Below are 72,089 nucleotides of genomic sequence, written 5' to 3' on the forward strand. Positions count from 1 at the left end.
AAGTTGTTTTAGTTTGTAATCAATTAGTTAGAAGGAAGAAAGGATAAAGGTTGAAGAAAAAGAAGGTGTGATAAGCAAAGTGGTACAGGGACTGGTCAGATCGGGATCGGGATATGGTTTGTTGGAAATTGTACTCAAAAACGTTTAGATTTGCGTATATAGTTCTGGACGTGGTCAAAGATAAGTTTGTTCGTTTGATTTGAAGCTTCCTTCGATCCAAAGAGTAATAGTGGAAGAGACAAATGACCAACGGTGGATAACTGACCAATGAGATAATTTCGTTGGACGTTATACAATGGACAGGTGAAGAAAAAGTGGAAAGTGTCCTCAATTTCACCGCATTGACAATTAGGACTGTTGACAATATTTTTTGAGAATAGATGCTCATTAAGGTTGCTACAGTGCATACGCAACCTCGCGTGATTGGCACAAGATTTGCGGTCACCTTCGTAGTAGAAGTCAGGAACTTGTTTTATGTTCTTATTAATTTTGTATTTGAAAGAGGGCACGGATGGCGATGAACGAACTTCTTCCGGGAGTGCGTTCCATGCGGATATAGTTGATGGCAACTCTTGTTGGAATCAGAGTAGTTAGATATGCTGGTGCAAGAGAGTGTAAATCTTGTAAAAAATGATAAGTTTATGTTTACGTCGCCTTTCTTTGAGTGGCTCGATTCCAGTTTCAACATAAAGATTTGTCAAAGATACTAAACGAGTTGCACCGGATATAATTCTGGCCGCCTCATGTTGAACTTTTTCTAAGTCATCCTCGTCAGCTTGCGTCAGATTATTCCAGACAACATCGGCATATTCCACAAAGGCCTAATGAATGTGAAATACAGAACCTCAAGCGATTTACGATCAAGAACGTATTTGAATGATCGCATGAAGTGAATTCGCTGCCAAGCCTTCTGTTTGACGGATTGAATATGATCGTGCCAGGAGCAGGTGCTAGAAAGCGTGACGCCCAAGTGTTTATGAGTTGTAACTTCAGATATTTCTGTATTATTCATGAATATTGAGGGGTGCATATGCCTATTAGACTTTCTAGTGAATAATAGCGATTTGGTTTTTGCAGGATTGAATGTAACAAGCCATCTATCAGCCCACATATGAATTTTGTCTAGGTCATTAGTAAGTTGCTGTGCAGCAGATACGGGGTCTTCGACAATTATATATAAGGTTGTATCATCTGCGAAGAGTCGAATATGTGATTGTATATCACCAACAATGCCATTAATGTAAATAAACAAGAGAAGCGGCCCAAGAATTGAGCCTTGAGGAACTCCAGCTGATATTGTAACTGTATTAGTCATAGAACCAGAAAGAACAACACGTTGTTTACGTTCACTGAGATAATCACGAAGCCATAACAATAAAGAACCGGTAATGCCACTTTCACGAAGTTTATGGATAAGACCGTCATGCCATACTCGAAGGCTTTCGAAATATCACAAAATACTGCTCTTACTTCTTTACCTTCATCTAGAGCGAGGCAAAAAGAATGATAGATCGATACGAGCTGGTTGACAGTGGAGTCTTTAGGAACAAAACCAGATTGAAATGATGATAGATAGTCATTTTGACGCAAGAAATTAAACATGTACTTATGCAAAATTCTTTCAAGAACCTTACTGACAACACTCAAAAGTGAAATAGGTCGATAATTTCCAATATCTTGAGGGTCAGACTTCTTATAAATAGCACAGACATGAGCCAGCTTCCACTTTCATGGTACTTTACCGAGACGAAGTGAGGTATTAAAAAGATCACGGAGAGGGTAAGAAATTTCAATTGCTACTTCGCGCAGTACATAGCTATTTATTAAGTCTGGTCCAGTTGCTTTGCCGGTTTAATGAGCCATTATTGAATCAATTACATCTTGAAGTGAAATAACAGTCTTGAAGTTTTGGATTATCACTGTCAGTGGAGGAAGGGAGGGGCCTGTTTGGTATATTTAATAGAGTCTGGGATTAGAAGAAATTATTTAATAGGTTCGCTTTGTCCGTATCTGATTCGTAGATAGTACCGTTATTACTAAGTGGAGGGATTTCTTTAGATGAAATTGTTGAGATAGCGAAGTTCTTTATGGTTTTCCAAAAATCGGAGGTGGCAATGTTTTTTTCCTTAAGTCGTGTAGCTAGTTTGTCATAATGTGACTGCTTGGCAGTTCGAACAAGGTTGGTAACGCGATTTCGTATTTGGTTGTATATACACCATTGGTGTTTGGAATTTATACGTTTCGCCGTTCTATAAGCGCGCCGTCTTTGTCGAAAGGATTTTCGGATTTCGTTGTGAAACCAAGGGGGGTCCCAATTGCGAATTACAACAGTCTTAGTAGGTATGCATGTCTCACACATAGTCATGAAGTGGTTAGTGAAATTATCGGTATATATATTGATATCTGTGTGCACACAGGACTGCCAGTCAAAATTAGAGATAAGGTTCTTTAGTTTGGCATAATCACCTTAAACGAATTTCCAGACCTTTCGTTTAAATGATGAACCGACAGTTTTATCGAAGCGTAGGACGCAATAGACTGGACAATGATATCGGACTAACTGTTCGAGGAATGGTTCACCTACTCCACAGTCGAGAACAATATCTTTTGAAGAGAAGAGAAATAGGTCAATAAGAGACTCAGAGGATTCGGTAAAATGGGTAGGGTCTCGAATTACTTGGGTCAAGTTGAATTGTTGACAGATAGAATCAATCTTTTGACGGGTTGAGGGTTTATTCATATCTAGGTTAAAATCCCCTGTGATAAGAATGTATTTGATACCTGTATCATTAGCCAATGAAATTGAGTTGGTAATACATTCAAGGACATATGGATTGGAGTTAGGAGGTCTATAGAATGTTCCAAGTAGAATGCGTCTATTTTTAATTCGCAGTTCAAGCCAAATACATTCAAGGTCATTTATCTCGAGGTCATGTCTTTCTAATAAAAACACATCTGAATTAATATATACAATAATACCACCATGTGCATCGGATAGTCTATCTCTTCTAAGGAACATGGAAATTCGGAAATATCAAATCGAGGGTTAATGAATTAGAAGAGAGCCATGTTTCGGTGAAGGCTAATATGTCAAAGTTGCGTAAATCAGCGAACAAGATATCATTTTTGCTACTAAAGCTTTGAACATTATAGTGGACGACGTTAAGACATCCAGTAACGTCAACTGGGATTTCAGAGGAGAAGGAGGAGGATAGAGAATGTGCAGGGCCAGGATTTTCATGAACGTCTCCAGAACAAAGTAGGAGCATTGCTAGCCATCAAATAAGTTCAAAGTGAGTGAGGCATTTGATTCCCTTAGCACGAGATTGTTAGTAACAGAACAAACCTACCTTTATTCGAAATGTAGCTAATTCAATAGACATGGATAAAAGTGATTCCAGGATCAAACGGCGCTAGGAATGAGGGGTATCCACAAATCGTCTGACCAGTACCGCCATGGGATAGAAAGAAGAAAGAATAGGGTGAAAAGTAAGTTAGTGAATAGAAGTAAGATAACATTTTATAAGAAAATAAATGTGATGAGTTCCCTGTTTAAAAGAAATGTTAGGGTAAGTGTAAATTTCATATTTAAGCGTACGGTGAGAATAAAAGTTGTGCTCAATGTATGTAGCTGGTATTCTAAGTTTACATGTAATTGCAAAAAAAGTGTCTTTTATAACATTCAAAATAATCTGATCGTTTATTTGTTTGAAACCGTAGTATTGCGACCAAATAAAAAATGAGGTAGAATAAAATAAGAATATTCGATTAGTATAATCCATCAGTCAATGGTATTATTTACCGCTTGACTAGCCACGACTCTAACCGAGTAGTACGAATTAGAATGTGCCTTTAATATGTATACAAATCTTCACGCTTTCCTCAAAATAAGCATGAATTAATTTGACATACATGTTGTATTTCTGAATGAAATTTTCCATTCATTGTTTTACGCTGTTAGTTGGAGCGGATTTAATCTTGTGATGTTATGAAAATGTGATTAGATATTTACTAGTGTAATATAGTAAAATTGTAATTGCAAAGTGATGCAAGCAAATTATAGGAAATTAATAATTTAGCCGTGTTCTATGGAATTTAGTTGGAAATTATAAGAAGAAAAAAAAATCTAACAATTGAATTGTGGATTAACAATGTATGGAAATATTGTTGAGACATTTCTTAAAGATCATTTTGTATTGATGCAGTTGTTTGAATGCACGTTTGTGTATGCATGTATTTGATTATACATGCATATAATGACAGCAGCCTTAAGAAATTTGCAGTAAACTTAATAGTGTACTAGGTAAGTAGAAATTTATAATTTTTTAGCATTTCAGTAAGTTAGATGTTACAGTGCATCACTATATGGCAGATGTTTTAACATTTTAACATGTCATGTTTGTACATTTTTTATAAGTATATCTAGACATTTGACAGGTACCATTTGTTCAAAGTTCGAATACATATATTCATTATAAAAGGCAGACTTCTATATCAACATTATATTATACACATGTGTATAGTGTTTAAAGACAAAAAAGAACAATTTAAAGATAGGAATATTATTAAATTTGCACTTAAGTAACTAGCCAAAGAACTTTGTAAAATGATGATTTTAAGGTTTCCATGATTAAGTTTAGAAAAAGTTCACAATATATATCTGCATTAAACATAATTACCATTTAGAAATAAGCAAACATGAACAAGATTTGAAATAGATGATAATAAAAAGCAAAGCTTAAGATGTGTAAAGTATAGACATAAAAATAAGACAGTTGACATATATATTGCAAATACTTCTAATAAAGTATAGTAAAAGTATTTTAGTGATGGATCAGTAGCATCATTAATAAAGCTATTTAATTGTACATGCAAAAATATAAACATTGATGTGTGTTCAAATAAATGCTTAAATGACTTGTATTAATGTTCTTGTATATGTATACTGACGAGAAAAAGAAACGCCTCATCGAAAAGTGGCGTTTATTTTGTTGCCAAGTTTACATTTATATGCAAACGTCCAAAATGTACATGTATTCTGACCAAAAAATCCAACCAACCGAAACTCGCACGATTTTATTCAGCCAATTGTTAAATTCACGTACCTGCTCACGATTTCCTCGTGCGCTCCGTGCGTTTTAACCATGTGGCTTTATCAAGTAAATTCTACACCGATACATGTGCTAGTCGACATACAACAATATATCCGTGTCTTTTTTGACAATTACCCAGTTTCTGATAATGCCGAAGCTAAATAGTGAAGAGAGAACCAGGGTTTTGGCAATGCTTGAATGTGGGCGAACGCAAGAACAAGTCGCTAGACGTTTTAACGTCTCTCGTTCGACAATATTACGTCTCATTCGAAGTGTTAGAGACACGGGAACGTTTGCTGATAGGCCACGTTCAGGCAGACCCCGTGTAACGTCAGTATGGCAGGATAATTACGTACGCCAACCCCATCTACGTGACAGATTTGTGACTGCTGAATCAACGTCACGCGTAGTAGTAGGTAACCATGGACGCCCTGTTAGTCGACATACGGTGAGAAATCGACTACGAGAACGGGGGTTTAGATGCCGCAGGCCGTACCGTGGTCTAGTGCTTACGCGACGTCATCGTCAACAACGTGTTAATTGGGCCCGCAACCATCGCGGTCAGCGCTGGCAAAATGTAGTGTTTAGTGACGAGTCACGCTTCAACTTGTCTAACGCCGACGGACGTATTCGTGTCTACAGGCGACGTCATGAACGCTACGCTAACAATTGCGTTCTGCAGCACAACCGTTACGGTGGGGGCGGAGTTATGGTCTGGGCAGCTATCAACCATAGATTTAAGTCCCAACTCGTCGTTTGCCAAGGTAACATCACAGCAAGGCGTTAAATTGACCATATAGTACGTCCTGTAGTTGTCCCTATGCTTCGCCAACGTCAGGGCCTGGTATTCCAGCAAGACAACGCGCGACCCCACGTAGCCCGTGTCACCATGAACTTTTTACAGGCCAATAACATTGCCGTCTTGCCTTGGCCGGCGTGTTCACCAGACTGCAATCCGATTGAACACGCCTGGGATTACCTTGGACGACGGTTACGTCAACGTCAACGTCAGCCTGCCAACGTCCAGGAACTTACAGCAGCGCTCCATCAGGAGTGGGCCAGAATGCCTTGGTATTTGCTACGTAACTTGCGCGGTTCGATGGCACGTCGTCTTGCTGCTGTAATTGCCAGTAGAGGAGGTCACACGCGCTATTAAGCATGTCAGTGAATTTGCTCTGACCATACATTGAATTTTCAATATTTTAAGCATAATGTGACCATGAAATGCTGTATAATCAATCATCAATTCTCTTAAATGATAAATATTGTAAATGCCACCGTTCTTTTCTAATTTTTAATCATACTTAATAAAATATAGTACAAACAGTTTGAATGAGGCGAAAAGTGGCGTTTATTTTGTTGCCAAGTTTACATTTATATGCAAACGTCCAAAATGTACATGTATTCTGACCAAAAAATCCAACCAAATGAAACTCGCACGATTTTATTCAGCCAGTTGTTAAATTCACGTACCTGCTCACGATTTCCTTGTGCACTCCGTGCGTTTTAACCATGTGGCTTTATCAAGTAAATTCTACACCGATACATGTGCTAGTCGACATACAACCATATATCCGTGTCTTTTTTGACAATTAATTAGTTTCTGATAATGCCAAGGCTAAATAGTGAAGAGAGAGCCAGGGTTTTGGCAATGCTTGAATGTGGGCGAACGCAAGAACAAATCGTTAGACGTTTTAACGTCTCTCGTTCGACAATATTACGTCTCATTCAACGTGTCAGATACACGGGAACGTTTGCCGATAGGCCACGTTCAGGCAGACCCCATGTAACGTCAGTACGGCAGGATAATTACGTACGTCAACGCCATCTACGTGACAGATTTGTGACTGCTGAATCAACGTCACGCGTAGTAGTAGGTAACCATGGACGCCCTGTTAGTCGACATACGGTGAGAAATCGACTACGAGAACGGGGGGATTAGATACCGCAGGCCGTACCGTGGTCTAGTGCTTATGCGACGTCATCGTCAACAACGTGTTAATTGGGCCCGCAACCATCGCGGTCAGCGCTGGCAAAATGTAGTGTTTAGTGACGAGTTACGTTTCAACTTGTCGAACGCCGACGGACGTATTCGTGTCTACAGGCGACGTCATGAACGCTACGCTAACAATTGCGTTCTGCAGCACAACCGTTACGGTGGGGGCGGAGTTATGGTCTGGGCAGCTATCAACCATAGATTTAAGTCCCAACTCGTCGTTTGCCAAGGTAACCTCACAGCCAGGCGTTACATTGACCAGATAGTACGTCCTGTAGTTGTCCATATGCATCGCCAACGTCAGGGCCTGGTATTCCAGCAAGACAACGCCGACCCCACGTAGCACGTGTCACCATGAACTTTTTACAGGCCAATAACATTGCCGTCTTGCCTTGGCCGGCGTGTTCACCAGACTGCAATCCGATTGAACACGCCTGGGATTACCTTGGACGACGGTTACGTCAACGTCAACGTAAGCCTGCCAACGTCCAGGAACTTACAGCAGCGCTCCATCAGGAGTGGGCCAGAATGCCTCGGTATTTGCTACGTAACTTGTGCGGTTCGACGTCGTCTTGCTGCTGTAATTGCCAGTAGAGGAGGTCCCACGCGCTACTAAGCATGTCCGTGAATTTGCTCTGAGCATACATTGAATTTTCAATATTTTAAGCATAATGTGACCATGAAATGCTGTATAATCAATTACAAGTATCAATTCTCTTAAATGATAAATATTGTAAATGCCACCGTTCTTTTCTAATTTTTAATCATACTTAATAAAATATAGTACAAACAGTTTGAATGAGGCGTTTCTTTTTCTCATAAGCATATATATGTATAAACTATAATAATTCAAAAAGCACTTGCTGCTTAACAAAGCAAAACAAAACTGATGTAGAAGTAATTGAAGTATTGAGATTTTTTGCACTATTCAAAAGGTAAGTATATCTAAAAACCAAATGTCCATCTACATGTTTACATAAGAATGAATATATGATGAACAAGATGACACAATATAGACAGTAATTATAACTAAAATTATATGATAATAATAATTATAGTGTTAAGTACAATTACTTTTAGATGTAATTTGTAATTATAAACTGACAATAATATACAAAAAGAGCAAAAACATGTTTAAATGTTTACATATAAAACAAAGGCATATATACACACAACCACACACACACACACACATATGTATATATATATTCACACACACACACACACACACACACACACCCCACAAACACACATACGCACGCACGCACGCACGCACCCACACACACAAACACATATACTTGTACACATATACACAAAATATTGCTGTCATCATAATGACTATATGAAACATATTTGCTTATTAGATTTTATGCTAGCTAGGTAATTTTGGCTTTTATATACAAGTTAAACCAAGATGTATTATAACTTGAATGTACAGAGAAATTGATGTATACTGTAAGTCCATCTACCATCTATATCCAAATAGGTAGTTTCTCTGATATGTACATATATACTCAATGTTGAGTAAAAAACAGTTAGTGCATGACCTAGATGATCTAGGTGCAAATAAGAGAAACATGTTTTAAACATCAAAACTAATGCAGACATTAATCTTGACAACTGACACTTTAACACTTTAAGATGTATTAAGACTCAAATGGTTGCACTTCATGTCGGAAAGACCAACACTTGCACTTCTCAGTTCATAGATTGGTTTGGGTTGTAACCAAACTGAACAAGGTCATTGTGGGTGTTGACTCTGATCATGTGGCCTTTCACCTCTGTTTTGATGTAGATGTTACCATCATAGGTCCAAGTGTCAAGTACAGGGGATTTCGGATTCTTTTTCAGGAGTCTGCATTGGAAGGCAAGTTCACCCCTGAATGAGGTGAGATGTTCATTGATATATGCTTGGCTTTTCCTTTGCCTTAGTTGTTTTCTGATTTTCATAAACTCATGTTTGGTCTTGTAGGACACAAACTTCACAATTATGTCTCTGGGTTTGTTGACTTTAGGTTTGCCATTTCTATGTGACCTGTCTATATCAGAGGGTGTAATATCAAGGCCACCTTCTTTTGCCACCTGTATGACAATATCATTGGTATTTTCTTCAGGCAACTCCTTCATGTTGCTGATCAGTATACAGTTTCTTCTACTATACTGGTTTGCTGCATCCATTTCACCTTCAAGGTGACTGACCTTTGCCCTTAAGTGTGTCAGCTTTTAGGGGTTGAACTTGAACCTGTATGACAACATTCACTATTGCATTTATTTCATCTTTTAGTGAGACCTTTAGTGAGTCTACAATTCTCTGTATATCATGATCTGCTAATATGGAAATTTGATGAGGGTTTCCTGGGTGGGGAGGTCCTTGAAGTGACATCTGGGACCCCAGTTGGACTGGGGACTGCATATAAACAGGTGTTGGTGAATAGATGTATTGCTGTTGGTGTAAATTGGGCAGGGACACTCCTGGTATTGACTGGAGTAGTATTTATACTGCTGTTAGATGCTGTCTCCATTGAGTATTTATATGTGCATGAGCACTAGCAGTGGACATTTCTATAAATGTTTCAGAGTTACAATAATTATCTACCCAGCTTTTACATCAACTGTCAGTGCTATCAATGTCAGACCCAGAGGAATGTCTTGATTTTTTGTCAATTGACTTTTCACCAGGGGAGATAACTTTTCTTTTCTGGCTTCGATTTCTCCTTGTTTGTCTGTCTTAATGTTCAGAGTCTAACCCTTGTGTTCTTTTGAGTGGGATTTAATGCCTTTACCCATTAGAAAAGTTTGCTGCCTCACGTTTGCATCGGGAAGAGGGTTTAGTTGAGGTTTTTACATGTTTTGAAGTGCGAGGGAAAAATACAGGTTGTTGACACCGGAAGCGGAAGTTACTGTTTTTAGTGTGTTATTAATAGGTAGCAAATTAAGTTGCGTCTTTGTATCACAAAAAAATCCGTCTTTGCCTGTCCACACTCAATATTAAAACATGCCGATTATGTTTAGCTGTATTTAGTTATCGTACGGTTCGATAAAAAGTATGTTACCGTATATCTTAAATGAAATATTATGTACGGTTTTCAGACAATGTATTCATATAATTGTAAACATCTATTTCACCACTTGTACGATACTCTTTTTTCTAACAGTTCAATCAGTTCGTGGAATTTGGATTCATCTTGATTATAGAACAGTAAACTAACAACATAAGTTTAAGTACATCCTCTCGCATCCAATACCTCTTAATTAGTTTCTTGAAGTCATATAATAATCCGAAGGGAACTATAAATACGCCATTATATGAAAAACAAATTAAAAGTATTGGTGTTACTCCGACTGTTAATTGACAAGTAGTCAATGTCACAATGTTTTATAAGCCAGGGCTAGGGTTTTTTACAGGGTCATGTTCAGAATGAATACAAATAACGCATTGAACTAAAGGTCACTTTTTGATAACGAATTTGTGCCTGGGTTCACTTTAGAATATTTGTATATGATATTAACGGAGTTAAAATCCATTCATACAACGTTTTGAATCGTCGGGTTATGTATTTATTATTGGTGATAGCATTACAGATTTTGTCAATTCCATGATTGTGATAAATATTATTTCCGAAAAGATGGAACTTTCAAGGAATGTAGGGAACAACACAACAGTGACCTGTCTATGTTTTACCTTTTAATATATTTTTTTTAATTCACAATGTCTCTATCAGCATTCACATTTTATAAAAAAAACTTTCTATTCAAGTACTTTCTCTTTATTTTACTTTCTGAACTATGCATTGCGTAAATATTACAAATTTCTATGGACTAATTTAAATGCAAAAATATTTGTCTGAATAGTATACGCATCAATTTAATGATCATCTGTTATTATACAAACTGCGGTATTGACTTTAAGCGGAAATATTAATCTTATTTGGATCAGGAATTAAACAATAAATAGCTACTTAACTTAGGTCACGGGTGTAAACCTGATATTTTGATGCTAATTTAATCTTCTTTTGTTTTGAAAATAAATTTTGCTTTAACTTCTACTCATTAAAATATTCCGGCTTACACACATGAAGAAAACGTCTACAGACAGAGTAAGAAATGGTTGATTTATATTATTCATGATCAAACATTAAGCTGTCATTTAAAAAAGATCGAAATATGTATTTGTATAATCGTGTTTAATTCATAAATATTGTATTGCATTTCGAGGGGTAAAAGCGAAAACGTTCTATCTATTTCTTTATTTTTGTCACTTAGAACTTTTTCGCATTGACCCCTCGATTTATTCTACAATTTTAAAGCTAACGTTAACCTAATTATTCTAGGATTTTAACATTAGACCAGTACATTTAATTCCATTTTGACTGCCAGGTATTTTAAATATATACCTTGGTCTACGGATTAAATAACAACAAACATCCCGATGTTTTGTTCAGTGAAAAAAGTGAAGAAAAATTTAACCTATATTTTTTAGTCATTTTTCCGCATCGACTTAGTATCCATTTTCAGTGATTAAGTGTTTTAAATTTGGAACAGGCAAACTATTGATTAAATAATAAAACGTTATGTTATTCTTTCCATAACAATGATATTAGACCAAAAGCCAAACGTATAAAACTGTTCTACTGTAAAAGTGTTTATTTCCTAAAACATGACAATTCTCTGTTTTATTTCCAAATCCATACTCTTTACAAGTATGTCCGGCGAAACAAATTATTCCATTATCTTCACATTATTTCTGCTACAAGTCACTTCAAGTTTCGTATTTCACAGCGACCTCATAAGCTCATCCCAAAGCATCATCAATCAAAGAAGCCAAAATCGATTCCCCGTTATTATGATTTGATAATAATAGGTGCAAGCAATTATTCCGAGAAGTGCGGAAACAGATTAGTAGTTTAGCGATTTAAATTTGACAAACCGCATTTAACTTAAGAACTCTTGTTTTAAACATAATGTTTTTTAAGCTTCATTGATTATACAATTCTGTTGAAAGACGTGTAACGATTGTCACTCTGTTTAACAGATGAAGAACATATATGGTTTATGCAAAATTTGAAAATCGAGAATAGTCTTGAGCTGAAGAGGTCAGTTGTTTTCATTTTTCTCTAATGAGTAATGGGTTAAACTTGTTTATTGCAAAGTCTATGACAACATGTTCTTCCTTTAAAGGTCATTTAACCGAGGCTGACATATAACAAAAGCATTTTCGTACACATTTTCAAAAACTTATTTTAATAAGAATTGGGCACCATTTATGTCAATTTGTATCTTCTTCTTTTTTTGGACACATCCAAGTATTTAATTTTCCTCTAATATGCATACGTCTCGTTTATGTTATTAACTTTTCAAATGTTGCATGTGTTTTAAATATTATCATAGAACATATTTTCATATATTCTTATATTGTCTCCAGTAGCAGATATGATAAGGTATCAAATTATAGACATTGCCTCCAGGAGGAGATATGATAAGGTATCAAAGTAAAAACCCCGATGTACCGAGTTTGAATCCGGAGGTTGCTATTTTTTCGTATCATAACATTTATAGAACTAGTAATATTTCTTACATGTTTTCTATTTTTTGGAAAGATACTAAAATGAAGTTATCTGACTAATAAATGCTTTAACCTAAACATTATATCAGAGTTACTTCTGGATTAACTTACAGTAACAAACCTTATTTTTGATACCGTTAGTGTAGGATCTTTAAGTGTGACAACACTCAAAAAGTGTTTAATCAGCTGTTTTCATTGTTTAAATTGATCAAACATGATATGCTAAGATAAGAGGAAATTCAGAAAAGTAATGTCTTCATTTTCGAAAGGAACTCATTTTCTTAAATTGCTGCAGTTCTTATACATTCTGAAAACAATAATATTACACGGGAACTATTTTCATAGATATATTGTCTTCCTTAAAGTAATGTATCATTGGCCAGAACTCGAGGATAAGTCATAACAATAAGTTGCCTCTGAAACAACAAACGGTTATATGATTGTTACGTGCTGCCTTTACCTTTAATCTATGTCGTAGAATTTCCTCGGGTCGCTTTTATATAAATATATTGCTGAGGATCCATATCATATAATTTGGAACACTCACTATAAAGTTATTTAATGTTTAACAAATAATAAACTTTACTTTTAGAAAATAATTACGTTCACATAATGCTTTAATGGTTTTGAAAAAATATATCGTCTTTAAAAACGGTATTTTTCTGTGGGAGCTTTGATTCCTTAACTGACTATGTCAAGTACCTGGACGAAGTTATCGTTCTTAACTGTCTACTCCGTTTATTGTAAGTATTTTGTTTCAGTATAGTGCCTGTTCGATAACTTTGTTCAAAAGTATTACACTTGTAAAATATAAATTTGAATAAATATGAATACTTGAGTGTTGGCAATTGTAGATAGTATAATTCGGATATGATGTTTTATCATCTAACATATCGATATATCGGTGTAATATTGGTAACGACCTCAACTAGCAATACAGAGTACCCAGGATCCAATCCTTACAAATCGTTTTTATTTCATTTTTATTTTTGTTGTTTTCTGTCTTGTAGTTTATAATCTAAGAATATATGCTATTTCTCACTGTCATGCTAGTAAATGTATTTCACAGATATATTGTTATTAAAACAAGTTTTAATTGCATCTCAAGCCAGTATGTGTTTTCATATCATATTTAGAAATGCATTTACGAATAACAGATTGTATAACGCTTCTTGAACGCTCTTCATTTCTTACTACCTGATATAAAAGTGACGACACATTAAAAGATTTGTTCTTAACAATGTTTAATTAATCTAAAATAATAACAATAAATTCAGATAATGACTATGTATTTTTTAAGTTTGAGAAATTTCGCGGCAATTATATATTGCGTAGTAAATTTATTTACATCATTAATTTATTTAAGTGCATTTAAACATCATGATGTTTTTAATAATGATCTAAACATTATAATGATAAATGTTTAAATGTATGTTTATTTTTAGATCAAATTTACACGTCAAACATCCCAGGTAAATGGAATATAAGTGCAGAAACCCAATTATACTCCCACTTGTGAAATTGTATAAAAAGATCCCCAAACATATGTTAATGATTGACAGCATCATATGTTATTTCTTTCTATTTTCTATGAAATTTAAAACGTTGCCCTGTCGAGACAAGTATCTTGGGATGACATATGTGTCATTGTGTGCAGTGGTAAATCTTATTCTTGACAAATATTTCCACAGAGTTATTTCCTTTCCTGATTATTCAATCATTTAAAATTGCTACTATTAGGAAAGGTTAATTAATTAAACAATTTTGATGTGCTTTTTTATTTTAAAGATATTTATATGAATTCAAACATTTAATTGATAAAATATATAAATTGAATAAATCCCCACAGAATTTGATATTTTTGGGCAAGTTAAAAAATGAAAGACATTTGGTTTCTAGAGCTTCAAAAATACAATGCAAACAACATGTATGGATATATTTTTGGCTTCTGAGCTTGTTTCTGTAGTTTTTCATATAAAAAAATTCAATAAATGATAAGAATTCCGTCTTGGAACTGTTAGTGGAACAATAGTTGTTGAAACTTGTTTAACTACTTCTATCTATAAATAAGAATATAATCACAAGTTTAATAAGTTTAGGACTTAATGACAAATTATTGATATAAGCATTGTCATTTTGATGTTCAGTTTTGTCACCTAACAATGTTTGAACATTAAAAAGTTAAATCTTAAATCAAATTAATTTGTGTACGGATGTGCAGATTTAAGGATACACGGTCGAACTGTTGTTTTCAGGTGTTCTTTTGCAATTCTTAGTGCAATTTCTTGGCAAATGTTATGGCTTAAAAACGGGCCAAGAAAGTACTTGTTGACGCATCGATACTTTTAATCCAGAAAATGTCAAAACAGGACAACACTCAAAATTACTCATAGAGTAACACGCCATGGTTATTAATGACATCATTGTTTTTAGTAAACGTTTTTTTTGCTTACTCCATGGCTTCATATTGTTTTGTCGTGCATAAAATACTTAAAACAGTTATTTTCTTATATTGGCTTGTACCAAACTGACAGCATTGTAATTTTCTTCGTCATACGTGTTGAACACGCACAAATATTTATTACTTTCTGACTTTATGAGATCCATAAAATATAACATACGACATCTTCGATTGTATTTCTTGCAAATAGGATTAGCCGCTTTCATAACAAATGGAATAACATTTTCTCACAAAAACTGAATTTTGTTTGAAAAGGATGGACAGAAATACTTTCTGATTACGTTGTTCAGCACTATTAACGATGCTTACAGTTGCAAATGTTTTGAATAAAATTTGAGCCCTAGGTTTTAAACTTTAATGAAAACAGATTTCTCAATTATTTCTTGAAGAGTGCAGCTTTTTACAATTCTTAATTTTATGAAAAAATCGCCCTTCATTGTTTCGGGGTGTATAGAATATACACATAAATTTTGTGAAAGTGAAACCTCCTTACATTGCATTAAAATGATAGACAACTTACGTCAGATTATAATGTTACAAAGTTCATTTAGCACTTGAAAATAGTACCGAACGTAATCAAACAATTTGAAGCAAACCTGGAAAATAGCATAAGGTTGTTTGTTACTTGTCCGACGAGTTTTATCATATTAGATTCTTGTTCTGTTGAAGGTAAGTCTCTCTGGATGTTTAAAATGTGTATTTGTAGAACAGTTAAAAACTAAAACTAAAGCATTCTTACATGAAGTGCATATTCGAGTTTAAATTTGATCTCAAATAAGTCATATGGATACTTTATTTATAAAATGGAGTAGCAAATCAACAGCCTTAACTTGCAAAAGTCCTTGTTTCTGGATAAAAGATAATAATGATATTGTAAATAACAAGTTTGTATAATCCAATAAGAAACAGGGTCTTGTATCGTCAACACCATACTACAAATTGCAGAAGAATCTAAACAACGATGCAAAATAATATTTTCTGTATGATGCAATATCAACTAGTTAGACAGGATAACACATCTCTCGATCAGTGTGTGGGAGGGAAGGTTGTAAACGTCACTGTTTCCATACACCATATCTGATGTCTGGATAACATAACAAGGAAAATGCATTTAGTTTAAATACTCCTTTCATTTATCGATTGATTTAGAGCCGAATAGACGGGAAAATACTTGGGTAAAGGCGTTGGACTTGCGTTGGCGCATGTAACTTAAAAGTATAGGATCTATAAAGATCAGATATATTGAATATATTGTCATTGCTCTTTCTGGATGTAAACATGGCCTTCAGCTGTCACATTTAACTACAATCATAGTCGTAGTCAGACAGTTTCCTGAAAGCTGCACAAGAAATCATTCAAATAGATTTCTTTTGTCGGAAATATCACCAAACATGGCATATTCCTTCTTAATATTCATTTTAATCCAGCCAATCGAGAGTCTGAGAAAAAAGTCCAAAAATGCGCTGAAATAATGATTTCTCTTCGGAGCAATAATGAAGGCTCAATGGAAAACTAAAATAAATACTGTTTTATGTATAGACTTCTACAGAAGGTGAAGATCATTTTGTTATATATTCATAAATATGCGCAGTGTAACCGAAATAGATGCCTGTCAAAACCAGCATAGACCCGTGGGAAAACAGAATTTCTCAATCCAAAAGGGGGAAATAAGTAAAAGTAATAATAAGAGCTTCAACAATCAAATGTCTGTATCATTATAAAGCACTGCATCTGTTCACGCACACATGGGATTGCATTGTATAATAAAGAAATCGAAACCTAGTGATATCAGTAAGTTATTATTTATCAATAATTCCAACTCTCCACACGTATGCAAGCAATTAAACGTCAGCAATAAAAAACTATTATGTTGTTTGCAAATTTCCAAAAGATGAAAAGTGTGCAGCTGGAAGCGGCGGTAAAATAGTATTTTTTTAATGACATAAATTATCCCATTGTCTTGTCAGATAGTGTCTCTAATCATGCGATGTATATATTTACCAAATTAAAGGTAATATGTAGTAAAATAATAATTGATTAAAAGGGTTGCTTCGTCCATATATTGCTCCGTTCAATCTTCCCGCCTTAACTTTATCACCAGGCCTCATTTTTATTCTCCCGCCTAAATTGCGTCTATTGCATTCCTCCGACGGAGTTGTGACCACGATGTCTTCGTGGTGTTCATGGTAATTTTGTCGGCAAGTTTTAGTATATATACAGTAAAACTGAGATAGCTCGAGGACGCTGGGGTCCGAGCTAAAACCTCAAGGGAACCGATGTTTTAATTTTCCAGTCCGTTATGAAATATCTTTCAGTGTATTAATGAATAAATAGTTATATTTCTTTTTTCAAAAAGCACAGCTTGTAAAAAAAGCAACATTGAAATATGACAGTACATGTTATGGCATAAACCAGATTTAAGTTTCGCATAAATCATGGATTGTCTGTCTCGTGAAACTGTTCAAACTCATAATTATCTTCTCAAAAGCCCTTATCAACTAATAGCGGTAACAGCGTAAACAGTGATAAACGCTTTTTCACAACCTATGAAATTTTCTTTCAAATGTTATTGCAATTTTTACAACTTGCGAAAAATTTGACACCAAGCAATTGCTTTTTTATTTTGGAACACTCGTTCGGGAAAAGGTGTGACATTAGACCTCGAGGGAGCCATAAGGTTTGTGAATGATTTGTGTATTTGGAACCGGTTAATGTGCTCGACTCCTGGATTTATTTCGGTTTCGATGCAGCGTAAGTTTATTTTATAGAAACTAGAAAAAATAATGTTCGGGACCATCCTCCGACTTCGATGGACCGCCGGTTCTCGAACGACCGCCTGTTCTGACGACCGCAGTTTTACTGTGCTGTGATCACTTGGCATAAGGGTTGGACTGAACAGTATTTAACAGGAATGTTAACGTGTTGCATATAATAATTAATAAAGATAATGAAACATAGTGGTACATGTGTTTATTTCTCATGTCATAGCTAAATTAAAAGTGGTAAACAGTGTGCTTGTTTATAAGCTACCAATGTTGTTTAATAAAAAGTCCCTAAATATACATTAAGCCGCCCTGTACAATGTAAATCATCTAAAATTCATCTGTGTTTAGAATTGCATCATTATTTTCTGCGTTGCATAGATGTATCAGCTGTCGGACAAATAATTTCTAATTTGCATAAATCAATAGATGTATCTTTTCTGTTATTTAATACATCAATGAAACGAAGAAAACTTATGTTGTGTTTAAGCAAAATTAATATAATTTGTTTAAAAGTCGGAATATATCCCTTTCTTAAGGAGTTTTTTTCGTGTGAAATGGTAAAGGATAAAATATTGCAGCGCTAATGCTGCACGTATGCAAATATTGCAACTGATTAACCGGCACAATTTCAGGGTCAAATGTTACTTAATACACAACCTGTTCTGTAATGACAATATAATTCTACGTGAGGTCAAACATGATTAACATTATTAAGTTTCACTTCGAACAGCCTTACTGTTTTTGTTATATTTTCGACATTTGTTATTGAATGTGTTTCTAATTTCATTGTTTATTGCAGATTTGAACAAGACTTTCATTGAGTGCGATTATTCATAAATTGGTAGAACTTTATAATATTGAAGACCATTATAATATTGGAGAAATGTTCTTCTTTCTTATAAGATTTCAAAGCTTGTCTTCTTTTTTTTATTTTTTGATGTATGAGAAATGTTGGTAATATTGGTTTATTAAAGCCTATAACGTTTTTAAATCTGATAATTAGGCATTGATCTATTCCAATCCTGTGGACTATTACCTTTTACTTTTTGGAAACGCTGCAATTTCATGGAATTTGACGTGCTGTGCCATTGGTTTCATTTTACAAATATCTATATAAATAATGATATATAACTGAGAAAATAAATTGAAAACAAGAGTTCAGAATGCAGAAAAAGTAAGGATAGAAACTGATGTAATTACCACGGAGTTCTTTGAATTTACTTATACAAAATTTGATCTAATTATAAAAATTAAAATAGTATTTTGGTTTCCAGAACTTACAAAATATTTTAGAAATTCTGAGAAGTTACGTCACGGAAAGTAGCATGATGAATTATTATATTGAAAGCGGTATTGCTAGTCATGAAGAACAGTCACATGAGTAGCTTTATGCGCTCAACTTTAATCTGTAAGTCTTTAGTTATCAAGGGCTTATCCCCTAGACCTACTAGTCTTCACTAAAAAGTATCTATCTCCACTTATGACAGCCAATTCTAACTTCTATGCAAGACACGTTTGAATTCAACAAATTTCAATTGGTAATTAAGTAATCAAAGTTGCATAAAATAAGATCTCCTATAGACGAGAAAAACAATGTTCCATTTGATCAAATGCACGTCTCAATTAGCGCGTTTAATAAGTTAGGGATCACAGATCACCTGAAAATTAGGAAATTTCGTACATTTTAACATTGTGTAGTTTTATATGCAATAGGGCTACCACATGGCAAATTTAACTAATGAAATATATTATAACGCAATAGTTTTATTATCATAAGTTTTAAATTGTTATATCAATGAGACGGACACATTTGGTCAAATGCTGTTGAGAAGTCAATATGTTTACTGTGTGGAAAATGTATGTTGATAATTTCACAGCCAAACGTATGAATAAACGAGTTATGTAGATTTGAAACTGCGAGTGTAAAAACCCAGCAAAATCCCTCTAGATTGTTTTTACAGGAATGTTAACGTGTTGCATATAATAATTAATAAAGATAATGAAACATAGTGGTACATGTGTTTATTTCTCATGTCATAGCTAAATTAAAAGTGGTAAACAGTGTGCTTGTTTATAAGCTACCAATGTTGTTTAATAAAAAGTCCCTAAATATACATTAAGCCGCCCTGTACAATGTAAATCATCTAAAATTCATCTGTGTTTAGAATTGCATCATTATTTTCTGCGTTGCATAGATGTATCAGCTGTCGGACAAATAATTTCTAATTTGCATAAATCAATAGATGTATCTTTTCTGTTAGTTAATACATCAATGAAACGAAGAAAACTTATGTTGTGTTTAAGCAAAATTAATATAATTTGTTTAAAAGTCGGAATATATCCCTTTCTTAAGGAGTTTTTTTCGTGTGAAATGGTAAAGGATAAAATATTGCAGCGCTAATGCTGCACGTATTCAAATATTGCAACTGATTAACCGGCACAATTTCAGGGTAAAATGTTACTTAATACACAACCTGTTCTGTAATGACATTATAATTCTACGTGAGGTCAAACATGATTAACATTATTAAGTTTCACTTCAAACAGCCTAAATGTTTTTGTTATATTTTCGACATTTGTTATTGAATGTGTTTCTAATTTCATTGTTTATTGCAGATTTGAACAAGACTTTCATTGAGTGAGATTATTCATAAATTGGTAGAACTTTATAATATTGAAGACCATTATAATATTGGAGAAATGTTCTTCTTTCTTATAAGATTTCAAAGCTTGTCTTCTTTTTTTCTTTTTTGATGTATGAGAAATGTTGGTAATATTGGTTTATTAAAGCCTATAACGTTTTTAAATCTGATAATTAGGCATTGATCTATTCCAATCCTGTGGACTATCACCTTTTACTTTTTGGAAACGCTGCAATTTCATGGAATTTGACGTGCTATGCCATTGGTTTCATTTTACAAATATCTATATAAATAGTGATATATAACTGAGAAAATAAATTGAAAACAAGAGTTCAGAATGCAGAAAAAGTAAGGATAGAAACTGATTTAATTACCACGGAGTTCTTTGAATTTACTTATACAAAATTTGATCTAATAATAAAAATTAAAATAGTATTTTGGTTTCCAGAACATACAAAATATTTTAGAAATTCTGAGAAGTTACGTCACGGAAAGTAGCATGATGAATATTTATAAGCGGTATTGCTAGTCATGAAGAACAGTCACATGAGTAGCTTTATGCGCTCAACTTTAATCTGTAAGTCTTTAGTTATCAAGGGCTTATCCCCTAGACCTACTAGTCTTCACTAAAAAGTATCTATCTCCACTTATGACAGCCAATTCTAACTTCTATGCAAGACACGTTTGAATTCAACAAATTTCAATTGGTAATTAAGTAATCAAAGTTGCATAAAATAAGATCTCCTATAGACGAGAAAAACAATGTTCCATTTGATCAAATGCACGTCTCAATTAGCGCGTTTAATAAGTTAGGGATCACAGATCACCTGAAAATTAGGAAATTTCGTACATTTTAACATTGTGTAGTTTTATATGCAATAGGGTTATCACATGGCAAATTTAACTAATGAAATATATTATAACGCAATAGTTTTATTATCATAAGTTTTAAATTGTTATATCAATGAGACGGACACATTTGGTCAAATGCTGTTGAGAAGTCAATATGTTTACTGTGGAAAATGTATGTTGATAATTTCACAGCCAAACGTATGAATAAACGAGTTATGTAGATTTGAAACTGCGAGTGTAAAAAACCCAGCAAAATCCCTCTAGATTGTTTTAAAAAAAAAATGTATTAACCAATTTGATAAATGAAAAGCAACCAAAAGTAATAAGAGCTTTTATAGAAGTATACTTCTTGGAAAACCTCCTAACTATGGTGATAACTGACTTCTAACTTGTTGATAAGATATTGTTTTACATCAATTTGCCTGTGGTGAATTAAAACCAGTTGGTCTGTTGTTTCCTTTTTTACACTGAGTTTTGAAAGACTAGGCACTTCAGAATCTAGACAACTACACAAATAGAACCGCATATATAACCTTAAGATTGGATGTGAAACATTAATAGTACGTGTATGTAATCATGTAGCGACACGTACATGTAAATGATACGGATGAGTTTAGATTTAAAGCTTAACTCTCACAGATCGACCGTTTGGACATTTTTAAATATTGAAATTAACTCCAAATAAGCTTATGTTTGCATAAATGCATTCGATTCAGTCATGTAAGATAACCAACATTAGAACAGATCGCTATTATTTAGAAAACCGCCGAAAACGTCATCTCTTTTAAAGCTTTAGTAACGTTTTTAGACATGATACATCAAATTTTGAACCTAAATGTGAAATGAAAATGTGTTCTGATCTTTTGCCAGCAGTTTTTCTCACTGGTTTAAAAACATTTTCGCAAGAATGTCCCGTTCCAAGACAAAATAAATAGTTATCAGAACAATCAATCATTGAGTGTCTTTCTATAACTTTAAACTTAAACACACGCATAAATCACTTCCTCATGCTTCCGTTCAAGTAATTCTAAACTTGTATAATATTCACAAACCTCTATGACAGAGTGAAAACTTAAGCCAGCATTTACACCTTTTCGTGTTTAGCAACTTATGTATTATCCATTATCGTTACATCCACTGAAATGATATACTCTGGTTAACTGATTATCCTTCTTTCCAACGTCCCACATTAGGAATATGTATTCATACAACGATGCAATATTGATGAATTGAATTGAATTGAATTGAATCAGTACCAGATTCTAGTACCACATCAAAAGTAAGGAAACAAATTCAAACATGACATTCCAAGACTCGTAGACAGCATACTATTTTAACATTGAATTTTGCATATAATCACATACCGGTATCTGTTAATCCACAAAGGCTTTATCCTCCTAGTGAAAGAACAATTGTGAACTTCATTTCATAAAATCTGTCAATATGGGAATAAATAGATTCACTTTCTGATTTTTGACTCACGCACTTTCTGTCATCGCAGAAGATTTGGTAACCGGTGCATGCTTAATAATATAGATAAGACAATAAACCGATGGGTATTAACAACTGTATTGCTTAGGTGAAGCGATATTATTTTTACCATTTTAAATATCTTAGAACTCCGCGATATGTAATACAGAGGAAATAAAATGCTATTCGATTGATTTGGTGGGTTGAATCACTTCGAGTTGCCTGTGCAAAGCTCATAAACATGATAGAATACCGCCTATCAATCAACCTATCTGATATTTTACACTTTATCAATAGTTATTAGATAATAACTGTTAGACACAATGATCATTTATGATATAAACCATCTGTCTTCAAATATTTTCTAGATAAATATCAAACTTTTCTAATACAATATATCGAAAAGAAGCAATTTTTAAAATCGTTTGTCAGACATAAACGATACTGTACAGAAAGATTAGTATAAAAGTTTCATAACTCTCATGTAAGTTGTACTCTTGGACTCGTGATAAACATCTGGTAATTCTTTAACATTTAGTTAAGAAACAGACTCATTAGCTTTGTATAAGCTAAGCCAGTTTATTATGTCTACAGCATTAGTTTACTTAGTATAATTACATGAAAGTTAAAGCTGTAGGTGGTCCTTCGCCAAGTATATTATCGATGGTAAATAAAGGAATAACACTAAACTAGAATTGGCAAGATGATCTTAAGACTATAAAAAAATGTAGATGACGTTAATTAATTTAATTTTGGACGACTGTCTTAAAAATTATATTTTCAGCTTTCGACCGTGCTGTTGTCTGACACAAACATGTAAGAATATGTGATTAAATTACGATTTGCTTTATAAAAGGTTGACCGTGTCAATTTTCAGTAGACGATCTTGAGTTTGTTTAGCGGGAAACGGAAATTTAATGTGAATTGGTAATAGAAGTAAATTTTCTGCTGCAACATAGACATTTCGCAGAATAACCAGAAATGCTCCTGTTGGAGTGTAGTGCAAATTGGTCTTGGTCTAGCTCTTAAAGTACAGGCATCTACAAGTTGGCATTTTGGCCAAGGATTGCATCATTAAGAATCTAAAATAGTTCACATATGTAGAAGCTTGTGCCGTGTTGTGAAGGACGATGCTAAATAACTTGCGTACAGTATAAATGAATAGCATTTTCATTAGCTAACTAAACGTGTAAGCTCCGTCTATCGCTGCAGTTCCGATACAGGATTTATTACATAGAGAAAAAATAAAGACAACACGTGTAGACACAGTATAATATTCAAAAACGTGCACACTTCAATACAGTTACTTTCGTTGTAGACATTTAATTGGCTTAAATTGAAAATAAGCGAGAATACTGGTAGTGTATATCTGTTTCCATCTGTTCAATGTCTAAACCGACGGTCATGTAATTTTGTACGATTTCATAAGAAAGTCCACGATGTTATTTGATAAAATGTTTAGCTTATTTGTCCTACCGAAAGCATATAGGTACGTAACAGAAAAACAAAACAAAATAGATGATACAACGAAGGGAAGTTTAATGACAAGCTCATTAGCTAAACAAATTCAAGGCACAAATGTATGGCCTTACCTGCACTAAACGGGGTGCACACACCACTCAATACAAACACCGACATGTTACATCTTTAGTATTCAGTAAATAGATTAATATGTTGAGTGACTGAGTAGCACCTTGGACCGTCAGGGAAACAGGATTTTGAAATATTATATTTTTCTAATTAGTTGCAATTAATTTGTATTGTTTTTGTTGTTTTTTTCAAATATTTTAAAGCATATTTTTTTCCAGATTACGATTGAGGAATTCTCTAAAAGAAATGAAAACCTTGTGTGCGCACGCGTACTGTAAAATCATGAACGTTTACATTTCTGTAATAAAAATAGTGTCTTTTAATATGAAGAAGTTGACGTATTAAAATTATAAGCAAACACGATATCAAGACGTATCTACAATATAACGTTTGTCTTTGGTTACCTAAATGGCAATGTTAAAGTATATTTTCTAAAACCAAGTTTTATTTCTAGTAAGTATGCGCTCTGTGGCCTTATTCATTAAGCATCTTAGTGTTTTTTAACTTACTGGAAAATTGCCATTTTAAGAAAACGAAAAATGTTTGTTCACAAAAAAATGTGAAAATAAGCAAGAAAATAGACTTAGTAATATAATTAGGCATATGAATAAATCTGCTAAAAAGAAAAGGGTATTTTAACTATTCGTTTTCAAAACTTACGAAATGTTCACTCAGTTAAAAAATATATATTCACTAATATGCTTTATAAATACAGACCCTGATTTGAAGAAAGGTCATTTAAGTAGGTTCCAATGCATATCTTTCATATGTATATTCACCAAAACACATATAGTACCACCATATTACAGCCAGTATATGTAGTCAACATAACACAACAGTCTTGACATTAAACAGTTTACCCGAGTGGCAAATGCTAGACATAGTAAACGCTTCAAATCTTTCTTCTTTGTTCTGTCGTGATGCTTTTGTGGTATGAATATATCATTCGAATGTCTACTGTTCCTGTTTAATTGCAACGGTAAGTCATTTGATTATGCTCAGACTTTTTTCTTGAATGTTTGAAATGAAATTTGATTTGAACAAACAAAACACATCTCTGTATTTACACCTCTTAGAAGGATAACAGAATAAATCAGCCACAACCAAAAGTTCCCTAGTTCTATGAAATGTGATTAACAGTTAATGGAGCAGCTATAGCAGCTATTACATTTTTGTCATTAGTCTCTAGAACAAGGAGAGAACAATAGGACTATTACTAGATTGATAGCCGCTCTTTAATAGCATATACACTTGTCCATTTCTTGGGAATCCTAAAGATACCTTGAATTGTGGTGAAACACTTGTGCGCACTGAATGAATTTCAAAAAAGAAGCGCATTTGTCTCTGTGAAGTGTGACAGTCCGACTGATCCTAGCTAAATTATTCTCAAAGATCTGAAGTTTCATTAGAAAGCAAAGTGTTTGAAATTTGATATTCGCTTAAAGCAAACAAAAGCTTCTTGTGAACTTTTGTTTGCCATATTTTTAGGCAAATGTTTCTAGGCTATTCATTAAATTGACGCATTTTATGTTAAAAAGAATCAAACGATTTCGGGTCATTATTATTTCTCGGTTTGAGTGCAAAAATACATTTCATACATTTTTTGCTATCATTTAAAAAATGGTTTCAGGGTATTCATGTCCACGATCAACCAAATAAGTCCTGAACTGAGTGCCTTATTACAATCTCGCAATTAATATTTATGCGAAAAGCTACAGAAACAAGCTCAGTAGCAAAAAGTTTAAACATAAACTCGGTTTAATGGCACTGGGTAAACGCCAAAGACATAGAACATAAAATCACAAACAAGAAACATGGAAGAACAGTACAAAACTCCACAAACATCACAGTGCACACATACTATATATAAAAAACTAGGTATGTGTATCAAGGATTGTTTGGTACACCGCCTTGGAACGGTCAGTAAAATGTAAATTTACTGGGGGTTTAAACCAGTTTATGTGCACAAACCTCACTCTTATCCCAACAATCCTAAATAAAGATAAAACGCAAAAGGTAAATCTTATTAAATTATGCATTAACTTGAGGAAACTTAACAATAAAACAAATAATAACAAACTTATAGGTAAACCCCAAGTACTTCTATGATTAGAGATCCCAACTCCATCTGCAGACAAGGAATACAATTTAGAGCACCTAATGCAAAAGAAATTCAAAGATACGATGCAGTCATTGTTTAAAACTATAAACATCACACACAGTCTGCCTTATAAAATAAAAGGTTCTGGACCCGTGATTAGTCTCAAGTGCGAGTCAAGATTAAGACTTGGAAAACATTTTTAAAAAGAAACATCAATATATGTATAAGTAAAATATTCAAATAGTAACACAACTCAGCAAAGTTCACCAGCAATGCTTCACTTAAAGGGAAATAACAATGAATTGAGGATTTGTAGTTTTGATAAAACAATGAAAAATAACAATGAACTATACACACAATGATATTCACATCGCATACACAAATGCATACACTAAAAGAAAACTAATCTCACATTCACAATAACAAACACCACAAACAAAACATACCCTTATCAAATTTGCTTTACCGTTACATGCTGGGATTACCGCCTTGGAACGGTCAGTAATGTATGAGTTTACTGGAACTAATAGTTTCGAATAATAACGAAAAAAACGCGGATATACGCAAATGCTATGCATTTGATAATTTTGCGCAATTCCGCGTATGAGTACAAGGATTAAGGTTAAAATCAAAATAAAATGTAGATAAAGCAAAACAAGTATTTAAATTACAAACCATTCAACTTTAAAACACACCAAGATAGAAACTGTCCAATTGTCTGATATGTTATAACCATACATTGATTCACTGTCATTTGTTAATATTAAAGGAAGAAACACATGTCAGACTGAGTTGTCACTCCCCAATGGTATAATAAACCCTATGCATGGAATATCTAGAAAATTCTAAATTCTAAACAAATCCTTATAGATACGTTCAAAAAGTATGTTAATGAATCTAGGCTACTGAACCATGGAATTAGATAATTGAGCAATACAGATCTGAGTTAAAATACATAAACATATATATACATAAACACTGGGTCGTATGTTGTACATTGCATTCAATAAATTCACGTCTTGAATGGAAAGAAACTTTTTGATTACATATGATAATACTTGTTTTAAGAACTGTACACACGATTCAAGTTACTGGCTGATGCCCCAATGCTGTAGAAGGTAATGGGTGATTTAATTATATCATACCTCTGCCGTTTGGAAAAAATATTTATAAGACGCAAAAGGTCCCAATATCCATAGAAACTGATCAAATATCGACCATTTACAGGTAAAACTATTTGATGCGTGTTATGTGTATGTTGAGTCTGAACATGTGTATTTTGTGATTATACAATTTAGTCTTTAATAAAAAAAGTGTCATTAAGCCCCTTGCCTTGAGCCATTTTTTGTTTTTAAGTTTTGCTACTTGGCTAGACCCTGTAGTTTTAATTGTATAATTGGTGACTATAGACTGTTAATCTTGTAAGAAAGTATTAAGTATCATTACTTCTAAGAAATATGCAAGATATAGATTGCATGCAAACTTTATGTAGTCTGCAATAACTGCCAACGCAATGTCGTCTGCAGCAAAGCCCTCCGTATTGCTTCTGCATCCAAACTAAAATCATCGAAAATTATACGTCAAACATATTTAACAAAATTATTTCAAAATCATTTTCTAAACGTCCTTCAACAAGCATTTATTTTCAAACAGTTCCCTAGAGTTTCAATTTTCGTATCGAAATGTCGAAAAAGCTTCATAGCTTGACAGAGATGTGGAATTGTTCATATCGGATTATAGAAGGCACTGACGTTATCAGTATTGGACGCCAATACTAAAGATTTACATTGCTAGGACGTCAAATATAGCCGCGCATTCAGCCTAAAAGGACAGCTCTGAAAATTCCAACGATGAATATGGTTTACATTGTGTTTCGAATAACAAGGTTTCCTGTTTGAGAGCTTAATAAGCCTGTCGATTAGTTAATTTATATTGATCATTTGGAAGTATGCGACGGTTGGTATATTTTGTAGTCTAGCGTAATTATAATTAATTAAAGAATCAGTAAAAATCAAAGAAATATATAAATAAATTATAATACAGTAATATTTAAACTGAACAAACTGCAATAGTCTACCTAAGTTGTGGTTTAAATGGACAACAAATAACACTATGATATAGAAATGAAGGAAGATCATCAAATGTTTTTGTTTTCTCAACTTTGATTACTCTTTCAAAGAACTTAACGAACAATTTAATATGCAAGGTGTACATTTTCATTTTGCTACCTGTTGTTACTTCAACGTTAACTTTAAATTATATCTCTGATTGTTTTTAATAGACTTCTAAGGAATTTGTTTTTGTTTAATAAAAAAGACAAAAAATTTCTAGGTAAGGATATTTATTTATTTATTTTTAAATATTTTTAGCAAACCTTAACAATACAATTTTTCAATGTTCGTTCAGCTTAACTAAAAAACATTTTACAAGCGATTACTATTAAACAATTTTGATAGATTGTTGAGACACGAAAACTTTGTTTACTTTAAATCGTTGATTATAAACATTTATAAATATTGGATTCACTAAACTTTTACCATACAATCTAAATGAAGTTTGTAAATAATGAAGGACCATACTGTTTTAATAAACACAGTGAGTTGAGCTGTAGACAACAAACCCGAACATTATCATTTACCTGTATTATTATGAAAATTGACATATACGTTATTAGCGATCATTATCAATTAATATTGATCTACTGTATCATTCGCTAAATACTGATTATCACTCGTATTGTTTTGTCTGTTTCAAAAAAGTTTATAATGTTATTTCATAGTATTTTAATGAAAACGTTGAGGAGAATTATATTGAAGGCGACCGAAGAATGCTTATTACAATGTATTGATATAAAACTAGAATGTTTTAAACTGTTATCAATCAATAGTTTTGTGATAATTTTTGGTCGTTAAACAATTTATAAAGACTACCGAAAGATGTTCAGGCCAAATATTTTTAGCGGATAAAATTGCCCATGTCAACATATTCATGTCAAATTCGAAGAAAAAATGAGAATGAAATGCATCACAATGTACAAATTCAGAAATACGTTCGAGAAACAATTGCAAATTCTTTCGTGGGTCGCCATGGTATCGTGAATCTCGTACGAGTGCCATAATCTTCTTCCCTCGTGGTACAGGGGATTAGGAACTTTTGCCGCGGACTTAAATATTTACGATGTATGGTAGAAATTTATCTGGCCATAAGCCCGAACACACGATTTAGTCTGCACCATTTAGCAACGTACGATTTGTACGAACATTGTACGAGCAACATGAGATTCAAGGTGGTCCCTTTAGAGTCCCGTACGGTATGTAAAAATAGCATAAAGCGTCGGAGTGCAGGGAAAGTCCTGAGGTACCCTTGCGGCTTACACATGGTGGTCTCGCGATTAATATAAAACAAATACAAAACGCAATGCATAAAAACACACTGCGATACCATCGCTTTGAAGAAATGAAATCGTACAAATGCGACATAGGGATAAAAAAACATAATGGGACGGGTTGATATGTAACCGTTCTATTACTGAAATCATATTTTATAATTTTAAAAAGTTTTATTGTTATTTATTTATTATTTTTGTGATGAACAATATTTTACTCGAGTAAGATTCATTCAATGCAACACGTTTCTATTTAAATGGAGATGCACCTATTTAAAGATTTTATATCCAAGAGTTGTTAACATTATGTTTGCATTTTTAGAAAATAATATTTCGACATTAAGATATTGTCTTTTTATTTAAATATTACAGATTATGCAATCAACGAAGTCTCTTGATATGTGTCTTTTTTGCTATATAATTTTCCATCAACTGTCACAGATAATGCCATCCACTCTCTGAGGTATTTGCTTTTAATAAGGGGCATAGATTAGTTAAAATAGTTTCTGTAGTTTCGGTTGTAAAACAAGTTTTTGACAATAATTGTGTAGTTAATTCGAACGATAAATGTGTTTGTCTTTGTCTCACTTTATTCTAGTACAACAATATGAAGACAACATTGTATGCAATCCCACCAACACTCCAGAAACAGAAAATATTGTTTGGTCAGATAGTGTTTGTGATCAAACACATTTTTGTTAAAACACCAACAGTTTTAGAAGTTCAACTACATTTTAATATAAAGTTTGTTTTTGCTTAGGTATGTTGATGGTTGTTTATACGCCAAAACACAAAGACAATGCCTATACATTTAATTCATATCCAGAAAGTTTATGTCAAATAAGAAAACTTTTTTTTCTTATCAAATTGTTAAAACATGACCTTTTGTTTATTTTTTAAGAGAAAATAATTTTTGTGATTCTCGGACCTTAGGATAGAAGTGGTACAATCATTGTGAACTGTCACAGATGCATGCAGTATACAACCTAGATACGCATATCGAATTTTCAAGAAAATTGAAACGTATTAGAAGAGCTACGTCCCTTGAGGATAGTTTTCTATAAGCTGTATGCAACATATATCATCCAGCGTTATCAATCTTAAATAAAATTAAAAAGGAAACCTAGTGTCTGGATGGTACAACTTACATTTGGCGTTTTGAAGCGTGATACATTGTGCTTCATTCTGAAATCTTTTTTATCGTTTGTATTCCCTTTCTTTTGCTGATTATTTTCACAATGACAGAAGCTGCTTTACTAATAAGACTTCTAAAATAACAAAAGTGAATCGGTTCATCAACTGAACTCAAATATATGTATATAACATTTTTCGCTTTCTTCACCAGAAATATAAAAGTGTAATAAGATTCCAAATTTTTAAATGTAATTTTCCATAAAGAATCATTTTGTTTTTTTAAGAAATGAAATATTGAATTTCTCCACAATAAGAAACTTCATTTGCATATTTTAAGTTCGCAAGGAAGCGTTACTCAATTAATTTCGTCTGGTGGGCTACCTCTAGTCTCCACTTTGAATAATAACTGAATAATACCAATTGACATGAAATTATATTTTATTGTAACCAAATTTGTTCATGTTTTGCCTGAGATTCTAACATCTTATTGGAATGTGGTTAAACGTATTTGTATATTTATTGTATCGTTCTTTGGTCATAAACGTAATTTATGTATGAATTCGATTTGTTCGAACAATAGTTTTTGTAATGAAAAAACGTGCAAAGAAGAAATAAAATTATGGAATACAAATCAGAAGCATTGAAATGAGGAAATATATCTGATAAATGAATATAAATAAAGATTTTGACAGAATCGCAGATAAAATTTAAGCTTATAAATAAATGTGTCTCTTGACAGAATTGCAAAGAAAGCCTAGCTTATAATTAGGTGTCTCTCTTGGCAGACTTGCAAACAAAAGCTTTAAGTTTATAATATGATGTCTCTCCTGACAGAATTGCAAAGAAAGCTTTAAGCTTAAAATAAGATATCTCTTTTGACAGAATTGCAAAGTAAGCTTTAAGCTTATAATGAGATTTCTGTCTTGACAGAATTGCAAAGAAAGCTTTACGCTTATAATAAAATGTCTGTCTTAACAAAATTGTAAAGAAAGCTTTAAGCTTATAATAAAATGTCTGTCTTGACAGAATTGTAAAGAAAGCTTTAAGCTTATAATAAGGTGTCTGTCTTGACAAAATTGTAAATAAAGCTTTAAGCTTATAATAAAATTTCTGTCTTGACAGAATTGCAATAAAGCTTTCAGCTTATAATAAAATGTCTGTCTTGACAGAATTGCAAAAAAGGCTTTAAGCTTATAATAAGATGTCTGTCTTGACAGAATTGCAAAGAAAGCTTTAAGCTTATAATAAGATATCTGTCTTGACAAAATTGCAAAGAAAGCTTTAAGCTTATAATTAAATGTCTGTCTTCACAAAATTGTAAAGAAAGCTTTAAGCTTATAATAAGATTTCTGTCTTGACAGAATTGCAACGAAAACTTTAAGCTTATAATAAGATTTCTTTCTTGACAGAATTGCAAAAAAGGCTTTACGCTTATAATAAGATGTCTGTCTTGACAGAATTGCAAAGAAAGCATTAAGCTTATAATAAAATGTCTGTCTTCACGAAAATTTTAAGATTTCTTTCTTGACAGAATTGCAAAGAAAGCTTTACGCTTATAATAAGATGTCTGTCTTGACAGAATTGCAAAGAAAGCTTTAAGCTTATAATAAGATGTCTGTCTTGACAGAATTGCAAAAAAAACTTTAAGCTTATAATAAGATGTCACTCTCATCTGGATACGCTTGAATCAAAGTAAAACCAACTTAAGCAAATGATTAAATTGGCTTAGTTTAATTAAAATTCATATTGTTTAACAATTCACAATTTTTGAAAAAAAAATGAATGGAATAAAAATGAGTTGAGTCTGAGATGACACGTGGATATGATAGTATTTATTATCATGGGCCCGGGCCCCTCTATCTTGTAATATGTTAAATGCCGATGTTTATAACAAAACTTGTTATATTTTGCGCCTTAAAACCAAAACTTAAAGTTACGATATAAAAATGTCACATATCACGTATTCACAGTAAAAACAGTAGATTGACAACTTGAACGACTTATTTTAATGATCTCAAACTCATACCTACAAGTCTATAAAATAAAAAATGTAGTTTTTGTCCCAAAACATGAGCGAGTCCCTTAAAAACATTTCTAGTTTTAGGGACATTTATTTTCAATCTGATTCATAAAATGAAGGTGTCTGATTCTCAGTTATGTTAGTTTTGCAGACCTAGTTACTCTATATGTATAGTACGATAATAAAAGATTGTTTGAGAAGAAAGAAAATATTAAACAAAGGAAGTTTTACAAATAAGATTTCTTTGCCTCGTAATATTGCAAAATAGGTAATTTCACGTCCGATTTCAGTAGAAAAAAGAACAAAATTATACAATCTAAGTTGACAGTCAAATGTGTAAGCTAGTCTGCCACCAACAGCGTGATGTACTCATCAGCTTATTCATACAATGTATATCTTAAAATGTAGATAAGTGTTACAAACTGCTTGAAAGGTAAGATAACAAAATTATATATTTCATTCACTTCATTAAAGGTTTATTGGTGTTCAAAACTGTGCATGTAGCTAGTTTGCCAACTCCTGTAATTGTAATCCTATCATTTTCTTTTCCTTCAGCGGTAGACTAGACATGATTTCTAATGGCGAATGAAAAATTGACGTTTAGATATTTATTTCAAAAAAATTATTGAGTAATACCAAATGGAATTTGTAGCTTGTCAAATTTCTTGGCTTAATCAACATATCAGAACCACGAAAAATATTTTGCAGTGTTGTACGGAATCTTCAATATTTGCTGTGCACTTTGGAATAAGGTGTTGATGACACAAGTTACACTTTTCTTATTGGAATACGCATTTGCATAATTCATTTATCCAGCGGCTACTTTGCCTTGCAAATGTAGGAAGTAGATGAGTTCAGTGATTGCTATTTCATTTTGTTATTAAAAGAGCCTTACATATATGCACAATTTAGCATTTTATGTAAATGAGGTCGAGTCATATGTCACTCAGATTATATTCACAATCAACATTATATAGAAAACTGAATGTCAATTGAGATACACATACTTACGAACAAAAAAGCAATTGTTATATTTAATCATTCAATAATACATACGTAAGTTATAAATTGTTATCATTTACCAGTGGAAGCAATGTCGAATTGTGTTTACTCTTCTGTCAACTACAAATATGTCTGGATTTTCTTAAAATCTGAATATCGAAGCTGAGAAAGCGTTTCCTAAAAATTGACCTGAAACTTTTCGCATAAGTATATATAAAAACTAAGATATTTTGACTTTATCGAAAGCCCGCTATTCCTTCATGCGTACAATGTATATTCGCTTAAAATCCGGTACAAGTTTTCATATCATTTACATGTAACTTTTTTGTCATTTGTTTTAATATGTAAAAAATTTCTATTGTTCGACACAATTTGCAGAACTCTGTTAAAAAGCTGTTTGACTTTTAAGAAGGCTGAGACCTTATGCAATCCTTTCCTGATTTTTAAGGGACATTTAACAGGACCACTCCAAAATTAAGTTAACATGGCAATATCCTTTGGCTCAACGTTAGACGTCCCTGCCAATTAAACTTGTTTATGCTTAGATAATATAATAAAATGTGATGTCCGTATGTTTAACATATTGTCAAATCTATTTTCTTAACGTATTGTGAATTAAATAATATTTATTTATATAAAATATAGGTTAGAGAACATACTTTAGTGCTGAAGGCATCATATGCAAAACAGTAGAAACGTAGGGCTGCACGAAATCAAGATCCGTGGCGCTCTTTTCACGTTTCTTTGATCTTTTCTGCAAATTAAGCCATTTCTTAAAGTCATTTAGTCAACTACTTTTTAAATATATAGTATATTAAAGCAAAATAATTATAAACATCATCTTAAAAAACAATTATAATAGTTTCAACCTTCTACGAAAACACGCCTTTGGACAATAAATGACATCGTTTTACGTTCCCTCTCCAATAGAAACCACTATTGTTCAATCATATGAAAATCTGTCAATTGCTAACAGTGACAATGCTCCGAAAAAGCAAAATTAAATGAGTTGCTTCTGTTAAAATTACTTTGATTAATAAGATTATAAGAAAAAATACGGATGATACAATAAAAACTACTGGAACAGGTACAGAAGTCAGAAATGTATCTGAATAGAGGCACGAGGTGTGCGCTTAAACGTCTATGAACAAAAGAGACAGGATTACCGCGAGTTTACCTGTGAGTTTAAAGTAGCTTTTTTGCACAAATTATAAACCTTGTTCCAACGTTAACGAACATTTACAAAGTTTAACCTGTAAGCCTCATAAGATCAAGGAAATATTATAGTGGAGTTCATGTAGCGCTTTTCATAGGCGATTTTACTGTTTCCACGATCTTCAATAACTAATCGTTATTTATATCGATTGCTTCAAAGTTGTCCATCCTAGAATTAATTTATGCATTTGTTTTACATAAGTTTAAAGGCCAAGAGCTTAGATGGCATTCCAAACAAATGCCAATCATCATTAACAGTCCTGCACAGCGTGATGAAAATTTTTTGTTTCCATTCATTTAAATTGTCTTTCAACAACAAAAGAAGTTTCAGTTACAATTCTTTATTAAAAAGGGAAATGACATAGTATGTGTCACATAAACATCTAATCCTACTTCCAATAAATATATTCTCAGACGTCAGAAGTAATTTCCTTATAGACCTAATTTAGTCAGATAAAAACAGTGCGTGTTTAACGCGTATGACAAAAAAAATAGCCATGCTGTCTGTCTCGTACAAGCAAGTGTGAGAAAATATTGTTTATTACCTTATGCACGAACATCGACAAAACGCAATGTTATGGGAAGGTCATGAACTTGTAATAGTTCTTTAGACACAAAACTGTTCACGCAATTCAGTGAGACCTAATGGTTATCATACTATATTGGTCAGTCTGTCCATCCATCCCTTTTTTAAATACACATGATCCAAATGTGGGCATGACCTCTTGCCAGAGGCGTCAACAAAATCTAATGAAATATACAAATACCAGTGGATACTAAAATAACGAAGACCTTCCTAGCCCTGCACATATACGTCTATAAAGCACTTACAGTTATACTGCATATCACAGCGTCATGTCTTATGTTGAGCAAAGTTCAGACTTTTATCATCATCAGTTTTGAAGTTTAAGTTGTTAAATAATCTTAGTACACGGTTCGGCGCACGCTAGGTTCGACGTTGTAAACATTTACCTTATTTAGGCTTCAATACGGTTATGAGCTGTTGTTTTTCTACTTAATTTTCTACACAACAATGTTTACAATACTTTTTCTAAACAAATATATCATTACTTCAGTTTAATCTAAGTTCATTATAATCAAATTCTACGGCTGAGCGCGCTATTCAGACTGAACAAAAAAGGTGGGAAAAGAAACAGAGCATTTAAGTAGTTTTTTTTTATTATAAGGCTAGCTCACTAATTCTATTGAATCTTGATTTAATTCAACAATTTCGAAATTTATTTTGTGTATGTTAATTATTTTAAACCACAGTTAAATATTATGAAATTGTGGCCTTAATTATTTATCAAAGACGTCAAGAACTCTTAATTATAATACCAAGAATAATATGTGAAGGTCATATCTAATGATTAAACTGAAACCCTACAAGAAAGTCAGGTGAGCACAGATAATATCAGTAAGTCAAAATATGCTATCAAATATCACCATGTAGTTAGAACTATATTTTAAAACAAAAACAACAAAAAATGTTTCGAGTATATTCATGGTTGAATTGTGTTTAAGAATAAGATTATATTATTAAACACAATAGCATACGATTTGACGGCTAATCTAAACGTTTACTTCTAAGTTAAGGTTTATCATTTTATCTTCAAAATAGTTTCAGTCTATGATTTTCAATGATAACTATACCGTTGGTATTCATATGTGAATTAAATTGAAAAAGTAAACGCTACTTTGAATCATCCCTCGTATGCACTATCATTTATTGACGAACTACTCATTTAATGAATATTTGAATCATGGTTGAATGACAATCAGCGTCGTAAAACTGAGACATATTTCACTTTTTGAAAGTCCTATTGTGGGCAATATCTAAGCATTAGGTTTTAAGGCCAGGAGTGCCTGACTTTGGCAGAAAAATAATCATACTGGTTGATTGAATGTCTGCCTAAATGACACTTAAGCTCAGTTAAAGAATGATCATTAAGTTTAACGATGAACAGTTTTGCTATCATTACTTGAATAACGAGATGATTGGATTTCTTGAACCGGTTAAATGTCAAGTTTAATATGCTGATATGTAACCCGTCAATATTAAAGCTTAAGATCGCGGTTTTCGGTACGATTAAGAAAATCATTATAGTTCTTGAAAACTCGTCAAATTATTCGTAGCTCATTCATTTATGAATTGGTGAGTCGTTGTGGATCCTGGTAATTCTGGAAGATCCTATACCAATCTTAAAAACTTAACAAGACACATATGTGGAAATTCGTACGTTTTCGTAGTCCATCGTCGATCTTTATAATAACAATTAAATGAAAGAAGTAAGGAATGGCTTACGTTCTAGTACAACCAATTACGTATAAGTAATGGTATATACGCACGCCCTACCACCTTCGTATGATTCACCAGGATAATCTGCCGTGATTATACGACGATTTTTTTCAAGGTTGAACAGTCAATACGATAGTACTACGAATGCATTACTAAGGCAAACATTGGTTCCAAACATGCTCGGACCAATTCATTGAGCATTCTGTTAGCTTTTTTTTCAAAGTGATAGCAGCTGGACAACGGCAATATCATTTTTCTGCAGTTTTTCGTTGCAGTTGCAAATATCGAGCCTACTATATTCACGCTTTTCATGTTATTCTTTGCGGTCTGTAAAATGTCATTGGTTACACTTCATTTTCGGACGTTCACTCTTTAATGACACAAATAAGTATGGTTATGTTCTATTACAAAATAAAGGGGAACCATATGTTTCCAAATGCAGTTTGTTCTTTCCGCACAGCATTTGTTTATATACCTATAAATCCAGATTAGCAAAACTAGCACACTCATACTTATCAAAAAGCTATCACACTTTTATAAAAAAAAAGGTTTCGAAACTATTTTCATTTTGTATAAATACTTCATTAAATGACCTACAACTTAAAACCTATGTATAATAATGACATGCTGTACCATTCACAGCTGCTATAACCATTTTGCAATTGACCTTCATACTGTGCTAAGATACATTAAAATTATGTATTTCATAATTATGTATAACGATTAGTGTTTGTTGTTTTTACAGGAGTTCCCGATAGTCCAACGTCTTACCATGGTAGCGAATAAACGAAACATACATCAGTACAGAGTGTGAGATACTGCAAAATAATATCAAAAGAGGTTGATCAATTAAGATTCCTAATATATTAACAATTCGTTTCCGCTTTATTCAAAACAAATGCTGGCAACAATTATAAACACATGGTAATCGATGTTGGTTTCTATGATTTATAACTCTTTGGACAATACATAAAGTGACATGTATCATAAATAATGTGATGATAACATAATAATTTGTTCCGACAAACCTACTCATATAACCACTAGAATGGATTCGGCTGAAGATATTGGAATCGAACAGTTCATTGCAATGCTTGAGGCTGCCAACAACTCACAGAGAAAGACTTTGAATGATTTTTTGAACGGCTCAAGTCAAAATGCGAATGGAAGTTTACCGGCTATTGATGCCGAGGAAGCAATTATAGGGCGAAGCCTCGTTTTAACTGTGCTATACGGTATTCTAATTGCTGTTGCGCTGTTCGGCAATGTTTTGGTTTGCCATGTGATCTTCAGTCGAAGACGCATGCGCACAGTTACCAACATATTCATCGCGAATCTAGCCGTTTCCGATCTGATAATTATTGTTTTGAATGTTCCCTTCAATATTGCTAAAACGTTAATGAACGAGTGGCTGTTTGGAAATGCAATGTGTGTCATAACTAATATGTCACTGATAGCTTCTGTCTATGCTTCAACATTCACGCTTACTGTCATATCTTTAGACAGACAGCGTGTGCTGCTGTACCCATTAAGACCAAGGATTTTAAAATCGGGAGGACTTATTATGGTCGCTGTTATTTGGATAGTATCCATCATTCTATCATTACCATTTGGTATTTTCAGTGGCACTCGAGAAGTGGATTTATTGTATGCCAAAAAGCTTCGTTGTAGCTCTCTTTATCCGAGTGAATTATTTGAACAGCTTCTTACTGTCTTTACAATTGTAATCCAGTACGTTGTCCCTCTGGCAGTTATCAGCGTAACATATGGCAGAATTGTGCGTCGTATTTGGGAACGGAGTGATCTTGGGGCGGTGACGGCAAATCAACACGCAAGTCGATCTAAAAACAAGAAGAAAAGCATCAAAATGCTTCTGATTGTTGTCATCGTGTTTGCAATATGTTGGATGCCATTAAACCTATACCATATTCTAACAGACCTACACCCCGACACGGAAACCTTTCATTACAATGCAACGGCTTTCTTCGTTTGTCATTGGATAGCCATTAGCAGCACGTGTTACAATCCGTTCATATACTGTTGGCTAAATGAAGCCTTTAGGGCCGAGATTAGAGCAGTGTTTCGATGTTGTTGTCCTATGGAAGTAGGAATATATCCGAGAGATCACCATGCCAACGATAAGATGGATACCGTTAGCCAATCGGATTCTATGTCAATGCATATTAAGCCAAAGGGAATCTTTTTGCAACGAGAACCAACTTATTTAACGCAAACTAAGTTTGCCAGTTTAAGTCAAGCCAAATCATCGCGGAAAAATCAAGTGTGCAGCAGAAATTGTCCCAATGGGCCATGCTACTGTATGGCCCACCGAAAGTGGAACTCGGAAAACCCTGAATGTGAAGGGCTTATGGCCGCTCCTCGGGTTTCAGGCAACATCTCCAGTTTTAATGAGTAGACCAGACGCTTACAGTATTTCGTCAAATAAAAGTGAAGCGATTTCATCTACTTGCAACTTAGTTTTGACATTTATTGTGTACACTCTTATGTCATACTGTTTATTATTGATAATGATATTCATACTCGCTTACAAGCGATTATTATGACGTTAAATATATTAAGCTGTTTGAGAATATATGAACCATGATTAAAAGGTTATGTTAATTAACCGATTAAAGTAAATTCTTTATTCACATACTTTCGGTTCGGATGGAAAATTTGTACATTTCATATCAGTAAATTCTGCTTTATTACATGTAGTAGAGAGGTCGAGCTAACCTTTAGAAATGACTGTAAATAAACGTCACTTCTAGTATGCTTTTCTCAAAAACAAGAGGTAGTGTTATAAATTAACACCAGACGCGTTGGACCGCCAATTGCTTTGGGGCAGCAGAAGGATGTTTATGTGAGGGGTAATTTCCCGCGTTTTGGATTGGGTTTGAGGTTTTCCCGGGTAAATTTGACGAACATCTTTCATAAATGATGGAATATGGTGCATTTCTGGGAATGATGTATTGCATCTGATGTAGCGATTTGACGAAGTTAACGATTTTCCACTGTACCAGATCGATTCTCTGAAAATAAAGAACGTATTTATGTGATAAACATAACTTTATGGATGCGTTTTTTTTTCTGTCAATGTTGATTACTTTTAAAACCCACAAGTTGATTTAGATAGTATTCCATTTGCAGTATGTTATAAGGAAAGAACGACAATATACCAAAATACATATAACTCGTAGGATACAAAGCAATGCCAGTCACACTAAACTGAGATAATAGTTCGTATTTCTTGTAGACAGTTACAATACTTTCCTTACATTTTTAGGTATCCGACCGACAAATATGTGAATTTTCGGTGCCTGGTGATCCCATATTATTTTAAGTTTCAAATGATAGGTGTGAAACAAGCAATCATTTTTGGCCTTGAAATATTCCAAAGAATGTCAGTTGAAATGAAGAGCAGTTATAATTCTAGTTTTGGTCATTTCCTGTATATTTTTTAATCGTAATGTCCAAAGTAGTGAACAACATCATTTCAAAATTAATTATGAAAAAACAACAACATTAATCCGTTTTTATGACACATTGTGGCACAGTTGTACTTTCATTTGCTATATTTGAACGAATCGTTAATAAATATCGTTATATTACCTCCTTACTTTACTAGACAAGTCATTTAAATTCATTCGTTTGCAACGATTTCAAAAAATCGCTAAATTTACTAATCGATCAATTCAACTACCGGGGTAACCAATAATGAGCCTATTTTCCCCCCAAAACAACCGACTATGCAGTCACTTATTAAAACAAGAAGATGTGTGAATTCCACTTGTCAGTGGGACAAAAATGAATAGTATGAGGATTTTTGTAAACAATTATGCCAAGCCAAAAAAATATGAAATACCTGATTCATGGGATAACATTATTACTGAGGTCAGTACCTTGGGAGATACAGGGAGTTCAGGGTCTATGGGATTTCGTGCGTATAGAGACTACAATGGAAGAAACAATAAGGACGAGGTTACTGACAGTTATTTGAGAGGTGTCTTCTGCCAAAGAGTATGGAGAAAGCTCAACAAAGCTTGGTGCAATTGTGCAAGAAGGAAACGGCTGTTCAGGGATTCGCTGGTTGACTCTAAACAGGAAGTTTTCTAGGTAAAAGCCAAGTTTATGATAATATTATTCAGAAAAATGTAGTATAATATAAAATTATGTATATATATATAAGAAAACAATACTCAAAATTTATTAAAAAAACTACATTTTTAAGCGGATTGTTTTGAAGAATATGGGCATTTTCAGTCATCATGTTGTAACGTTTTTTATTCTAAAAAATACAAAAATATACATATACTTTAACAGAAATTCGTGATTATTCATTTGTACATTGTTCCAGGATTTAAATTGTCAAGCAAAAATGCCATAAAGACATAGTTAACACTGTTCCCACATCAGTCACCTTCATTTTGGACATTAAATGTCCGATGTTTGGAAAGAAACATATTTATGAACCCGATGGAAAAGAGCGGGATATCGTCAAAAAGTCCGAGAGTGATCCTGTATTGGATCATTTCTGACCACTATTTCCGTTTTGTTTAAATCGGCTCACCCAATATATGTTACCAGACTTGAGCGAGAGAGCAGTTGTTCAGGCTAAAGTCGACGAGGTCGCAATCGCAAGAAGGTTGAGAAAGCAGAATGTTGCTGACAATATTGTGTAAAGCTTTACTTATCTTGAACACCAATGAATTTGATTTGATTTTTTTTATACTTATATTAGCAAAATTTGTTCTGGGGGACAGCCATCACCAACCTCGAGCCTTAACAAGTTTAGGGTTCATTTGTTCCTGAGAAGCGGGCTTGCCTCCTAGATAACAAGTCACAAGTGCGCTCCCTCTAATGTTTAAGCCTTGATCCGCTCTGATGTTTGATAACATATGGAAATAACTTGTAAATACTCTAATAATTTTAACAATAATAATTAATTCAACAAAAAGACAATCACAATAGCAACAATGAAAACAACAATAGAAACAACAGCAATAGCAGCAAAAGCAACAAAAACAGGGAAGTTATAAAACAGACTCATGGCACCTAACACAAAAAACTGTAAGCAAAAATGTTTACCTATAATTCATTATTTTATTATAAAAATAAGTTCAAATTATACCCAGCTGAAAATAGAGGAAAGAACAATGGAGTGGTTAACTGTATAAGTATTATGTGAAAATAATCTTATTTATTATTAAGTATCTCAATTTTATAATCATACAAAATATAAAAGGTAAATATAATTGAGTATGAGTAGACTTATTATTTTTCTGCATTGTTAAGGCAAGTGTACTTACATATTTCATGTAGTGTGTAACCTTTTGAAAGAATTGTCAGTATGATTTTAAGAAATCGTTAGTTCACATTCAATAATCATGCAATTATAAGTAAACATTGAGATATTTTGGTCTCATTCAATATGTTTGGAAATCGAAACTAGAAAATAAGCTAAATAAAGCATTGTTAGATAAAGAAGAAATGACTTAGCAAATTGCTTTCATTTATCTACTGTGTACATTAATTCACTTGTAATAATATGTTAAGTTTCCTTTGATATCCAGAAAAAAGGATAAAGTGTGTAAGTGCTCCTGGCATTTCATTAACACTTCCATTATTATATTTTCATCTAGTATAATCACAATACTCTTGTGCCCTTATAAACCTCCATATAAGCCCAGATGCATAGTATTAAAGATCAGCTTCTTTCTTTATCCCAAATTATATTCATCCTCTTCTCGTAAATTAAACAGAAAATTCCCACCGTCTCCAACATCTGATCCTCAGTTCATCATTTAACATTTTATTTGGTTTAATCACGCGAAAGTCTTTTTTTTCTAACATTAAGCAATCATCTAACAACGGCAGTCATTTTAAAATGCGTTAGATATTGTAAGCACTAAATGTTTCTCTAATTTTACGATTGATTCAACAAAATTGTTATCGTAATCTTTCCTCGCAACTAAAATATTTATTGAAAATGGTGTTTTCGGCATTTAAGTATTGTTCGGATGTACTTACATCTGGGTCAATGTCAGTTAAACAGGATGCCATAAAATAAATACTTTGTTGAATTCTAGGGGGTAGCAGTAATAGTGTTGGAAACAATCGAAGGTTTGGATAATTTTATGACTGATCTTTCTGATCCGGAAGTAAATGCCGAGAGAGTCCCGGTAGAAAAGTACTTATAATTAATGTAGATTAAGAATTGATTTTTCTTGAGTCAATTGGTGCCACCACTTTCATCCATAGGAATTTCTGCTCTTTCTTCGCATTGCCAGTGACATTTTTTAATTTAAAGATAAGGGAAAACAGATGAGAGAAATATGGTAAAGATGGTATCAGCGGACAATAAATAAAAAACGTACTGGCTTTATGTTAAGATTCTTAGGAATTTAAACTAATTAATCTTTCCTATACTACGAACTAAACGCAATTAAATCCTTTCTACTCGTAAAATTTTCCATCAAGCACAATAAAACATTACATGTTCAAAGATCACTGACAGATTTCAGCAAAATGGTTAATCAATTAATGGACTTAAGCTTTAAATTGTGATCCCGCACAATACGCTCTAGTTTTATTCACACTGTAATCACTTAGTGCTTACATAAGTTGGTTAATTATTTCAACAAAAATTTGAATAATTGGTTTTCTAACTCAGTCATTGATTTCATCAGAAGCGTTCTTTAAATTAAAACGTTTCGAGTGTTGGATTTTCAAAGTAGAATAGTGTTCTTTATAAAATAATTTAAAAAATCATACACATAAAAACTAATAAATTAATATATTTAGCCTTATTCTAATGTTTTTTGTAGCACTGTTTTATCTCATGCGTTTTCGCAATTTGGTCGATTGATTACACAAAATAATCTGCACAATGGTATTTTTAAACATTTATAGCGTTTAGAAAAATGATTTGATTTTTTTAAATCTATCCATTTAATAATTATTCAAAGTAGAATGGAAAATGTTATTCAATATTTTTAAACATTGTTTGTCCTTAAACATACAAATTTATAGACTATCAAATCAACTCAAAATATTCTTTTTTCAAAAGGCAATGCCGCTCAAACAATGGTACAAAATTGAAAACTATCTATCATGTTGATATCTATTATTATAACATTTCAGATTTCAAAAACACCGATTTTGAGTAATCGGTTTCGGTTTCAGGTGTTAAGAAATGACAATTTTCTTAAGTTAATTACAGCTATCAAAAATCATGCAGTTTCTTGTAAATTGTAACACGTATGTTGATACCATTTGATTCTTCCAAGAAAACATTGACAAGTGTAAGAAGTCCAATTGCGAACACAATACATATCAATTGCTGTATGACTAATAGTCCCTTCAAAGAATTTAATAACAATTTGTTCAAACAAGAGGTCTTGTTAAATTACTTCAAAGAAGCTGTCCCTTTTTTTCAAATAAAAACAAAACATAATATAAACTTTCTTTAAATGTGTACATTTTAAATGTTTATTTATCCTCAAATAATTTATTACTTAAAATCAATTCTATTGAACCACTGTATGTTTGCATTCTTTATATTTCGACAGGTATTCCATGCAATGCCATCGTGTTATCGGAATCTTTTATTTCTGCTGACAACATTTACAGCGACTCCGGTTATTAATATCATGTATTATAACGTTGGCGTAAGTGTATGTTCATCAAAACATTGAACAGGTTAATACAAGTGTATCCCAAATGTGTATATATAGGGGCGTTGGAAGCTCCGGTTAGTAAACTTGCCTTTCATAGTTATGTACAGGCATATACTGACATTATTGAGATGTTGCAAAGCATTCACTGTCTTGTACTATCACTTGTATGAGATACATGAGACCCGTACAAGAAAAGTTAAAATGTATGCTGATCGACTCTCGCATATAACCCTTTGGAATTCCTTTTTATTTTGTAGATATGATTTCTGTACCGAGGCCTGAATAACGGCAATCAAATGTTTTCTTGATATTGAATAGACGCTTAAACGTATACGAAGTGAACATACCTTGATGACGTAGCACTAAAAAAGACCTTTATATTGTAATCCTACTGCCGTGTCACAATTAATCAAATAGTGACAAGACGAAGACCGAAAGTTGCAACGCAGTGTTGCATTAAATTTATGCCTAATTTAATATTGCCTAAAATTGGTCTTATTTCTTAACCGCTGTATACTACAATTAGTCCAATCAGAGATTGGTTTTAACATGTCGTTCGACGATAATGTCCGTTGATGACGCATGAATACTGCTTAATACTGATATGTTCAAATTATTTTTAAAATAAACACTTTCGGAACGATGCTAAATAATTAAATGTTTACGAGCATAAAGACTTTTTCTCGTATATTCAATATGGACATGCCGCGTTTAAGAAAACCTTTTAACTTAAAGCATTAGATATCTCTTTTTTCAAATTTTCCATAGGAAGTTGTTACACCCAGTAGTTGATACTCAACGGTAAAAATTACCGTTGTATAAAGAACAATGTATCTGTATCAAATGTTGTGTTAACACCTTGTTTTATCACTATTCAACCAACTGTTACAGCTAGTGGACCCGCAATATGAGTTATCGAAATGAAGTGGAATGAGTATTTGCCAGTTGCTGACTGCGTTGTTAGTACAAATAAATAAAAACAACTCAATTTGACAACATTTGTCACCAAAATTAAATACGTGAGAGAGTCCCGGTACGAATAATTTAAAAGAAGTGTCCGCAAATAATTTTGCATTGACCTTTCTCTTCATACTGACACTGATTTAATTTGTGTATCTGTAAAAGAGGGAGAAATATGCATAATAATATGTGAAGGCGTATAAACGGTGTCCATGTAAGGATATTACAATTTCAAAACTTATTATCATATAATTTCAATATGGATTGTATATCATTTACACAGTTCTTTATTTACTCTAGCATTTTCTAATTATGTCTCTGAGACTCATTTAATATTATACACTCCGTTCATCTGTGTTGATAAATATAGTATTTTGATTTCTTCCCATATTTAAAAGAACAACATTCCTGTACCGGTGTCTTTATTTGGGCTAATTTTTACAAAAAAAGAGAGATAACAGAGAGTATATTTTATGTTCAATCATTTGTGTTTTTAGCCGAGTGTATATAGAGTTAGTTCACATTAAAACATGTACATTTCTAATCCTTTGAACTCTAAATTGTTGGACAGTGTATCATTCTATATTTTTTTCTGTTTAACGAAACGTTTAGATCAGCAAGAGTATAATCAGTAGAAGCAACGGTAGATTATATCACATGGGTTTCTCCTTTAGACAAAGAGATAGAACACCGATTGCGCAATCCTGACACGAAAATACATATATAACGTACCTCTATTAACCAGAAGACATATATTACACGATGTTAATCATTAAAATAAAATAAAATAAAAAGTGGTCGGAGTTGAAACTTATGACTCTTCATTGAACTGGATATTTATTTGCGCACAGCATTGCACACAACATGATTTTACGAAGGCAAATTCATAATTTGGATGTTTGCGAACGGGTGTCCAAATGTGACAATATTTATTTTTTAATACATAACTCAATACTGTGTAGATTTCGGTTTTTCAAGAGGTATTTGTTTTATATTGGCATTCTATAAATAAAACATGTTATACATTGTTTATTTAATTTATATTTTGGGAAAAGCAAATTTTGTGTTCAACTCATTGTCAATATATAATATATAGATTGAAGATAATCGAGAGTAACCCCTGTAGATAAAAGTATAATCTACATAGAGTACTCAAATAACAATGGACGAAGTTACATACTGTTTTAAATATCGTGATATGAAACAAATGGGTTGCTGGTTTAAAGTTCATCGTTATGTTATGAAACATTCTTTGGGTAACGGTCGCAATTTAGTAATATTATTTTAATACGCAATGTGTAAGCACGCATAATATGACCTCCCTTAACAACACATCTGCAACCCATTCATATCACGATTCTTAAAATCTTTTAACCTGTTATATTGCAAATATTGTACTCAATGCAAGTTATTCAACAAAGGTGTTACTATGGACTGTCCATTGTTTAAAAAAGACGATTCAGTCTTAAACGAGCAGGTATTTAGTAAAAACATATTGTATGGAGTACACAGTGAACAATGATGACGTGACACAAATATTTCCACAACTGCAAACATAAACAACGTAATAAGCCGTTGCCCTGTATGGATTATGAGGCCCAAATGCAACTAGATTCATGATTCCTGGAAATAAATGTCGTTAACAGAAAACCCTTGTACCGGCTGCTTCATCCTAACTGTAAACTAGTGTTTATGCTTTAATCTGTTTATTTACGACTTTGCGCTTTGACTATATCATTAATGGTTCGAAGACAAAAGTCCACAAATACTGATTTGTAATATCATACCTTACATAAATGTGGCCCTTCTTTGTATCTTTAAAGTCCATTGGCTTATGATTTTGGTATTAGTGATTTGTATATAAAGATATTGATATTTATTAAAAACCGTTTTAAAGTTACATTGTTTTAATTATGTAAATTCGATAATGCCAGTATATGGAACTAGTTACGTTTTCTGCACATTGCATGCTCTTTTTTAAGGTTTTGAGTTTGGGAAAAGAATGAAATAGCAAAGTTATTGTCATATTCCTCACGGATTGATATATTTGGTGCAAGGTCATTCAGAGGTTAAAGAAAAACCTGTTTTGTGACTCGTATTTCCAAATCAGTCAGACGGCGTTTTTTGTAAGTGTTCGCGTCTCATTAATGTCATGTGTTTGAGAGAGAAATGGCCAATACTGACAAGACAAGTAAAAAGAAATAACATTTATGCCAAGTGTTTTAATGAAAGTCAAAACAAAGCAATGACGGCGTCGTTAAATGGGAACGTTTTTCAATAATCAATTCCTCAAAAAAGGCAACGTTACCCAGAAAAGTAATTTACACAAATACTGCATGTTTGAATAACAATTATGGCTTGTCCATCATGGTAGTCTTGGTCATAAGTAACACCAAAACAGTCTATGATATACCAATTCTGACCAGCATTGAGTCTATATATACTTGCCACTTTGTTTTAACGTCATATTTTAAACAGAAACATAAGATGCGTTATTATTTCGGATAATTTTCTGGCCGACTACGTGGAGTTTCACAAATTCCAGAAGCTGTACAATGCGATAAAAGTAAATGCATTATTACCACGCATTGAGAGTTCGTATACGGCATATGTTTAATTTACCTCAAACCTTGCTGATATTTACGCGTAAACGTGTGACAGTCAATATAAAAAATAAAACCACATCACATCTTAGTGTGAAAGCGTTGTACTTTTGTATCCGGCTTAAACGTGTCTGAATAAAAATACATCAAAATTATGTTCACATATAAAGTAAAGTGGTCTGGACACGCTGTGATATTTCATGCTGGAAGCACTACTGGAACTAAGATAGTGTTTGTGTTTTGATGGAATTGGATGACATTTCTACAACAAATGTATGTTTGTATAACATATTTGGTAATATTTTGAACAATCGCCGCTCCTGGAAATATAATTTTATTTCTCGAAGTCTGCAATTTGTGTATTTTTGCATGAAATATTTTGTCATACCTTATCCATCGCCTCTCTTGGAAACAACATTTTATTTCAAGTCCTTTTTTCCTTTTATTTCAAGCCGCTTTCTTTTCTCAAGACCAGGCTCTCTAGTTTTAATAAAAAACAAGATAAAAAGAATTGTGATTTATATAATTATGCCGTTGAGTACAAATCAACAATTTGAGTAGTGTCATAAACAATACACATGGAAATATACCACATTTTAAAAACGTCATATATTAAACAGAAACGTAAGGTGGGAAGTTCAGCAATTTTTAGTGCGGAAACCATTGGGTTACACTTTTTTCACAGATGCAGTGAAATACGTTTACATATTAATGATAACCTTGTTAAAAGACCCAGAATTCAATGCCTTTTCGACACTTTTCGAGATGCAACCAACGTCGCAGTACAACAAAGACAGAGATCATAATACATTTAAAAATATATTCATTCAAGAAGCACTCTTACTCACAAATAAGCAGTTCCACGATTTATACAATTGCTGACCGAAAAGGATGAATGGATATCATGGTTCTTATGGAAAAAAACTGTGTTGTATTTTGAAAGAAAGGTGACGCAAACACGATATTTCTACCCTACGAGACGATATTTGATCACTTTAAGGACCCAACAGTCATTTAATATTTATGAGTTCTAGCTTTAAGATACAAGGTAGCAATCTTGATATCTATAATTAATATTTTCCATAAATGCATTATTAAGTAAGTAATTAAAGGTTGATCACTCAACATGTATGTTTGTTATTTACGAGTATCACTTAAATAAATGTTGGTAGTCACAACATTAAAATAGTCAGCGAAATGGTTCACTGCTTTTTTCTTGGTTCACGAGTTCTCATTAACACATGTGCACCATAATTATAAATGATATCAAAGTCAAACATACAAGCCTTATCAATAAGTGCTCGTAGTCCCTGTTTCTGTTTAAGATTGCACTTAAATGCTAATAGATTGGTTATGGATTTGCCGCATACCGCGAGTATCATATATGTTTATCTCGTGTCACAATATGAATAAGTTTAGGCTCTTTAGCGATGTTCCCATAAGTAGCCAAGGAGTATATTCCCTTAATCTTATAAGAGATTCACAACGGATATACACAACTTCTGAAGAGGCTTTTTTAGGCGTTTGCTTTATGTTTCGACATACATGTACATTTGGTATATTTGGAGATAGATATATTCTTTGATTTATTGAAAACAGAATAACGCACAGCAAGTTTACACAAAGAAACGTGGTTCAAACTCAAAACTTGACTAGTCTTATATAATATATAAATCATGACCTTGGTATTAGTTATTTCATTAAATCTGCAAGTTCTAAAAATAAATGATCAAAATGTGCCAACATTACCGCTATTATCGATTCTTACCTACGGTCTCTAAGAAACCAGGGAAACAACCGATCGTCGTCATTCGGCAACTTAAATAAGCTTCGTCCATCAAAACCAACAATGAACAAGTTAAATCACACGAATGGTGGCGTGTCTGAAAGAACATATGACAGCAACTGTTCGTCTTCTGATTAACAATTTAACAGCGATCGTCATCACGTACGATAAGTTGCCGATGTTGGCAGTGCCCTTGGCAATATTTAAATCTAGTGGTAAATGCTATTTTGCAAGAAATCCTGGTTATAAGAACATGCGCAAGCATCGGTAGACGAACAATCCCTGTTTAGTGTCATAAGTCTAGATCTCAAACGACAATGAAATAGAGGCACAAACGTACAAACATGAAATGCACAAATACTTATATCACAAACAGAACACACACGCATAGAAATAGCATAACCGATGCATACCATTTTCAAAAACGATCGCAACACGATTCCTTGAAAAACTTATTATATGTTAATATATAACTATATATGATATCTTCAGTTGCATTTTCTTGTGTTCAAATTAATGCCGGCTCTGATTGTTGGGATTCTGATTATTTCGCTATTATTATAAATGCTGGGAACCATGTGACATTAAGTACTCGTAAGATAGATTAACCCCAAGTAGAGTTATGTTACGCTAACCATTCAAGGGCAATTACACAACAAATTAGCTTTTCTGTATTGTGGCGTTGTTAACCGTCTTTGAGGGTATTTAAGGCCAGAGAGGGTTGTGGTTACGTAGTTGATTTGTTTGTTGATACTTGGCTGAGAGCTTGGCCAACTGTCGATCAAACGGTGACTAGTACTTACTTATGTACAATGATCAAGAGCAGGTGGAGTTTTTGCATGTTTCTTAATTTCCTATAACAATAGTTTTCTTTTCGAATGCATGCTTACATGTAAATAAATAAATGCATATATAATTATTTAATCCCACATTATAGTTTACACCAGCTAAGTGAAATGTTTGATATGTTGTTTTGTCATCTATTAGTAGAATGTAAAAAGAGTGAAAATACATTATTTACAGTACGAATCACATTGCGTGATGTTAACCGTTAGCCTTACTGAAACCCACAAAGAAGCAACATGTTTTTCGTCATAGTATACGTCTACTATGAACAACACTGTCAAATTTAATGGGCATGCGAGTAGCGATACATCTCAGGTTTGTTCATTTATGGTAACATTACTGGTGAGTATATAAATGATTCCATTAGGCCTCCATTTAAACTTCTTATAATGCCCCTGCATGTTAGAGAAACGTGTTGTTAAAAAAGATAAAGTTCCTTATATAAAGTATGTTCCCTTAAAATGTAAACGTATAACAGTTATTTGAATTTAAATATTTCGAACTTTCGCTACAATTATGATTTGTGTATATATATAGTGTTTTATAACAACTCGAAGGTCGCGGGATCGAATGCTGATGCTGACAGGAACGTTTTGGTGTATATTTATTTCAGTTTTTATTAATTATTTTTAGATTTCGAACACATATAATATTACTGTCATGCTTGTATCAATGATTGACTCGGAAGCAATACCGCCGCATACTTATTTATTTTTTCTACTGTCGATAATAATTATACAGTTACGAATCACTGCAACACACACGAACAGTTATGCAATTACATAATTCACTGTTTAATTAAATATCATGGTCAATATGTATCTAATAAGTATATTTACCCAATGAAATGTAACTTTCCCTGGCTTGATTGGTATGATTCTGTAGTTCGGTGTTCTCACAGACGTAATTCAATAAGTAATTGCCTTCCTTATGAGAGTCGTGTCCAAATTACCGATGAGGATTTTGTGTGTTTATAGGTTTTTGAGACAAAGCAAAAATGGACGTGTTCTCGAGCGGTGGTGGATTGTCATATTTTGTTGTATGAAAAAAAAATAATGTACTTGAATATAATGTTTAATTATGTAAAATACATATCCACTTATTTATTGCTACTGCGTATTCTTGACAGGTATCTTAAAATCGACTAGAAATATGTCTGAAGCAGGATTGGTTATACGTTACATCAACAATCTAAACAAAATCATTAGTTATCTACTACTCCCAACGTATATTCTCCAAGTGGTCAATGCGAAAGACATCTAAGCAAATTCAGCAATAGTTGGTAATATGGAATGCGTTAACTCCGATAAAACATTTTCGTTGAAACATTCTAGAAAAACATTACGTTGATTAGCAATGTTAGCAGGACCTAAATACATTCATACAGGCAGACAAATTGAACCTTGATATTTTTAGAATACAGAGACAGTAGATAAAAAAGATCTCCGGTGAGGAAGATTTTTTGGCGGGAGTTGATTTACGAAACACAACAAAGTTGTTATTTTTTAAATAACACGAATATTATCAAACAAGGTTAGTTCTATATTAAATATTTACATCTGAAACTTGCTTTTGATCCGAAACAGATATCAAGTATATTTAAGACCGAATAAAACTATATGTGAATTGCAGAATTTCCTACTCATGTTGTGAGCTGTAGCGTATTCCTTAGTGCTTTATTCTGTATATTTAACCTGTCTGGTTTATGCCAATTTTATAATTCGCAGTTTGTTTTTCTTCGCAGGATAGCGTTTACATTAAATTTAACTGACAATCATGGACATGGCAGACAGAACGGTTTGAAACTAAATGACGGGGGATCGACATCGGAAGGTTTTAACCCGTTATCGAAATATTAGCATTGAAGTATTGTTACTGATGCAACGCAAGCTATTGGATTAAATAAGTATTCCTATACCGTAGAGTAAAACATCAATGGGAAGTCAAATATGGGTTTTTTTGTACTATATACTATTAAACTATGTCACGCACTACTTTCTATTTTCTACTATTTATCCAATTTAAACGCCGTTTCACAAAACTTAAGCCTAACAGCCTACACAAATGAACAATTGATACATTACAGATATATTTCAAATATCGTGATACAAATTCAATGGGTAAATGGGCCTTATTAGTCTAGTTTGATGATACTTACTTTTAAATTGAAATTCATATAACAAAAGTAATTCCATTTCGATTCCATGTTGTTATTTCAGTTATAGTTCGAAAGATTCGAAAAATGCTTTAAACTCTTATTGAGCAACAGTGAAAAAAGTCACCAAAAATTTACTCCCGTTTTGGGTTCTTTAAAAAACTGTTCGCAAAAGTCATTGGGTCCAAACTTCTTTTGGTTAAATGATTACTTACTATGTTTTCAATAAGAAATAAATACATATTCTAAATATATCTTATTAACTTTTTGTACCTAACTTTTTTGATACAAATAAAGATATCTTTCTTGGCTGTCTTTCTCTAGTTGAGAAAAGGGCAATGTTTTTTACAACATAAACGCTGTATTAACATGTATTAAGTTAGTGGAACGCTGCAAACTGTCTGACATTTTTAGGCCTTTCACCGTTACTTCAGCGGCAAAATAATTATTTGATAAAGCAATGTTCGTTGAAAGAATAATTAATGACAGTAAAAATAGCTTCGCAAAACGGCTGCATTTGTGAAACATTAAATTCAATACAATATGAGTAAACTTGAGCTTGAACTTGAAACATGTCAGAAACTTGATTCAGTGTTGTTGGTTTCGTACTCTACTTAGATGACATTGCAACTTTGTTTCTACTGACTATCCATTGTGTTAACAAAGACTTCAATTCTGAAACTATTGGACAGTTCATTTATTAATTAAGAAGTAACGACTGTTACACAGAACGCTTACCTATGGAGAGTACAAAAAATAATGATGAGGTCACAGACATTTTAATAGACGATAATCAGCTGCAAATATTATGCAGATTAGCGAACGTAGCCTCTGCCCCGAAATGATATAATTGAGGTTTTATGTTTAAACTTTTGGCTACTGAGCTTGTTTCTGTAGTTTTTCACATAAGTTACCATAAGACTCAGGACCTATGAATACAGGACATTCTTTTACAGATTTATTAAACCGATGTTTTCAAAAAACAAACATTTACGAGTATATCTAATTGTCAATGTCAATGTCATCTTATTGACATTTACTGACATCTTATCGATCTTCACTGACATCTTAATGATATTCACTGTCATCTTGTTGACATCTACTGACATATTATTGACATTCACTGACATCTTAATGACATTCACTGACATCTTATTGACATCTACTGACATTTTAATTATATTCACTGTCATCTTATTGACATTCACTAATATATTAATGACATTCACTGTCATCTTATTGACATCTTCTGACAACTTATTGACATTCACTGACATATTTTTTACATTTCCTGACATCTTGTTGACATTTACTGTCATAGTATTGAATTCACTGACATCTTAATGGCATTCTCTGTCATCTAATTGACATCTACTGATATCTTTATTACGTTCAATGTCAAATTATTCACATTCACTGACATCTTATTCACATTCACTGACATCTTATTTTGTTCGCCTGACATCGTATTCACATTCACTGACATCTTATTGACATTCAATGACATAATATTGACATTCATTGACATCTTATTGACATTCAATAACATCATATTGACAATCACTGACTTCTTATTGACATTCACTGTCATCTTATTGACATTAACTGTCATCTTATTGACATTCACTACATTCACTGACATCTCATTGACATTCAATGACATCTTATTGACATTCACTGCCATCTTATTCACATTCACTGTTATCTTATTCACATTCACTGACATCTTATTTTGATCGCCTGACATCTATGAGTCACTGACATCTTATTGACATTCACTGACATCATATTGACATTCACTGACATCTTATTGACATTCACTGTCATCTTTTTGACATTCACTGGCATCTTATTACCATTCACTGACATCTTATTGACATTCACTGAAATCTAATTGACATTCACTGTCATCTAATTGACATTCACTGGCATCTTATTAACATTCACTGACATCTTATTAACATTCAATGACATCTTATTTTGATCGCCTGACATCGTATTCACATTCACTGACATCTTATTTTGATCGCTTGACATCATATTGACATTCACTGACATCAAATTGACATTCACTGACACCTTATTCAAATTCACTGTCATCTTATTGACATTCACTAACATCTTATTGACATTTACTGTCATCTTATTGACATTCACTGACATCTTATTGACACTCACTGTCATTTTATTGACATTCACTGACATCGTATTGACATTCACTGGCATCTTATTCACATTCACTGACATCTTATTGACATTCACTGTCATCTTATTGACATTCACTTTTATAGTATTTACATTCGCTGTCATCTTATTTGCATTCACTGACATCTTATTCACATTCACTGGCATCTTATTGACATTCACTGATATCTTTTTGACATTCACTGGCATCTTATTGACATTCACTGACATCTTATTGACATTCACTGACGGTTTATTGATTGAGGTTCCTCGCAAAACTAGTCCGTATGACAACCACTTCACTAAGGTGCCCCGCCACACCATCCAGTTTTACAACATCTTTACTGATGTGCCCCATCACACCAGCCAGTAAAACTACCCTACTGAGGTGACCCGCCACACCAGCAAGTATGATAACTACCCCACTGAGGTGCCCGGCCACACCAGCCAGTATAATTAACCACTCCACTGATGTGCCCCACCATACCAGCCAGTATGACAACTACCCAACTGAGGTGCCCCGCCACACCAGCAAGTTTGACAACCACCCCACTGACGTGGCCCGCCACACCAGCCAGTATGACAACAAATCTCTTTCCGAGGGATTCACTGCAGAATATCATGATATAAGTGTTGTGTTTTGACATGCTCAGTTTTGTTATTTATGGTCGAAGGAGGTAAGAAGCGTCAACATTGGTAATTTTGACACCTTAAGGCTTCATTCTTTTGGTAATAAATTATATATGACTTGCACATAATATGAAATAGCTCGTATTAGATTGTTTATAAGACTACCTTTGCATAGAGTTTGAACCACATTTCCTTTTGCTAAATTTGCTTTGTGTCCGTGTTTAATTTCAACTTTTAAAAGAATCTATTCATCTTCGACCAAATGTATTTGAGACTCAAAGAAAATGTTTTACAAAAAGGCTCTTAAGAGTTTGTATATCCGTGGTAAAACTCTTATAAGATCAGATAACTTAGCCCATTGTCCACTAATGGAATACAATCCCATCAATATAGTAACACCAGATGAACATATATGATACTCGCTGTATGGGGCGAATCCATTAACGATGCATTACCAATGGCGGCTTGAGTTTTGGTGAAACTGGTGGTTTATCACTTTAGGTAATACTATGCTGTGTTTGTGTAATATATGTAACTGTTGGTTAAAGACCAATACGAGCTAATTGTATTTTGCCTTGCAGAATTATTATTTTTACCGACTGGAATTTGATAAATCACATTAATACAATATGTACGGTGACTATTATTCTAAGCATTGCTTTATATTACTAGTAAAATTATAAACACGTCATACATGATATAAGCAAATTAGGAATAATGAACAGAATTTTGAAAACATATTCACTGTTGTTTTTTAAATATATCAATTGGCAAGGCAAATTACGCGATATAAAATGTTTGAATGGAGAGCAAATATCAGATTGTGCCTTAATTACCACTTACAATCGGGCTAAGTTGCGTTTGATGAAGACAAACATAGAAAAGGAATGACTAAGAGCCTTATCTCCGATATGGCTTATATTTTCATCTTTAATATTAATGATAAATATTTTTGGCTTGAACAATATTTCTTTGTGTAAATTTTGTATTCAGTTCGAATGTTCTTATTCTGACCATTTTCTTAAAAAAGGCCAACAAAGCTGTACAGAACATTTTTTTGTTTTTTTTTGTGATCGATGAATTAATGCTTTAACGACCGAAACTTTAAATTGTTTAAAAGTATTTGAATGTGTACAACAAGCCTGGATACATTCTTTAAAATCTTCACAAGACGATGTTGTTGTTTTTCTGTCGATAACAGCGCTGGTCTTCATTTAAGGATATTATGTTTTGAAAGCCATAAACTCATTAACAAAAACTAATTTTGATTTGTTGTGATAATACTTATGAAACTTAAGGGACAAATCAAGTAGCATTTGTTCCTTGGTCTACTGGCGGGGACAGTATCACTTATTCCACGTTGTCAGATAAATAACTTATGCTTGATTAAATTTACAGGCTCATTTTATTTTTTTGCAGTTTTGTCGACACTGCATTGAGATTTGTATATATGGAACTGTTTTTAACAAAATGATCCTTTTTAATGGCATATATCGCCATATATATTAAGACTAAAGGTAAATAAGAAGTTTCCAAGACGTTTAATGATTGCATCTTTGATTGTGAACATAAAAACATTCTCTGGTCAAAACAGAGAGTGTGCCTTTAAGCTTTCATAATTATGCATTAGTAAGTGTGTAAAAATGTATATACGTTAGGAATAAGCAGGTCTTTATGGAAGTTGATAAGTTGATATATCGGAATTCGACCACCCTTGATAATTCTTTATTTTGTTTAATATTAAATGTTATCATATCGGCATACTTTATATTAAATTAATATTCATTCTAATTTTTGTCAGGAGTATTTTCCTCAAACCTTAAAAGCAGCGAGCTTAAGAGCACAGGAGCCATAACCATGACTACGATATTTCAGTTTTTGCCGTTTTTAATGTTCGTACTTATTTTTGGGCCAAATTATTATTCCATATCTGGTCCAACTTACATTTACACAAATCGATGGTTGCAACAATACATGTTTTTCATACTAATGAAGATTAAGAACTGTTTCTCTGCTAATGGAGATAAATTATGCCAGCATTTTTGAGAAGTTGTGCATTGGTAACTTACTTTATTGAACCTGACTTATGTTTCTTTATTTAAGAAGAAAAAATCAATATCAACTGATGGATATATAAATTAAACCAAATTTTGTTTATCAAAGCCTAAAATAAGTCAATATGCAATAGCGTAAGTAGCAACTCTCTCATAATAAAGCCAATTCTGTCACATTTTTAAATAATGTTTACAACTATTGATTCATTTTGTTAACTTTCAAACATCTTATTTTGAAGTCTAAGCCATAAAACGTAAACGAGCCGTTTTAAAATGACACACTGCTTTCTAGATTAATACTGAACATTGAAATATACAGTGTTGTTGTGCATTTTTGATGAAACATAATTATGCCTCAGGGCTATAATCCTACATTGGCAAGTCACTGTTTTTGTTGAATTGAATTTACTTCAATTTAATTGTTACTAACTATACACAAAAGTAAGCTATTTAAACATTTTGAATACAACTTTCATTTAATTTCCAAAATGGAAAAAACATAGTACATTATTGTATATTTTCATTGTCAAACAATCTCCAGTCTGCCAATGATCGATAGTATAGGAAAATGTCTTTTACATTTAAAAAATGATCAATGCTGCAATGTTTTTTTCTTTCAAAAGAAGTCCTAGAATTGTTATAGCGCTGGCCTCGTGTTCTTGAAAACGATAACATTGGCTCTTCTTAAAGAACATGCTTAGGTATTTATATGTTCATAGGTTATTTAATAACAGTTTTTCACATCATGTGATTTGATTTAATTTGTTGTGTGGTTAAGAAAACACTGTTGCTTTCACCATACCACACATAGAGTATATAATAATTGTGTTCAATGTATTGACATAAAGCATAGTAAATATGTTGTCTGTGACAATATCAACATGTTCGAAAGGTCCATTACATAGTAATGGGGTTAATGGGGTGATACAACAACGAAGAATTTTTTGTAGCTGTGCCTCCGTTTTCATTAATAAAGTCCTTACACACCTTTTGACTATCCGTGTTGAAAATTTGATTCCAGTTCAAAATTTACTAGGGTTGTCTACCACGTACATCCCAGTAAGTTTTAAAATATAGTCAAGATATTAAGCTGTATTTATAAATGGATATGATTTAACCTAAGAAACCATTGTGAGCTATATCTGAATGATGCAACATAGATGAGACAGCAACAGGAGTGTTGTGCCTATAATTTCACCATGTAAAATGATATATTATCGGCCTCATACATTATATATTGACAATTTTAGATTAGTTTTGTGGAATTTTACAATTTTGCGACCATCTGGTCTTAAGCCCATTGAAGCATAAATTATATACATGGGTATGCAATAATTTTATTTTGATGCTTGAAGAGCAGACTTTTGATTTGAATCGATTGATCGCTTATTCAGAAAAACCATGCATCATACCGAAAATGATGTTAAGTTGTATCTATTGTCACGCTTGCCGCCATTTCTTCAGGAAAAAGTACGATGAACAAGGCACCAGATTGGTGTGGCCTATATCCTTATTAGCAGTTTCTGAATACAGACGATTCCCCTATCAGGTTACATAAATAATATTTTTTGACCTACTAAATATATCATATTGTGGGGACTTCTCTATTCATGTTTACTAAAATCCGCTCGTAAATTGTTTTTTTTTTCATTAATCTCTAAATCCCTCTTTATACCATTCTGCAAATCAAACATTCGCTTTTAAAATATATAATATTTTATTCTTGTTTTTACACTATTCCAAATACATGTTTTGTTGAATAGTCGTTAAACATTGTATTTGAAGACACGCATTACATAAAAAATATTGAAAGGAACACCCCATACACGATTATTATATAACGTTCATGTTATTATGTATGTTTGTACTTTGGTGTCAAATGTAATATATTATATTGACTGTCACCCGTGTTCTCACTCTTTTGTTGTAAATCATAGAATATTGATTGTGAATCTTGTTTGATTTATTTTAAAATTAAACACTTTAAAACTGCGCATGCCGTTGGAATACGACACTTGAGTAAATAAGAACAATTACAGTTGCCTAGCAACCCAAGTGACGTCATACTGATATGTATCAAACTTCAACTGAATCTGCAATTCTTTGAAGATAGTAATGTAATGATAGATCAACATTTTAATTTATTTTTTTTCTGCCTGATTAAAAGAAAAGACTCCGATCATCTAACGCTGTAAACGTGACGTTGTAGAACAGAGAACGTTCAGGAAACTTCTATACGGTTGGCTCATTTGAATGCGTTTTTGTGTAAGAAAACATTGGCGCATACAAATTAAACTCATATGTTTAAGCTCAGAAAAAAATACTTGTTCTAAATGTGTAAAAATTATAATTTCGTAAAAAATGTCATTAAAGCAGGTTTTCTCCTGACGCGAATCATATATATGTCGAATAAATTATCTAAAGATACTAAATGCCCAAGTGCAGGGCATGGTTTTCATTAATCATCTTAAGTCATTTCCTTACTGAAGTCATTTTCTTAAGATAAAAAGTCATTATATCATAAAATGTTATAATCTAAATGCATATTATACATTACTTTGGTTTACTAGATTGATAAAAATATGTTTATTAAAACAATATAAACATTAAAGGAATTTTTTTTTAATAAGTCAACAATAAGACTTTACATCTCTAAATTAAGAGAAAGTGGATTAAATTTGCTGAAGAAAACAAATTAAGAGAACATTTATGTCAATTGAAACATGGATAAATTATTATTATACTTATTCGTTGTTTTTTCGAGCGTATACATATGTAAGTAAATAATCACCTTTGTACACCGATGGGGTGTCGTTTTCGAATGATCTACAGGCTGTGTTTACCAGCAATTATATACACACTACATCACCCAAATGAATTGCCCATTTTCTGACATCGATATTTGTAACATAAGTGTGCTCAATGCCATTTTTTATCAAACGCTAATTGTGCTCCATGGTCATCTCATGCTGATGCCCGAGTGTATTCGCAGTATTGTGTGAAAAAATATGAGATGATCGAGTTCGAAAAAGGTGTCATATACTAAATGCTAAATTGGGATGGTATTTTTTACTTCGAAATTGCGATTTCGGGTTACGATTAAAACTTTAGTTTAACAAAGACGGAATAAAATCGGGACCAAAAACTAATTTAGAAATAACGATAATTTCGGATAAACGACGTCGGGAATAGCGGTTTCCAACTGTAGTTTTTACAGGCTTGAAACAAATGAAACATAGACGATTCTTTTCACAAATGGAAGGGAGGTCCCGGGCACCACTCATACAAATGTAATGGACATACTTCCATGACATGATCCGTCCCAAAACCAAATTAGTCATAGATGCCTGTCCCTGGTTCTAATAAACAGCAACTCTTCGAGGCAAGCGTATGCCAGGGTATGCAACTCCTGGTGAAACTTATTTACGAACAACTTTTTAGTGTCCTTCATGGGATGAAGATCGCGGGCGCTATGGATACAAACACTATGGACATACTTCCCATGACACTCTATTGTGTCCCAAAACCAATTTGTGTAGCGTGCTAGGAATGGCCTAACAACCTCGTCCCTCTCCGGTATGCCTGAAAGGTAGTTTGACAGTTTAAGGTTACATGAGTTACTTAAAACCTAAGATAGAGAGGGATGCCAGACACTAGAGAGAGAGAGAGAGAGAGAGAGAGAGAGAGAGAGAGACGAACAGATTTTCATACTTGCTCTGGACTTTCAAAAATTGCAAATCATTTGAATTCTTTACTAATATACTGTACATAATGAACGATAAACGATTCATTTCTCAAACCAAGAAGTTTAACATTATTTGATCTATCGTCAGGGTTCGACTCTATTTTTCACAAAGTCAAGATTGGAATAAAAAGTGGAATTGACACTGGTAAGTCTGAGGTGTCTGTCCCTGGTTCTATTAAAAAGCAACTCCTAGAGGCAATCGTATGCCAGGGGATGAAACTCTTGGTAAAACTTGTTAACGAACAACTTTATAGTGTCTTTCATGGGAGGGAGATCGCGGGCGCTATGGACACAAACACTATGGACATACTTTCCATGACACTCTAGTGTGTCCCAAAACCAATTTGTGTAGCGTGCTAGGAATGGCTTAACAACCTCGTCCGTCTCCGGTTCGCCTGAAAGGTAGTTTGACAGTTTAAGTATATATAAGTTATGTTTCAAGATTATGTAAGATAGATGTGGGATGATAGGCATTATATGAGAGAAAGGAAGTGATAGAGAGTGGGAGTGAACGGGAAAGTTTGAGGGTTTGAAAGAGGAGCGAAATTTTATATTTAAATGTTTCAACAACTAAAAAACCACACGTAGGAGCAGAAACCTCGGTTTCAACCTGGCATTTCTAAAAACGGATTATGATACACGGTCGAGAAGAACATCGGCGCGGGGGTCGTAAAGCACGGTATAAACAAAGCCCCGGCATGCAATAATGTGAACGCCACCCTTTGTTGGAACAATACCTTGTGGTGGAGGTCCCGCGTTGGACCAACGCTTCCAGCTATCTCAATATTTAACAACAAAAGCAAAAAAAAAACGTAAAAGTTTATTTATCCTGTTTACTGCTCCATGTGGCATATGTACTGTACCAATGTCTGACAAAATAGAAAAATGGAATCTTCAGCATGAGCTAAGCAGGCAATGTTTTAACTGTTTAATAGTGATTTAAATTAAACTCACTAATAAAAAGGTGCATACTTATGTTAAAACGAGATAATCATGTTTTTATTTAAGGCATATCACGATTAAAATTTGCAATGCGCAAATGTTGTAGCATGTAAAACCATAAACAGGTTGCAAATGACAATATCTGCTATGTCGATTGTTTGAATATACAATTGTGTTTCTGAATTACCGTCAAGTGTTTGTCTCAATCGTCATGGGATTTAATGGCATATTAGGTATCTTTGAATTTACAAGAAATACAAAAGAAAGCATGACGTTTCATACTTGAAGAAAAAAACAATCTAAATAATAAATCACTATCCTTCTAGTTTTCCCAATGGATTGTGTAAATACTTCATAGGGAAAATTCAAAGTCATCAAGAGAGTACAAGAACTCCCGTTACAACAGTTTTGATTGGCACAGTCTTGAAGTAGAATACGTTTATAAGCAATCTCAGCTTGGCCTTAGCATTCTCATACAGCTTCCAAATTGCATTTTGATACTATTAGACCACAGAGATAATAGAAAGAAGACAAGAATGCAATAATCAATGAGTTCGCGGGAGATTGATGAACAATACACAGCATAAGCTGTTTAACAAATAAAATGTACATCACAAAACAAACAAAAATACGAAAAAACAACAATTTCGAAACTCAGTTTTATCCAAAACAGATTCATAGCATATTCAAGACTTTATAAATGATAACGCAATAAAAAGACCTGCGATTCAATGTAAAATGTAGAATTGCCTTGTCAAGTGAACAGTAGCATATTCCTCTATGCTTTATTACGTATGATTTATTTGGCTGGTGTATGCCAATTACATCTTTCACAGTTTCAAAGCAATAAGTAGGGCGTCACCGACTTTTATGACTTTAGTGACAGAAAGAATCTGAAGAAGTGAGGGTAACCTATCAGGGAAAACGCATCTATACGAATATGCTTTCTACTAGTGAAATAGCTGTATTGCAATATTTGCCTCCTTTTTTTCGTTTAATTGTGGCCTGACTTCAGTAAAGATATAATCAGACATTTTCTGCATTGATACAATGAAAACGGGACAACCTCAGTAGTCGCAAATTCAAAACTAACCGTGTTTAGAAGCACAGGGCGATGGCCCAAGCGAAAACGAACAAGAGACACACACGTATAGACACCACATATTCAAATATAAACACCACAAACAGCCCACACACACATCAGAATAGCTTTCCCTATGGACATTTTCAAACATGACAGTAAGCATAAAAAAGAAAGATATAGAGGATATTTGTTTATTTCAGTGTAAGATCGTATTTTATTTCACGAGTGTCATAGAAAAACATATTTTCACGAGTGGCAAAGCCACGAGTGAAAATGTAGTTTTTTTTATGATCACGAGTGAAATAAAATACGATCTTACACTGAAATAAACAAAAAAAAATCTGTTTCTTTTATGCTTATTTTCGGAGGTTTTTTTATTTATTTCTGAATTACCCCCTTTTTTAAAAAAAGGGTGGGCTTTACGCAGCAACCCGTGGGGCGCCCCTCATGCATAAATATAGCTGTCAACTTTTCTACTTTCGGTTTGCTGAGAAATAGTTCTCTGCTATTCATTCTTATAGCTTAATATTCGCTCGTTTTTTATTGCAAAGCTTTATGAACAGTAAACAATGAAGGATTATTAGTGCACATATGTTCCAACAAATAATGAAAACACTTTTTATTTTAAGATGGGCATGAATACATAACCAAATTACTACGCCGCTATTTAAAGAATGAAAATTTGGAAGGTCAAATGTGTTAGCAAAACAAATGTGGATACTCATTGGATTTTAACAATTCTTCTTAGTTTAAGACTGCATGTACGCGTGTTTTTATAGTAAGTAAATGTTCAGTCATCTTACTGTCAGAGACCAGTCTGTTTCGCTTTAAAATGTTTGTTTTCCAGATAAAGAGTAAATGCCACGCTAGTTTGTTGACACATTTTGAGGTGTGGGTGGGGTAAAAAATATCGGATCTATCTGTAAATTGTTGTGTGAAGCTCATTTTACGTACTACAGCGGTTAACAGTTCAAAATACATTTGAACGATGATATAAAATTTTATTTATGTTCGAACAGTTGTTTTTGTCTGTAATTTGTTTGGTATGAAAGCAAATGTTCGAACATTCAGCTTCAAAGATCAGTAAAATGTTTGATAAACGGGATAACCGGTAGTAAACGGTAAGTTGTTAATTTCCAATTATATATAATTTACTGAAGTCCAGTGTTCTGTTATTATCAAGGCAAGTACATGTAACAACATAGGAATTTAAAAGTTGTTCTGAAAGTTGATATTTTCACTCCTTATTTTGCAGTGAAAATATCAAATTGATATTTTCACTGTTGTTATTTCACTGTTAAAACCCCATATTTCATCGTAAAGCATGAAAGAAAACAAAATATCCGGTATATGTGCCACTTAAATCTTGTCAAAATCATCCTATAGGAAGAATACAAGTGGATTGTTGTATCAGGTTAGTTATTGACAGGATAAAATCTGTTCTCCTAATTTAAAATCGTGTTCGTAGCGCTCTTTTCCATTGATAAAAGGTTACTAGACACGGTTTGCCCACTTCAAGCCAATCTAAAAATAGAAAAGGCGAAAAGTCTCTGATTGGCTAAAATTTTAGCTGTTTGCACCCAGAATCTGTGCGATTAAACCAGAGTGTTGTATGCATAGCATCATCGCTCTAGTGTACGAGAATGCGTCACATATGTCTCAGCAGTCATGATAATAGCAAAAGTAAAACCATATTCTGAGAGATAACTTGCAGAAAACTGACATAACCTTAGATTTAGAAGTTTGTTAGGCACCTTTCAATAATCGGCAACTTATTGGCAGAGTGATTCCTAACGCTGGTAAATCGCTTATCAGTTGTCGACCAGCGGCTATCATATGCACGAGCAGTCGTCACCAGCCGAGTTTTTGAACTGCTCAGTGTACTTATCGATAGTCGAAGTTTTATTTGGCTGCCGTAAGAAGAAGATCGGTCGTATTTCTTGTATGACTTAGGTTTAAGGTCGGAGGAGTCGACAAAGGCAATGTTGACACGTTTAGACTTCATCTTATAGGTGAAATACATTATGGAACTTGCAGATTTTATGAACTATTTCAAATCTATGTGACGTTGGTGATTAAAACTAAATACTTATGTTTTAAGTTTTAACTATATGTCTTTGTGATAACCTTGCTTTAACTTCATGTTTTTCAATGAATTAAAAAATATCTATTCTACTCATACATATTACCCAAATCTACATGAACGGCGAAACCCAGAGAAATAATAATTGAACACGCATTTTTAGAGTGTTTGTATATCCGTTTTATTTTTTCTTATAAGACCAAAGGATTCTGCATGTTGCCCATTAATCGAATATATCGCCAAATAGCCTAAACCAGTCAATATTGTGAAACCAGATTATTATAAAACCACATCTTTTTAAAAAGGGAAAGTCCAAGCTTTCTCCTTTTTTGGGCAAGAGTTTTCGCTAAATCTAGGTTTAAAACACAGTGTATTTTATAAAAACACAGCACAAACTTCGTTAAATCATCTTTGTTTCAGGCTATATCAAACAAAAGTTACATTATTTTTCGCAGAAGTACTGTGTTGCGTCCCTAGCAAAAGCCTTGGTTATATTAGACTTGTCTTCTATTTACTGTCTCTGTAATCTAATAACATCAAGAGCAATTTGTCTGCCAGTATGAGAGTACTTCGGCCATGTTCGCACTGCTAATGAACGTACATTATTTGAAGAATGTGTCAATCAAAATTGTTGTTTGAGAGGTCAAGTATTCCAGCAAGTATTCCAGCAAGCAATTGCCTACACAAAAAATCAGGAGTGCTAAATAGATAATGATTAATTGTTTTGATTTCTTTTGTGATGTTTTTGTTTTCAAGTATGACCAATCTGGCCTCATTTGCATTTCTTAATACAAACTCCAAGTAGTTGAACTTTATTTCATTGCAATTACAATTTAATATACTTGCATTCGAGGGATGAAAAACCTTTTTGCAAAGTTGCTATTTGACGATATCTGAGGCGTAAACAACATTGACATCGTTGTATGGTTCGTTTTAACGCATATCTTACATATTTTATTTTATTCAATAGCATCGGTATATTCATAAGTTGGCCGTGTAAAGGTTTTCGAAACAAAACTCGTTGCTTACAAATTAAAATAATTATTTGAGCGATATGAACAAAATTGTAAAGGTACAGTTATTCTTCTGCAAAGAAAGGTATATCGTCGCGCATGCATTTGCAAATATTTTTTTATAAAAATTGTTATAAAGCTTAAAGCTGCACTCTAACAGATTAAACGTTTTGACAACTTTTTTTATTTATTGTCTTGGAATGAGCCCTTTTGCGAACAAGTGGAAACAAGTTAAATAAGACTGCTGACAAAAAATAAGATCGCCGATTTTTATATTTAAGTTCAAAAATTGATGTTTTATGCATTTTTCTTAAACCGTTAGTAATTAATTTTCAAGCGGAAATATGATTATCTACGATCTGATTTTTTGGCAGCAATATTATATCATTGTTTTGCAGATATATATGCAAAAAAATGCTCTTTCCAAGACAAAAAATTAAAAAGTTGTAAAAATGGTATATCTGTGAGGGTGCAGCTTTTTAATGGCGTACATTAATTAAAATCATAGTAAATTAATACCCTTTCTGCCTTGCAGATTTTAAATAATGCAGCAATTAATCAACAACTAAAACAATGGTCATGTAATTTTGGCAATTAATTTTAGAACTGCCTCTTCTATTTCAGTGGCGAAAATCACGAAACTATATCGATAAAACGTTCTAAAATAGTCCGATATTCAGACTATTTTAAAAAACTTCTTATGTGTAAAGGAATATTTTCTTTACATGTTTGTATTATTGTGTGATCCTTAACACTTCACTATAATATAATTGCACTGTTGAAATACTATTCATTTCCTTTGCTCATTTGATCTTTCATATCAGCAAGCTCTTTAAATTTTCAGTTAACTCCAACGATGTTAAAGTGAAGCTTAAGTTACTGTTTTATTGGTATTGCAAACAGAAAGTGTAGAAAGTAAAGGTCGGCTTTGTGTTTAAATAAAAAAGTCAGGCCCCAATTTCTAGAAACATCTTAAGTCCCTTATAACAGGATGAAGCTCAGCACACTATTTTTGATTTGGTACAATTGCGTAATATTCTCTACTTAAAGCGTTTTGTGGCTTTTAAAGGAAATAATATTTGAGATTAATAACGTGAACTACTTTATCCTTTATGAAATCATATTTCAGAAGGTAATTTTGCTAAATGAAATAAGACACTAAAGTGTGTTACGCTTAAGAAGTTTCGAGAAATTGGGGCCCGGTCAATAACTTTTTAAGCATATGGCTTTAAGTTCAAAACGAAAGTTATATGAAATCAAAACCAGAAAATCAAAAGAACGTAACCAGAAACTCTAACATCATAATGTTTACAATCATTTTAATCCCAATTTTATCGAAATAAAGGCATGTTTAAAAAAAATTAAAACACTTCTACCTAGAATGATATCTGGTTTACCATTACGCGAAATGTCAAGAACAGATTACTTGTATAATATCTGACTCTGTTTCTCTTCAATCGCCTTTTCTTGCTTTAATTCAGTACAAATTCACGCACTGTAAATACATTTCTGATTTTAAATGCCTTTAGCATGCATAATAGTTGAACTCGTCGGAGACTGCTGTAACCGGGGGTATAATATAACGCCTTTGTAGGTCTTGAATATATATTTATTGTAGATGTTGAAGATGAAGCCTGCAATATAAAAGATGATTCATCACCTTTTTGCAGTAGTATTTAATAATAACACAATAATTAATGATAATTACACAATATATGCATATAGATAATGAATAATAGTAAAACAATACACTCGATCTAATATGAAATAACAATCTAACCTACCGGCAGCAAAATACTCTTTTGCAAGAATATAAAACACTTTACGTAAACAATGAATAGTGGTCCGTTGGTTGCGGTGTTCAGTACAGGAATGAGTGACCGGGAAAGTTAGCACGGGTAAATTGATTAGTTAAAGCGCCCTCTATAAATCTATAAATAGGTATATCACTCATACTGAACCAACTACTTTCATACGTCACAAACTTAAACATTAACATACATGTAACATACATAACAAGACACTGACAGAACATTAACTACGGGCAGAACATGATCGCGCTTTATTAATAAATATAATGAATTTATGAAATGACTGCTTTACCTCTTATTATCATAAGAAAAAAACAAAAACAAGCCAAGGAGTAGAAAATTCAAAAATAGATCCTGTTAAGAAGTGATGTTCCGATGATCGATTATAATCGATAATCGATTGGTTGGGCATGAAATCGGCGACAATTGATAGTATTTAGTTAAAATCGATTATCGAAAAAAAAAATATTGTAAGTGTTCAGATGTTATCTTTAACAATATGGCTGATGAAAGCCACAATGAGCAAGGAAATGAACTTTTTTTTATACAACAACACTTAATAACTTCAATCATAGACATAAGGTATATGCATATAATGATTAAGAGTTTAATACTGTACCTGAATAAAACTACAACTCAGGTACTATCTAGTATTTTAAAAACCGATTGTACTATCGATAATCGGTTACTTGAGTGGAACCGATCATCGATAGTAAAATTGCAACCGATTCCCAACACTACTGTTAAGGGGCACAAGGCAAGGGCCCAAACGACAATAAAGTCATATCTTTTGACCAACTTTCTTTCGTGTTAAGTACATACTGAAAGGAGCATATAACTCTTTGGAGTAAAATATTATTTTTTGCACAAAGTACATAAACGAGTTTAAGTAAAAAAAAACTTAAACGTCAGCTTAATATGTCAAATATACTGAATGTTTCAGAGAAGATTGTAAAATGAAACCCTACAGTAGGTGAAAGAAGATATTTTTTACATAGTTTTACTGCAAAGGTTACTTGAGCATATCGTTCAAAATACTATCGTTCCATGCTTTATACAGATGCTGCCCCCACATCACTTTCAATTGCGCACATACCAATTGTTTAGGCATATTATGTTTGGAATTACGTCCGGTCATAAGTTCAATCTTGATAATGAATACGTTGTTTACTTAATTCTATAGCTATTCAAAGCGTGTACAGCCGCTACACTCTGTTACTTATTTTTGCCGTGTCGATTTAGTCCCATTTCATTTCTATTCAAAGTCTATACATGTGTCGCCTAAGGTTTTGTCGATTCAAAGACTTCACCACCTGCACATGTGTTAAAAAAACGTTTTCATGGTGGTTTTGGCAGGGAAAACGGAAACAGTTGAGTTAGATCGCTCTTTGACGCAAGGACAGAAGCTTGTTTTACATAAGGCTTTCCAAGTGTTATTTGAACATCCCAAACTGAGTTGGATTACGATGTTTTATAGTAAGCATGTTTTTTATCTTGAAATTACTTACTTTAATATGGCAGAAATTATATCGAACATGTTTGCAGCAACATGGAATATAAATTAATACAGTTAAAACAAAATAAAGAAAGAACCAGTTCAAATAATTATTTTACTTTTCGGTAAAGGTAAAGGCAAACTCAAATGCACCCAGGCCGGGAATCGACTCCGAGGCACCTTTGTTAGAAATAAGTGCTCTAATCATTCAACTATTCGGCTGGTTCTGATCCTGACACCTTTATCGGTCTTGGTTACTTGGCAACTAGGGTATGTCCTTGTAATTGTATTGTTTTATTACGGAAGCAATGGTAATAAAAGCCTACAAAGAACTTTATTAGGCATACACACGCGGTACATGCTTAACGTGAACGAAAGAGATTGGTAATAGATATGTATTATCATGACATACTGAAGATGATCAAAAGGTAAAACGTCGCTAGAATATGAACAAATGGATCCTTTTTCTGATTGTTAAAACTCTTTAAAGATATTTGTTATCGGGAAGGGGACCCTGATTGAATAAATTAATCAAAGTACTGTAAGTTTTTTTGAAAGAGCAATAGAAATGTTAAGATGGCCGATAAGACAGTAAGAACAGGCAACATGATAAAACATGAACGATCTGTCAAATCACAGAAAAGAAATTAAAAATGCATTTCCAATAGTACAGACTAAAATGAAGTAAATCAGGAAACATCTTTGAAAGCTCAGTGTATGATAATGAAACATTGTCAGATATTAATAAATTGAATAAATTCGAGAGTAAACCTTGAGATGAAGCTCGTCGTGTAAGTGTGACTTATCACTGACGAAAAAAAAATACAGGGCAGTAGTCAACATTATCATGAAACGCGTTGGTGATACACAGGAAGTAATATATATTCACTACAAAATATAATTATCATCAAATCATCTGGCAATAATATCGAAAGCTTGTAAAGATTCATAAATTAATGGATAAACATATCAGAGGAATGAAAGTACTTGGACAATACATTACAGCAATTAAAAAAATGCAATATGAGATTTTTAAAGAAAAATAAAAACCTGCGTTTATTGTACGAGTTACTTAAAATTAAACACTTTGTTTGACTTTGACAATTTATTTTTGACCGTTTATGAAACAGCAGCAATGACTTTTCTAAGCCCAAAGTAGTTAGAATCATTTCTGCCGCTGTTTTTTTTTTTACTGATTATTACTCTCAATTGTCATTGAGAGTGACGTGTTTGCGGTTGGTTTTTTTAATTGCTATTGCAATAAATGCTGTTAAGTGTTATTGTTCTAGTGGTCGTTGTTGTTGTTAAAATGACAGCTGTAAAATGCTTCGAGGATCTGACTACGACTTGTAAATGCCAAGCAATATGTATGCGGCACTATGGCCATCGGAACGAGAATCACCGACGCCTATGACCTTGGTGAAAGAACGT

At 33.1% G+C, this 72,089-nt stretch overlaps 2 protein-coding genes across 2 annotated transcripts in view; both read left to right on the plus strand.

Moving 5' to 3' along the window:
* The first annotated feature begins 20,167 nt into the window (after positions 1 to 20,167).
* On the plus strand, positions 20,168 to 40,353 carry LOC128212510 (G-protein coupled receptor 83-like). The gene is made up of 2 exons (XM_052917995.1): positions 20,168 to 20,328; positions 38,334 to 40,353. Exon 2 carries the CDS (start codon positions 38,637 to 38,639, stop codon positions 40,002 to 40,004), a length of 1,368 nt encoding a protein of 455 aa, XP_052773955.1. The 5' UTR covers positions 20,168 to 20,328; positions 38,334 to 38,636; the 3' UTR covers positions 40,005 to 40,353.
* Positions 40,354 to 72,023: 31,670 nt separating this feature from the next.
* The window catches only part of LOC128210649 (beta-1,3-galactosyl-O-glycosyl-glycoprotein beta-1,6-N-acetylglucosaminyltransferase-like), a 6,111-nt gene continuing 6,045 nt past the window's right edge, over positions 72,024 to 72,089 (plus strand). The window contains exon 1 of the mRNA XM_052915002.1: positions 72,024 to 72,089. This exon is cut by the window's right edge and continues 24 nt beyond it. Coding sequence (XP_052770962.1) covers positions 72,024 to 72,089 — 66 coding nt within the window.

The sequence above is a fragment of the Mya arenaria genome, chromosome 12 (genome assembly GCF_026914265.1).
Source record: "Mya arenaria isolate MELC-2E11 chromosome 12, ASM2691426v1".
NCBI classification, from domain to species: domain Eukaryota; kingdom Metazoa; phylum Mollusca; class Bivalvia; order Myida; family Myidae; genus Mya; species Mya arenaria.

What these genes read in the sequence shown, in the direction of transcription:
- LOC128212510 (XM_052917995.1), top strand. Translation starts at nt 38,637, where the DNA reads ATGGATTCGGCTGAAGATATTGGAATCGAACAGTTCATTGCAATGCTT.